Consider the following 62,668-nt stretch of genomic DNA (forward strand, 5'->3'; position numbering starts at 1 on the left):
TTTCAGCAACAAGTTCCCAGCTGTTCATCTCTGCACTTGGATACCTGTGCATACACCCCTGGATAACTCTCTGCACCTGGTAGGCAGAGGCTGGACCACAGGGGCATGGGGCTCTCAAGTCAGAGTAGGTTGAATGAATTGGCAGATTGGCCATGAGTGTCTGGGGCATTGATGAAGGATCGGAAGCCCTGGAGCCAGAGAATGTAACAGAGAAGAACAAATGTAACAGAGAAGAACAAACTTGACTCCATACTGGATCTATTCCTTAGCTCTAACTCTTGTTGCCTGTGCTTAGTCATGCTGGCTCTGCATCTTTGTAAAAGAATGTTGCCTACAGCCTGAAATATAGGCAATGAAACCCCATTCTCAAGGCTCTGATCCTTAAAGGTATAACCCTTTTCCATTCATATAGAGATAAAAAGTTGCAGAACAGAGAATAATATTTGTCTTGTTGGAGGCTTATAGGAACATTGTGACAAGACCAAACTGGACAGCTACAAGAACAAAGGATTCATACACCAAGAAGATTGCAACAACCAGCCACACGCCCTCCCCTTTTAGTAGAAAAGAAGCCTGAATTCTAACTTGGGTAAGATGGTTCTTTGGGACATGAGTCCACCATCTTCTCAGTCTGCTGGCTTTCCAAATAAAGTTGCTATTCCTTGTCTCAACAAATAGTGGCTCAATTTATTGGCCTGTTGAGCAGCGAGCAGTAGGAACTTCATAACACAAAGGGCTCCCTGTCACTGAGTGATGGAGTGAACATCCCCACTGCAACCATAGCCACCACCACTGGTCCTCGCTGTCAGTGCCTGCAGCCCTACATGTGCTGGAAGAGACACCATCCTTGGCTCAGATGCCTCCACCCACTGCAGGCTCCCCATCCTCTGGCTTCAATGCTCCTGGAGGCTGAGGCCTGAGTTTTCAGGGCTAGGAGTGCTCCCTTTTATGGCCTTACAAGTGAGAGAAGGTCAGACAGACCCCACTGCACCTGCCAGCGTTGCCGCTAGGAGGACAACCCCTACTGCTGCTGTGGAACTGAGTTTCGATCTTGGGGCACTGGCTCTGTCACTGTCACTGTGCCTCCTTACAAGCCAGGCTCACTATACACATCTCTGAAGGTCAGTTTCTGTTCTCAGCCTCCCTGGGAAGGGCTCCCAAATCTAACTTTCTTCCAAAAGGATTTCAAGCTATTTATGGAACTAAATAATATGAAAGAACATAACTTAAGATTTAAAAAAATGCAAAAAAGCCCATTTTAAAAGTATGAAAAAATGCAGAAATAGAAATTGTCTATCATTTATCTTGTCTATACATGGACACTGAACTCAGATATAAGTTCTTGGCTTTTGAAGCACAAGGAAATGTATCAGTTACATAGTGTTTAGTGGCAAGGGAGAGCATAGACGTTTGCGGGCATAAAAACACTTATCGTTTTCTTCCTGGAATCCAGCTCCAGTTGGTCTTTGTATTAGCGCAATTCTTCTTGTTCTGGTTTTAAGAGGCACAGAAGCATTGTTCAAATGACTGATGCCTGCAATCAGAACGAAAGGTCAAGAAGATGCCACGATGTCTGCCTTGGCTCAACTACATAAGGCAATCTGAACAGATGGGCTTTGAAGTTGAAGCTCAGTTTTCAGGTGAGACAAATAGGAAATTAAACAGGGTTCAGATTTTTCACTGTCTTCCAAGACGCTGCTGCTCCCTGAGAGTGCTTCCGCTTAGGATGTATGTCATATGGCTGGATAAGTAGGACAAACGGTGATGTCATTAATTGTATGATTCAGCAAACTAGGCAGACCTGCTCTAGCAATGAGGGGTTTTGAGTCTCCCCTTTATTATTAATGTTTATTTCCCTGAGCCACACATGATCACTGTGTGCACTTCATAAGATCCATAGAAGTAGTATAAAAATAAAATTTAGTTACCCACCACCCAGAATGAGTCCTATTAGCCTCTGCCATATTCTTTTCTTAGAATATATACATTGCTAAAATAAATAGACACACACACACACACACACACACACACACACACACACACACCCCAAAACAAGATCCTACCATACATACTGCTTTTAAAATTTTATTTGGACATAACAACATATTATTTTAATGACTGCGTAATATTGCATTTTTAGGTGTGCCATCCATAAGTTTTTAGTTTAAAATTCTCTAACAGGTTTTAAGTTTTTTTTTTAATTTTAAGAACAAAAAGATGCGTATCCTTTGAATATATCTGTACAATTAACATTGTTCACTCAAAGGAGATACAAATTATAGGATATTGAAGCCTTTTTTTTTCAGATTATCTTCCCAAAATAGTTGTGTCTGGGTAGCCAGAGTTGATTTGAATTGTGATCTTTTGTAAATCAAATTCTCCTATACACATGAATCTGTTTCTTGACTCTCTCTCAGCCAGCGTGAACTGTCTGTGTTTTTGTACCTGGTACTTCATGTGTTAATACTGTAGTAGCATTGTATGGAACAAGTCCCCCATATTCTTCTTATTTTTTTAAAGATTTTTCCAGGGTTTTTTTAAATAAAATGAGGCTTCTAGATGAATTTTAGGATCCTTTTGTCAGAGTCCAAGAAAAATTCTGCTGGGTTGTTGATAGGAATTACACCGTATGTATAAATCGACGTAGAGAAAATGTACATCTTATAAATTGTAGAGTCTTTCCATCAAAGAACAAGGTGAACCTCTTCTCTTACTCATCTGTATGTGGCCCTTACCAAGTTTTCCTTTTTCTTTTTTCCTGAAGATCTGGCGCACCTCTTGTTACTGTCATTCACGAGTGTATTACACACCTTGTTGCTCTTGTGCGTAAGATTTTTCCTTCCATTGGCTGGCTGCCTTTTCTACCATATATATGAAAACTACACACTCACGTCTTAACTCACCACCTTAATGAATACTTTGAATGTGTTAATCGTGTCTAATACTTTTCAGGTTTTTTCTCTTGGCTTTTCTAGCACTATAACACAGGTCATTTGCATAAAATGATTATTCTGTTTCCTCAGAATGATTTATTCCACTCAGGGCCAGAGATGGAAGGGAGAATCTTGAAATTTGGATCTGCAAGCAGGATGGGGCGACAGTTTAGCACTTACCCTTAGCCAAAGGTGGCCTTGGGTGGAAAGTTCTCTAAAACTAGATTTTTTTTTTTTTTCCCCAGTACGCAGGCCTCTCACTGTTGCGACCTCTCCCGTTGCGGAACACAGGCTCCGGACGCGCAGGCTCAGCGGCCATGGCTCACGGGCCCAGCCGCTCCGCGGCATGTGGGATCTTCCCGGACCAGGGCACGAACCCACATCCCCTGCATCGGCAGGCGGACTCTCAACCACTGCGCCACCAGGGAAGCCCCTCTAAAACTGGATTTTTACTCTCCCTGCCCAAAGCTTCCAATTCTTTACCTGTAGAGGCCATGATCCATCTGCATCTGTAGACAAGTGTGACTTGCTGCACATGACAGCTCCTGGTTAGAAGTTCCTTTCTGTTACCCATCACATGAACTCTAGTAGCCTCTAAGTCCCCCTGATTCAGCCTGAGAGAATTTCCTTCTCTTCCAGCTGGAGGATGCCCATCTGCACTCCATTGCACCGTCCAGCCTCTCCTGTTTCTAGGCTGTGTCTTGGGGCAGCTAATGATGCTACCACCCACATGCTCCATCTATGTGAAGTTTGCTTTCTTTAAATGGTCTGTGGGGTCCAGCACAGAGCAGCCAGAGGTGAAAGATCAGGAGGCTTTCACAGATTCGCTCTTGGGCCTTGCACTGCCCCAAACCAATAGTGAGATCTCAGCCCACAGGAAGTGTCTTGGGGACAATAACGCCCAGAGGAGTGGATGTTGACAACTGACACACTGATGTTTTAAATGTTGTCTCTTTGCCTGTTGTTTCCTGCTGGTTCCCAATTCTACAGCAAGAATTCATTCATTTTTCTTTTCATTTTATATTTCTTCTACTCTCAACCAGAGGTGCTCAGTAGAATCCTTTACGAAGAGAATGGCTATTTCCATTATCCCGGAGAGGAAAAAGGAAAAATAAAACCACCTGCGGATTGTGCAAATTGTGTAAAGAACGAAACATCAAATAGCTTTTTCCTCCAGTTCTAAGAATTTGGCCAGTAGTTAAAAATAACTCTGAAAACCAGTAAAACTTCTGGGAGGAACGTAGCTGTGACTTTTCCCTTTCTGCATTATGAATGGCAGTCCAAACAATTGCTTGGGGTGTTTTATTCAATTCCAGTGCTCTATCGTTCTTTCATACAATTCCCATACAAGCCTTTACACAGATCTGTTCCCTGGGTATACTTTCTGCCTCTCTGAAGCTGATGGTCACACACTTTCCATAAGTCTCCAAGACAACCTTCTACCTGCCCTTCTCAGCTTCCTCCACAAACTTTTTATTCTAATCAAAACTTCCACGTTACCTCCAAAGAACCAGAGACAACATAAAGTGGTAGCAGAAAAAACTATATATAGGCTGAAATCCCAGCTCCACTCTTTTTTTTTTCTTCACAATACTGTGTTAGCTTCTGTTGCACAACAAACTGCATCAGTCATATGCATACACATGTCCCCGTATCCCCTCCCTCTTGAGCCTCCCTCCCACCTTCCCTATCCCACCCCCTAGGTCATCGTTCTTTACTATGTGACTTTGGAAAGTTACTTAAACTTTCCCACCTCAGTTTCCCCATGTATGAAATGGGGATAATCATGTGTTCATTTTATTAATGATCTTAAAATCGAATTCCTTTGAGTGCTCAGTGTGTGTCAAGTAATTTGCTACACAATTTGCGTGCATTATCTCATTTAATCCCCACAGGGATTTCTGACATATTTGCAATTATCATCTCTCTTTTATAAGTGAAAGAACAGAAGTTCAGAGGAGTCCAATAACTTACTGTTTCAATTCGGGTTCCTGAAAAACACTCAGAGACTGTGAAATGTGCATGCAGGAGTTTTACTGGGGAATGCTCGCAGGAACCATCCCTATGAAGGAGCGAGGGAAACAGGTTTGGACAGAGGGAGATGTTCGATGCGCTTGCAACAGCAACCTCAGATCACAGGACACTCTGATATGGAGATGGGCTTAATAAAGGCATGGGAGACCAGGCGTCTGTAGCCCCACATCAACCAGTCACTGGTGTGGATTTCTCCCCAGAGGGGTTGTCACTTTGGGCATGGTCGCTTCCTTCAGTAGAAAATGAATTTCAGGGCAACACAGAACCGTGAGCTGTTAGCAGCCGACATTGTTGGCGGCTGAATGCATGAGAACCTGGGTCCTGAAGGGAGATCTGGGTGGTGCATCCCAGCATCCTCTACCCAAACATGACAGAGATGGTAAGCGGTGGAGCTAGAATTGTCATACACACCTACTTGGTACCCGAGTCCGTGCTTTTATCCACTACCCTACACCGCATTGAGTGAAATTAAGTGCATTAAGTGAAATAGCATATGTAAACTTCAGGGACCACAGTAAGTGCTAATTACATGTTGATTTCTGGTCAATCTGGGTCCAGTGAGGAGACAGAAACCACCTTGTGATTTAAACAGGACAATATAATATAAAGAATTATGAAGCCATCATAAAAGAGTAACTATAATATGTACATGAACTCTAGAAGATTCTGTAGGACTGACAGAGAATACCCAAGAAAGGACAAACTTGGAAAGGGAGGGTCACTTGGGGCAGGGGGACTTCTCTCCCAAGGGGAGAAGGTGCCTGTGCATCCCACTGGTGTCAGAGAAGGTCACTGGTTTGCCCAGGCCAGAGCTGATCTGCAGTCACTGGGAAAGCAGGAAGCAGCCCCTCCAAGGCGCAGGCAGGCCACCGTCGGTGGCCGGTTGTGCAGGCATGCAGCAGGATTGCGGGCGCTGGTGCAGACAGGAGGTCACGTGGTGTCCGTGTCGGGAGGACCGCAGCATCAGGAGGGCCACAGGAGACAAAACTCCAGAGGGGAAGGCAAGCAGAGGCAGTGGGGGCACCAGTGTGGACGGGAGGCCTGGAGTTGGTGTGGAGCGACTGGTGGCAACCACCATGCTGGGCTCAGGCTGGGAGGTGGCTGAAGGATTGCCCATCCCTGGCGTGTTCTGGGACAAAGCATCACTGGATGGTCTCACACCCACACTGTGGTCCTCCCACCGACCTCCCACCAACACCATGACCTGCAGGGGCAGCTGCTGGAGGAGGAAGCCCGGTAGAAGCCCTCTTCCTCCTGCAGTGTCTCTCCAGCGCCCCCTACTGAGAAAGCTTGACACTGTAAAGGAGAAACGCCTACAGGAATCATGCTCATGATGCCGTGGTCACAGAGCTTGGATTGGAAGGTGAATGTGGAGGTGAGAGGCAGTATACTGATAATTGTGCAAGGAAATAAAAAAAGCATCATCATAGAACAGTCCTCCAATAAATCAGAAACATGGTGTGATGGTCTGAATTGTGTCCCCCCAAATTAATGTGTTAAAATCCTAACCCCCAATACCTCAGAATGTGACTGTATTTGGAGATAGGGCCTTTGAAGAGGTAATTAAGTTAAAATAAGGCCCTTAAAGTGAGCCCTAATCCAGTATGACTAGTGTCCTTATAAGAAGAGGAAATTTGTACACACAAAGAGACACCGGGGGCGCACATGAGCAGAGGAAAGGCCATGTGAGGACACAGTAAGAAGGTAGCCATCTGCAAGCCAAGGACACAGGCCTCAGAGGAAACCAGCCCTGCTAACACCTTGATCTTGGACTTCCAGCTTCTAGAACCATGAAAAATAAATTTATGTTGTTTAAGCCACCTATTCTGTGGCATTTTGTTATGGCAGCCCTAGCAAAGTAAAACACGTGGACAGACCCTATTGTTAAACCAAAAGAAAACTAAATCTAAAGCAAAAACCTGCCAACCAACCAAAATGATATCCTTTTCCAATGATTGATGGCTGTCCCTCCATCTACTGGTAACCCATCAGCAGTGTTTGTTTGCCTTTAGAATGTAATCTAAGACAACACTTGACGGGGCCTAAAAACCCGACTGGCTTGTCTTTCCTGAGCCCAGATTCACAGGCAGCAAGAGAAAGCAGGCTCCCTGCATGCTGGACAGTCAGGGAAGGTCAGCAGGACCAAAGCTGTTTCTGGAACATTGGTGAGAATGGCTGGTAGATTTACCAGTTAGTTGCTTGAAGCTAGATATCAATAGATAACAAGGCGCTGCTTCTTTTCCTCCTGGCCCCATCCTTATGTCCACAGTGTAATTGGCTGGCCTCATATCAGACCCAGGAGAAAAGGAAAGTTGCCCACTGATTTCAAACTCTCAGATAAAATTTATTACTTACAATTTTCAAAAAGTTTGATACTGTATATAAATTATGTCTTTTTAATTTGAATATTATGTTTTATTCCTAGACAATGTCCTATTGGTACAACGTTGTAAATCAACTATACATCAATAAAATAAAATAAAATAAAATAAAACAAAATAAAATAAAATAAAAATAGAAAACAATGTCGTGGAATGCTATTTTAACTTACAAATTTAAAAAGAGGGAAAAGAGGTTCTAAAATAATGTTCCCAGTATTTGTACCCCAAAATAGCTTTGGTCCTATTGATCTAAGGCTGAAACTGGATTTTCCTGAAGGCTCTTCACCTCCCACCCAGCCCTTTCTTCTTTCCCAGATCCTGGGTCCCTTGGATGGCATGACCGGGTCTCTGAGCTGGACTGGAGGCTTTTCTTGACTCCCCATTCCTAGGACCCTACCCAGAATCCTGACATGCGAACCTGATGTGGCTTTGCAAGCATCCCTTATGCAAGTCGGGAGAGTTCCCAGCTCAGTGTCCTGCAGCCACCTTAGAGGCTCCCGCCTTGTGGTCTGCTCTCCACAACCTTGATTCCCAAGTCAGCACCTTGACCGTGCAAAGCTTCCTTCATCTGCTCCATCTCGCTTTCAGCAAACAGAGACAATTGTGCCCTGGACTTTTCTCTTAAATTCATCTACGACTCACTGCTCCCTCAACGAGGGAATAATGCAGTTAAAATGCCTGGCACATAGTAAGTGCTATACAAGTGTTAGGATTTTTTTAAATTGAAGTATAGTTGATTTACAATGTTGTATTAGTTTCAGGTGTACAGGTGTATTAGTTTCAGGTGTACAGGTGTATTAGTTTCAGGTGTACAGTTCTTTTTCGGATTCCTTTCCCTTATAGGTTATTACAAAATAAATATTGAGACTTCCCTGGTGGTCCAGTGGTTAAGACTCCGCGTTCCCAATGCAGGGGGCCGGGTGTTTGATCCCTGGTCAGGGAACTAGATCCCGTGTGCTGCAACTAAGACTAATAAAATATTTATTTATTATTTTAAATAAATATTTTTTAAATATTGAGTATAGTTCCCATAAGTGTTAGTTAAATAAAAGTAAACTGTGCTGCACTTGAGTGAGAAACATTGCCTGGAAGTTGCTGCATCTCCAAAGAAGTAAACCAGAAACACAGCCCTACCTTGGCAGAGAAAGTCACAAAAGCACCTGTGTTCCCTTATCTGTGATTTGTGACATTTTCACTTCTGGCTTCCGTGCCTGGTTTGAGCTATTTTCAATAGGAAAACAAATATCAAATAGGGTAGAACTTGAAATTGAATGGAAAACCAAGTAGAAAAATTCAGACACTACTAGACTCCAAGGAGAAGACAGGCAGATTCTAGCAAGGGCACTGAAAGTAGGTTGGATTTGACAGACTAGGAGAATCCCTGACATTCCTTCCATGGAGAGTCAAAGGTCTTGTGCTTGAGTGGTTGTTCCTATGAGTCTTTCAGAAATAAAGGCCATCAGATGCTTCAAGTCTTGCCACTGTCACTTTTGCAGGAAGATTACAAACTAGAGTGGTGTTTGCTAAATCCTATTCTAGGAAAGCGTGGCAAAGAGTCAAGTAAATGAGTATGTCTTCAGTGTGATTTATTCCAGATTTAGGCAGCTCCATGATTATGAGGTTGCCCAAGTGTTTACTTCCTAGAGCTAGCTATAGGGTCTCTCCCATGGTAAGGTAGTTAGAGCACCACTTCTTGAAGTCACCATGACATTTTCGGTCTATCCAGGGACATACGAATTCCTTCAGTCTCTGCTGAGAATGAGCTCTGGGCCAGGCCTGAAGATTGGGCCTGTGTACAGAGGCAGGGGAGCAGGAGTGGGGCTCTGTGACAGAAGAGGAAGTCACTGCTCCAGGACAGCAAGACAAGGAAAAGTAGAGCGTTATCCTGGTGGTGATGGGGTAGGGGAACGAGAAGAAGAGGAAGCCAGCAAATGGAAAGATCACATTTCGAGCAATGATAACATGCCCAATATTGTGCTAGGCCTTTGCATATATTTTCCCTCTCTTTTCTGGAATTATATTTTTTAATTATAAAAGTAATACAAATAGTATACCACATAAGAAGCAAAACTCCCCCCTAGAATCCCATGTTCCAGGAACGACCAGTGTTAGTTTGTTTAAAGACAAATGAACAAGCAAAAAATAAACAAAATAAACCTTCTTCCTTTTCTGATAATGAAGTAATTCGAATCTACCCTCCCACTAAAGACAATTAAAATATCTGGATTAAATATTTTGCAAAATTTTCCCTTAAAGCCTCAAAAAAGTTAACAGGATAGTGAGGCTTATTGAGCCAAGTTCCAGGAAAAGATGACCATCCTGAAAGGTAAGCTGGGACCACCATTAACAAGTGGATGTTTTCTGATCCAGAAGAGACTTCTGATTTCAAAGAGACTGCTAAAAGGCTGAGCAGAATTTTTTTTTTTTTTGAGCAGCATTTTTGACAACCTCAGCAAGAGTCGGGAGTACCTATGATCTGGGATCACCTTAATGCAACTTAGGTCTTGAAATTATGCCTGGATCAAATCCCGGACACCTGGTTGAAACAAAAAAAATCCTATCTGGGGGAAGATACCATTATCCTAGATTATTCCTTCAAATAACTTTTCAAATACAATGGAACACACAGAATCAAAGATAACTAAGCTGAAATATGAAGAGATAATACAACACACCAAAAAATAAATATAAGTAACAGGCAAGAAAAAAGTCCAGAATTACCAAACAAAAAACAAACCAACTATGTTTCTGAAGATTAAAATAATCCTTTTAAATTTCATGGGGAATTAGAAAATATGAAAAGTGACACTGCAGATTTGGGAGAAATAAATTCTAGAACTGAAAATAAATTAAGAACTCGATGGGTGAGTTTGATGGCAAAAGAGTGTCACATAGCTGGTCAACAAATGTTATTTACTAGGAACAAATACTTTTTAAACGCCTAATATGTTCCAGGCAATGTTCTAAATCCATGGGTACTCAGTAAATGTAACAAATCCCCTTTTGTCATAGAACTTACAGCATAGTAGGAAAAAGAGAGAAAAAATGTGATGATGAAGGATATTTATGCTCCCTATTACTCTCACCTGCAGGATACCAAAGCCTAATTGTGGCACCAAGGGTTTTGCCATGGACTGAATATGTCTCCCCAAAATTAATATGTTGAAACCCAAACCCCCAAAATGATACTTAGGAGGTAGGGTTTTAGGGAGATGATCAGGTAATGAGGGTGGAGCCCTCATGAATGGGATTAGTGCCCTTATAAAAGAGACCCAGAGAGCTCTCTTGCCCTCTTTCCACCATGTGAAGACATGAGAAGTCTGCCATCTGAAAGAGGGCTCTCTCCAGAGCCTAACCATGCTGGTACCCTAATCTTGAACTTCCAGCCTCCAGACTATAAGAAATAAATTTCTGTTGTTTATAAGCCACCCAGTCTATGGTATTTACAGCAGTCCGAATGAACTAAGACAACCCTTAACATAAAGCTGATTTGGCCTAAGGCACATTGTCTGAGCAAATGATTGGGCTGCTATGATTACAGTTTTGGAAGAAAGCTCTGGACAATATACACTATGATTGTTTATCACATAATGACCATGGAACTGCAGAAAGTTCTCAAGAACACAATCTGACTAAATCATGGACAAAAGAGAAAATTTTGGATAATAAAACATGTAAAATATTCAGGAATTGGAAACGTTTGCCAAAACACACAAACTCCCTTCTTTATTTAAAACTAGAAGTTAGGTATGAATCATCATGCAGATCACATAAAAGAATCATGTTGCAAAAGCAGAAAGCCTTGTCCCCTGCTGGGAAAAAACTCACCATCGTGGTGACAGGAGAAAGTCATTTTTTCCTGTGAATATTTGGAGGCTGTATGACATTTCAAAAAAAAATTTTCTTTGGAAGAGCCAGTTTTAAAATATGAGTAATACAGTATATGACCTGGCCAGCTAAGCACAAATTCACCTAACGAATCCTAGATCCTTCCACAAACATCATCTTGTAAAAGCATCCCTGCTCTTTTTCAGACAGTGGCTTGAGAGGATGATCTAAAGAAAGTTTAACTAGCAGACTTTGATGCTTTTCACTTGAGATTATAGGAGATAATACTTTATTCCCATTCTCACTATGCATTTAATCTTGGCAGAAAATACTAAATTAATTTCATCACACTGAAAAAAAGAGAGAAGTAAGTGAACTGGAAATAGCTCGGAAAAAACTCTCCAGAATACGGGATAAAGATATCAAAGGAAGAAAGATACTAAGAGGGTTCAGTGGACATGAATAGTATCATGAGAATTTCTAAGACACACATAACTGAAATCTCCAAAAAGGCAGAAAAGAGAGAATGGGCAGAAGTAAGTCTTAATAATGGCTAAGAATTTTCCAGAACTGATGAAAGACATCACTCTCAAAATTCAAGATACCTAATAAATCCCATGGCAAATTAATGCTTTTAAAAAGAAAAGAAATTAAAACAGAGGCACAGCATCATCTTTAACTGCAAAAAATCAAAGACAGATACTTTTTCAAGCAGCCCAGGTGGTGAGGATGCATTATCTTCAAAAGAGCAGGAGAGTGACTCCTGATGTTTCAAGGACAACTAAGCAAGATCAGAAGGCAATGGAAACAGATAAAGTAGGAAATGAAAATAACTGCCAGTGAAGAAAGTTAGAATTCTACAACCTAAAAATATCCTTCTAGGATGAAGGTGAAATCAAATGCTTTCAGATGAGAAAAAGCTGAGAGAATCTGCCAATAGCAGACCTCACTAAGGGAAAGTCTAAAGGAAGAACATGCAGGTATACCTAAAGTTGATGCTATACAACAGTCATAACATAATTGCCTAATAGTTATATGGAATGTAAAATGGACAACGACAACAGCTTGTGTGTTAGGAGAGAAGTATGTGAAATTAAGGTGTTCTAAAGTCCTCATCTTATCCAGGAGGAGGGTCAAAGTGCTAGTTAGCATTGTACCTTGATAAATCAAAGAATGCATGCTCACTTTGTAGGATAAGCACTAAGAGAATAATGAAAGTGTTTATCTTCCAATGGAGCAGGGAAAAGTGACATAATAAAAATATTCATTGTAAATAGGGCAAGGAAGGAGAGAAAAAGGACTGTTGAATAGAAAAAAAATAGAAAGCACCTAGAAAATGGTCAATTTAAATCCTAATATAACAGTATTCCACTCGATGTAAGCAGAATAAATAGGGATGAGTCTTGGCACATGTGGGATCTGAGTCCTAAGCCCAGATGGTGATGGAGAGAGAACCGAGAATGTTTTACCAGATCTTCCGAAGTCAGCACCTGGAGCAAGTTGCTTTCACAGCTGCAGCTGGTGCCGGCTGAGGTGTACAAGGAGAGATAATCCATGCTGAGACAGGTGCTAGGACCTGGCCAGGGCTTGGTCACAGGTAGTGGCCAGAACCCTTTGTTCGAAGAACCCCTGGTCCCTGTAACCACTAGATGGCACAAAACCCAGGGTAGTGAAGAGAAAACTAGCATCGGGGCCAGACCACGTGGCAGCTAAAAATGAAACATCAGGTTAGTAAAAGAGACGTGACCAGGGAAGGTGGAAGAAAATAGAAACCAGAGTCCATAGAACCAGTCAGAAAAATAGACAGCATGTAAAAGGAAATTGAAGGACTTATGAACTAGACTGGAACTACAGTGAACATTTCAAATGAGAGAGGAGATGCTGTGAATGTCATTTAATGAACATCAAATTAGGGTGATCACAAAATGAGACTAATGGCTGACTTCATTAGTACATGGAAACCCTCCTGGAAGGCTTAGCACTGCATGATGGTGATAGTTGCTGTGATGGTAATGATGAGGAAGACGAGGATAAAATATACCCAAATATGTCCTCTATACTGGACATTCATTTTGACAAACTCACAAGGTATATAACAATAATGCTCAGTATGTAAAAAGTGCTTTATTATCCTTGAAATGCTGCCAGCTGTTCTATCATTATCTGCCTTGATCACCCAGAGCATCATTCTCCCTCAGTTATAGAAAAGGAAACAGGCTCAGAGTGGGGACGTGATATGCTTGAGGCCACTCAGGAAACCCACACTGTGATTCATGTCTTTTCATGTCATTCTATTTCTTTCTGTCACAGAAGGGACTGCATATATCATATCAGAAGACTCATCATTGTTACGATGTCAATTCCACCAAATTGATTTATAGAATCAATGCAATTGCAAAAAAAAATGCTACCATGCTTTAATGAATAAATTGAAAAGCTTATTCTAAAATTCGTATGGAAAAGCATAGGAACTTGGATAGATAAAACAACTTTGAAAAAAAAAGAACAAAGTTGGAAAGCTTCTATTACCTGATTTCAAGACATTGTACAACTACAATGAGGTATGAGCACAGAACACAAATATAAACAAATAGATCAAAGGAGCAGAATAGAAAGTATAGAAATAGACCCACAAATATAAGCTCAATTGATTTTTGACAAAATTACAAATGGCAAGTCAATGGTCAAAAGGATTTTTTTTCAAGTAATGGTGCTGAAACAATTTGAAAAAAATAAACCTTTGATCTATATCTACACTTTATTAAAAAATTAACTCAAATGTATTATAGAATTAAATCTAAAACTTTAAACCACTAACTTCCAAGAGAAAACATAGAAAAACTTTGTACCCTTGGATTAGGTAAACATTTTTTTTGATACGACCCCAAAAGCACAGTCCATAAGAGAATAAATGAATTCAATGGAAGTTCATCAAAATTAAGAACTTCTCTCCTTGAACAATACTGTTAACAGAATGAAAGACAAGATGCCATTTGGGGAAAATATTTATAAATCACTTATCTATAAAGGACTTTTCTCCTGAACATATAAGAACTCTCAACACCGAAAAATGAGAAAACAAAACAAAACAAAAATCTCAATTAAAAATATGGGCAGGGCTTCCCTGGTGGCACAGTGGTTGAGGGTCCGCCTGCCGATGCAGGGGACGCGGGTTCGTGCCCCGGTCCGGGAAGATCCCGCATGCCGCGGAGCGGCTGGGCCCGTGAGCCATGGCCGCTGAGCCTGCGCGTCCGGAGCCTGTGCTCCGCAACGGGAGAGGCCACAACAGTGAGAGGCCCGCGTACCGCTAAAAAAAAAAAAAAAAAAAAATATGGGCAAAAGAATTTGAACAGGCATTTCACCAAAGAAGATACACAGATGCTGAATGAAAGAAATCAGGCAAAAAAGAGTATGTCATGTACAATTCCATTTATAAAAATCCTAGCAGATGCAAATTAATCTGTAGTGACGGAGAGCAAGTCAGTTACTACCTGGGCATGTAGAAGACAGGGATGGAGGTGGAGTTACACCAGGACCATTGCGGGGGGTGGGGGTGGGGTTATGTTCATATTTATCGATTGTGGTTATGATTTCATGAGTGTATACATATGTCAAAACTTATCAAATTGTATACTTTCAAGAGGTACAGCTACTATATGTCCATTTTACCTCAATAAAGCTGTTTAAAAAGAAATGGAATATGACCAGAACTCCAGACATTCCCACCCCACCCTGTTGTGCTCCATTCAAATCATTAATTCTCCCTCAAAGCTAACAAGCATCCTGACTTCTAAGCACAGATTACTTAGACCAGCTTTGAACTTTACATAAATGGAATAACACAATACATAACACTTTGTGTCAAGCTTCTTTCACTCAATATTATATATGTGAGATTCACCTATGGTATCATAGGTCTAACAAAGTTAACTGCCTACTAAAACAAAACCGCAACACTTCTCAGAGAAATATAACAAAATCCAATGTCTTCACACCATAACATTCATGATGTCTGGGATACAATCCAAAATTACTCAAAACACAAAGAGCCAATGACTTTAAAGCAACTGGTATAATGATGCTCACTGAGCAAAATGACAATTGGAATCAAAAATGGGAAATTTCAGGAAAGAGAGAGGGAGTAAGAAGTAACAAAGTGAAAATTCTTGTACTGAAAAATGCACTATCTAAAATTAAAATTCACCAAATGACCTTAATAGCAGAATGGAAATGACAGAAGAATAATCTATATATAACTTGAAAATAAATACATCAGTAAAAATTATCCAATCTCATGAAGAGAAAGAAAACAGATTTTTAAAATGATCAGAGTCTTAAGAACATTTGTTACAATATCAAAAGATTTAAGATATCAAAAATTAGAGTACCAGAAGCATGAGAAAGAGAGAGAAGAGAACAGAAAATATACAGTAGCCCAAATTTCCAAAATTTGGTGGAAGTCATGAATGTACAGAGTCAAGAATCTCAATGAAACTCAAATGGGATGAGTAAGAATTAAACTTAAATAAATCATGCCTAGGCACATAACAGTCCAACTGCTGAAGACCAAAATTAGAGAGAAAAGCTTGAAAGTGGCCAGAAACAAAATGATACATCATAACAATATGAATTTTCACAGACATCTCATCAGAACCAGGGAGGCAAGAAGACAGTGGAAAGGATTTTAAGACAACCTTTAAAAGAAAAGGATCGGTGACCCAGAATTGTAGATAGAGAGAAAACATCCTTCAAGAATAAAGGCAAAATGATGAAATGTGCAGATAAAGAAAAACTAAAAGAGCTCATTGCCACCAGAAACGACAGGAAGTTCTTCAGGATGATACCGGAGGGAAACTATCTTCAGGAACAAATCTTCTAAATTTGTAAATAAATGGGTAACAAAAGAACTTATTTTTTCCTCTGTTCAAAATAGCTATGCCTATTTAAAGCTAAAATTCTAGCATTTTCTTGTGGGGATTAGTGTAGGTAGACTATAATGGATGACATATAATGACTATATTACAATGACTATAACAGCGTGGTGTGTGTGAGGATGAGGTGGAATGGACCTATTCAAGGGCAAAGTTTCTGCATTTTTCCTTGAATTTGGACAATACTAACTCTGAACCAAAAGTCCCAGCCACCCTGGCAACTCTTAATCCAAATTTCTGTATTGTCCATGGAGTGAAACCATCACTCCTTGGGCTGTTTCCTGCATAATAATTCGGAAAATAGTGTTGGGGAGAAAACTGGAGTGAGTGTGGGCTCGTGTCGTTTGCTTCCCATCTCTTAGGGTTATAAAGATCGTAGTCCTGCAGTGATTAGTTGCTTCTTTTCCTACACAAATGTTTATCGTGCTTTTGTCATGGGGAAAAGGGTAAATGTAATGCCAGTTCTTCCATCACGGTCAGAACCAGAAGTCCTGCCAACAAGGCTGCTGACGCTGAGAATATTGGACTTGATTCTTTTGACTAAATGAAATCATTGGAGATTTGAAGTGGTGGGGTGACAGTGGTAATGGTAAATGAGCAGTACTCGTTTTCAAAAGATCTCTGACCGCAGGGTGGGGGATGGATTGAAAGGAAGGTTAAGTGGGAGGCAGGGAGACCACAACCACCATAGTTACCATGCGTTAATAGTTGACAATTTGGGCTTCCCTTGTGGCGCAGTGGTTGAGAGTCCGCCTGTCGATGCAAGGGACACGGGTTTGTGCCCGGGTCCGGGAGGATCCCACATGCCGCGGAGCGGCTGGGCCCGTGAGCCATGGCCGCTGAGCCTGCACGTCCAGAGCCTGTGCTCCGCAACGGGAGAGGCCACAGCAATGAGAGGCCCGCATACCGCAAAGGAGTTGACAATTTGCGCCCCGCTAGATGTTTTACCTGCGTGATCTCCTGGTTAATCCTCACACAACCCTAAGAGGTAAGTATTATTGTCATCTCATTTTCCCAAAGAGAAAAATGAGGTCCAGGGAGGTTTCAAAACTCAACAAGATCTCCGAGTTTGTTAGTGTTTGGAGCTGAGACTTGAACTCTATTCTGCCTCAGAAGACTTCCTGAGCTGATCTCTATTGGAAAGCTTTTGTCACCATCCAAATGAAATGGGTGACCAAGGGTAGGTGCAGGCTGTGTCTCAGGCCCTTTCCTTGTCTTATCCAGATCCCTTGGTCCCTGCCCAGCCTGCAAAATTCCTGCAATATTTCCTTTCTGTTTCCCTCACCCCTCCAGCAGGGGATGCTCTTCCATGTAGGCAAAGTGGGAGCAACCACTAAAGACTCACCCAATTCTACCCTGAAGTCCAGTCTGGGGATGCACCCTGCTAAGGTTACCCATGGAACTAGTGCCACAGCTCAACTGGGATGCTTGTTTTCTGACTCCAGACCCAGTTCCTCCCCAGTTTGGCCTGTGCAGAAGTCAAATGGATGTCGGAGAATGACTCTGGAGTATTGTAAACATAATCACCCTGATTTATAACATTGATGACACCATGCTGACTGCATCCAAAGAGCAGGAAATAGCGAGTATTTTAGCTGCCTTAGTGATACATACGCCTACTACAGGCAGTCAGAGGCCTGCCACCACATAGGAGCCTCTGGGCACTCAGTGGTCTGGCCCATGTCAGGATACATGGGCCAGATCTCCAAGGCAAAAGACACGTTGCTGCGCCCTGAACCGCCTACCATGAAAAAGAAGGCCCAGTGCTTGTTAGGCTTTTTTTTGGTGAGTTTAAAGAAATCCATATTGGAGTATGGGGTTCACAATGTGTACTGCTATTCTCTGCCTTTCGTCTCTCCAACAAGTATCTCCCACCATATTCCCACTTGCAATTATGTCCCAGCCACACGAGTTTTCCTGTAAGTCCTGGCATAACCTCTGTCCTGCCTCAGGGCCTTTACACTTGCTACTCTGTCCTTTGCTTATTTCACCTTCAGTCTTTAGCCCATAGGTATTGACTCGATTTCACTGCTTCATAAATGATTCCCTGAACACCTGACCAAAAGTGGATTCCCATACACACCCTTACTATCCATTTTAGTCCCTTGTTAGTTTCCTTCATGACATAACATTTATCTGTTTATCTTTCTTGCAGATGTTTTAGCTACTGGTTCATTGTCACTCCAGCACTCCTTTTTAAATTCTTGACAATTTCAATACCTGCATAATCTGAACTTTCCAGTCCCTGGACCTTCTCCTCCCCTATAGTGATGCTTCCCTCCCTTCTGTCTAAGACACACACTCCCATGGTCACGCCCTTCATCTCGTATTTACCAATGACTGTGTAATCTTCATTATAATCCCTCAACTAACATGCTCCTTTCTCTCTTTGTCATTCTAGCAAAATCAAACCCTGATAAAATCCTGCCCTTCATCTACTCCTTGTGTGCAGCTGTACAGCTGAAGGAGATGGAAAAAAACACACACGGCCATAGTGACTGGCCGTTCCTCCACTTTACGCTATAAACACATAAACACAAGGGACCCCTCACCACTCAGAAATTACACTATGTATCTCTAATCCATTCTTCCCCATTTCCTGTGACTATTTCATACTTTCACCTCTCTCCTAAGATTTCTAAAACAATCTCCCCATTGTGGTCCTAGGCTGATGACTTTATTTCTTGCTGCATTGAGAAAATTGAAACAATCAAAAGAGAACTTCTACAAGGTTCCAGCTCAACATTTTTCTACTTTCTTACAGATATGTCCTTAAACTCTTCCTTCCCCGTAGCATAACCATGGATGAAGCATCTGTGCTCCCAGCCAAGGCCAACACCTCTACTTGTGTACAAGACCCACCTCCTCCATCAACCCACGGACCACGCTCCAGCAATTCTCTCCTCTCACCCCCGCACCATCAATGTTTCCCTCTCCACTTGATCATGCCCCTCGGCTAACAAACATGACATCTTCCTGCCAAACTCTGCAGCAGGTACCCTGGGATGCACAAAGGTGAATAAGCAGGTTCCTGCAGTCATCCTTTCCCTTATGTAATGATAATGTGGTTTGTGATATGAGACAAAGGGAATCTCTGTTCTCTCCGTGGGGTAATGGGAGGTGGAGTTGGGAGCTCAACGTGCGGAACGCAACACCGGAACACACAAGACATACTGGAAAAGTTTCGAGTCATTTCACTCTGGTCTCTCCTGGCCATCATTCCCTCAGGAAACGGAGTCCCCTTGTAGGGAGAGTGAGTCTGCTCAGCTAAATAGGGAACCAATCTCATCCCATGGGGAAGCAGTTGGCATCCAGGGACCCAGGGTGTAAACACACAGAACAGAGACCCGAGGTCCCTGGAAGAGGTGGGGCTAATGTTGGTAATCTGCTAAGGGGTTGGTACCTCGTCTAGTCCCTGAACTCAGGTTACTCATAAAACAACTCAGAATGAAACTACTAAGATTTCAGAGACTGGTGTGATCTCTTCTAGATGAGGAAACACGAAAGAGGTAGCATTAGACCGGGGCATGACAGCATGCCAAAGAGGCATCACCAATAAGTTAAAGAAGAGAGGCATTGATTCTCAGTAGGGGATTCATAGCTTCCAGGAGCAATGTGCCAATCACCTAGCTCACTGCCAAGGGAAAGATAGAAGGTCAGCCACTGAGTAGGGATCTTTGGAATTCCAGCCATTCCTCAGGGCAGGACTTGGAGTCAAACACTGTTTGCAGTTACTTCATGACAGTTGTTACCCAGAGTCATTGAGTAAGGTCCCTGGCTGCTGGGATCTAAACACTGCAGTGCTCTTCAAGCCTAACTTGTGTTTGAGACATAGATTTTGCTGGTCGACCTTCAGAAGTCTGTCTTGGTTATTTATCAACCAGTGCAGCTCAGTTCCAGCCATGATGTGTTTTCTGTGCACATCTACGAACTGAGTTACTTAAACCGCCACAGCTCAGACTGCAACTGGGAGGCTAATACCTTCAGGTAGATTCAGTCAAGGGTCGTCACTGCTAGAAAGCAGTGTCCAGTGTTCACAAGCAGATGTCCAGATGTGGATGTCGGTTTGCAAGGCTCTGACTTGGTACTTGTAAAAAAGTTGAGAAAACGGATGGAGAAATAGCAGCTATGTAACTTAGAGTGTTTCTCAAGAGTCAGCCTGGGCCAATGATTAACGTACTATGACGTACACATAAGAACTGTGTAGGGGTGAGCTGATGAATGTCAGTGGCCTTGTTCACAGAAATAGGGAAGGCAGAAAGGAAGAAGAGTTGTCACGGAGGGAGATGGAAGGTCGACAGATTGGAGCATAAATCAGGAATCAATCATTTGACATTTCAGCCGGCCCTCATTTCACTTTTCCAGACATATCACCTACATTAGCTGTTCCCAAATATTTGTTCATGGTCCAGACATTTGCAATCAGCCTCACTTGGGGAGTTGTTGAAATAGATCCTATACAACTTTTATAGAGGCCATCTAACCCCAAGTGTGATGCGCCTGAGATTCTATAGAAAAAGAATTAATTACCTGAGAAGCCATCACACAGGAAAATAGAACCAACTCACCTGCAGGTACAATAATTTTGAGAGGTTTTATCTTAAAACATAAAAGTTGAAATCATACGCCCATGAATGGATTAATAAGGCTTACCGTCTAGTCTTACATCAAACATAAGAAATCATTATTCCTATTTTTGGTTTGCTGAAATCCAAAGTAATAACCCTGACCACTTCCAGGTAAATAAGAGGTTTATTATTTTAATTAAAATGACACTTGTAATAACAGGAATTCTATAGTGACAAGAAGAACCAAGCTGTGGGCTTCCCTGGTGGCGCAGTGGTTGAGAGTCCGCCTGCCGATGCAGGAGACACGGGTTCGTGCCCTGGTCCGGGAAGATCCCACATGCCGTGGAGCGGCTGAGCCTGCGCGTCCAGGGTCTGTGCTCCGCAGCGGGAGAGGCTACAGCAGTGAGAGGCCCGCGTACCGCAAAAAAAAAAAAAAAAAAAAAAAGAAGAACCAAGCTGTAGCATGAGGTGGTTTCAGAAAATTATCAATGTTATATTGTATTAGTCAGAACAGTTTAGGTTATGCTTCAGCAAGAAACAACCTCCGTAACTGCAGTGACTTAATGACAAAATTTCTCTCTCATGTGAGTTGATTACAGGTTTATCTATACATTCACATAGATTCCATTTTCTTTATCGTTTACCTGTCCACACTCACTTAGGTTGTTTCCATATCTTGCCTATTGTGCATACTGCTGCAGTGGACGTGGGAGCACAGATGTCTTTTTGAGATACTGATTTCATTTCCTTGGAAATGCACTCAACAGTGGAATTGCTGGATCATATGGTAGCTCTATTTTTAGTTTTTGGGGGAACCTCCATACTGTTTTTCATAGCGGCCACACCAATTTACGTTTCTACCGACAGTGCATGAGCGTTCCCTTTTCTCCACCAACATTTATGTCTTATCTTTTTTTTTTTTTTTTTTTTGCGGTACACGGGCCTCTGACTGCTGTGGTCTCTCCCGTTGCGGAGCACAGGCTCCGGACGCGCAGGCTCAGCGGCCATGGCTCATAGGCCCAGCTGCTCCGCGGCATGCGGGATTTTCCCGGACCGGGGCACGAACCCGTGTCCCCTGCATCGGCAGGTGAACTCTCAACCACTGCGCCACTAGGGAAGCCCTATGTCTTATCTTTTTGACAATAGCCATTTAACGGGTGTGAAGTGACATCTCACTGTGGTGTTGATTAGCGTTCCCTGATGATTAGTCATGTTGAGCATCTTTTCATGCACCTGTTGGCCATCAGTATGTCTTCCTTGGAAAAATGTCTCTTCAGGTCCTTTGCCCATAAAGTGGCCCAGCCTTATAAATGCTGCTCAGTTCAGGTCTGTGATGCATGTGTTCCTCCAGTTGCCAGCATGAAAGGATGTAAAGTCAGCCATTGGCTAGACCTGGGAAGCAGGGGAATTCCGGAATTGGCTCTTACCACTTGCTAAACTTCTTGACATCAAGACCAGACATAGCGCATCTGGGAGGACAATATGTCGCTGCTCCTTTTCTTCCATTACACGCTTCCTTGCGGCCCATGTTGAGCAGCCAGCCTTCTCCCCTAGTTACAAATGCAGAGTAGACGTAATTTCCAAGGTGCTTAGAATGCCAGGCACTAAACTCCTGTGCGTGTGTGTGTGTACGAATGTGTGTACCCACACACCAAGGATATTAAACTTACCGTAATGACTCACAGCCCATCACAGGATGGCACTAACCCAAAAAACTAAAGGGACACGGAGATTTCAAATGATCATGCGTGCACAGCTAATATGCTAAGGCCCATCAGTACACTTTAAAAGGGAGAAATAATAATAATTTCAAATAAATCATAAGATCAAGGTGGTGCTCCTAGCCTCCGTGGGAAGATTCATCTGGAACGATACACTGAAATTTGCTGCTCAGACTGATTGCAGCGTGGTAGACAAAATCAAGGTAATCAGCTGGTTTCCGGCTAGGGACTTTACTAAAACCAAATTTAAGCAGCAAAGGAAAGAAGTTGGAGCAAAACAGAAAATTGTAGGCTGTGGAATAAAGGTATTTACTCAGCGACTTCCTCAGATTAAAGGCTTTATAGCTCCAGGGCTCTGAGAGATCCAACCCGTTAGCATCCTAATGGCTCCCAGACGTATAGTTCTGTCCTGGTGTGACGGTTTAATATACTGAACTTAAAGTTGCAGGGGAAAGTACCAAGAGCATTTTTTGTTGATTCGTTCATGAGTTCAGGCATGCAGGAACTCACACTACATCTACAGGCATGACTTAGAAAATCACAGCTGGAGACCTATTTCAGAACTGCCCTGAGCTCAGGAGAATGGCAAACCCTCAAGAATTACCAAAGTGTTGGGTAGAAGACAAGTCACAGTTTCAGAAGAGTTTATGCATGAAAGTTAAAGGTTATAAATACATTCATCAATTATTTCTCCAGTGGCTCTGATAGATATGCCAGGCACTGGACCAGAGGCTGGATGTGGCCAAGATGTTAACAGTCACAAGTATCTACAGGCTCCTCTTCATTTCCCAGCTGCCCTTGCAGTAAGGTGAGGGTCCTGTGGCCAATGGGCAGTGAGCAGAGTGAAGTGTGTGGCTTCCAGGCCAATGGAGTTAGGAGCTAGTGTGTCTGCTTTCTCTTTCCCTGACCCGTGGAGGCCATGTTTCCAGAAGGTGTAACTATGATATGGAGAAGGATCCCTAACATTCCTGTGCTAAGACCCTGCGATTTGGAAGTTATTGCAACAGCTAGTGTTAGTGATCTTGGCTGGGGACTCAGGACAGAACAAGCCAGACCTGGTCTCTGCCTTTATGCACGCTACACTCTAGCGGGAATGGTGCTCTAAGTTTTTGCAACTGCCTTTAGAATTCAGACCTCAGATTGTGCCAAAATTATTAAACTGCGTTTTAAGTGCAGGGTATGGTCCTGAAAACAAATTATGCCTGATTACATTGGCATTTAAGAGTTTAATTCCACTAGTACAATCATGCAATAAATTTTTTTTGAACTCTTACAATATACTAGTTATTGTTCTAGGGGATACAGCAATGGGCAAACCAATGTGTCATGTTTATAAAAGACTTATAGCCCAGTGAGAGAGACAGACATAAACAAATTAGCAAATATATATATTACAATTAACAAATAAAATACATAATGTAAATATAGATATACAATATAATGTCAGGTAGTGATTAGTGCCATGAAGACAAACAGAGCAGCTCAAAGACATTGTGTCATAATTAGGAGGGCTGATATTTCAGATGGGGTGGCCAAGGAAAGCATTCTCTGTGGAGGCCCATTTGAGACATGACTTCAATACACTGTAGGGCCATCCATGAGGACACCCAGGGGGAGAATATTCTAGGGAAAGGGGCCAAAAAGGGCAAGTACCAAAGCCATTCTGGCAGGTCAGGCTCTGTGCCCAAACTCTGGGAAATGGCAGATCCACCAATTGCAAGGAAAACTTGTGGTCAGGCTTAAGTGGGCCAACTCACATTTCTGGAAAATACATTAGGCTCCCAAATCTATATTCCCAATGATTTGACCGACCTTATACTTTGGATTTAAGCTGTGTCCATGCATTTTTGAGCAAATAGAACTTATTAAAGTCACATTTTGCATTGTTCATGTTAATATCCATGTGGATTTCCAGTGCTGTTACCTACTTTTTGATGCCCCAGCTCCAGATTTCTGCAGCCATAAATTGCTTTCCCTGCCTAATCCCTGGGTACGCAAATAGACCCAATGGATCTGTTAAAGCACAGAAAAAATATTGTAAAATTTTATTAATATCTTTATCTCCTCCTTAAAATGTCTGTTTGTATTTGTTTCATTAAGGCAAATAACGCATCAGGGCAGTCATACATGTATATAATTTATAAATAAATGAAGAAACATGCTTTGGAGGTACTACTTTTTCATTTTACTAATAGAGATGCATCAGCCCATTAGGCTTATTCAAGCCTTTGTCACATATGTTGTTGTGAGTCATGGCTGCCCACAGTTTGGGAGAACAGCTCCAACTTGCCTAGTTGACCAGATGACCAATACAATTAGATATTACGACAAAAAATCTGAACAAGGATCTTGATGGGTGCCGATTTTGCATTTTGAAGCTTTTTTTTTGAGGTACGCGGGCCTCTCACTGTTGTGGCCTCTTCCGTTGCAGAGCACAGGCTCCGGACGCGCAGGCTCAGCGGCCATGGCTCACGGGCCCAGCCGCTCCGCGGCATGTGGGATCTTCCCGGACCGGGGCACGAACCTGCGTCCCCTGCATCGGCAGGTGGACTCTCAACCACTGCGCCACCAGGGAAGCCCTGAAGATGTTCTTTACATGCAAAAATATTGGATTTCCCAGAGTCATTCCTTATCAATGAGGCTATAACAATAATCCGAAGGCGGTCTCCAATCTCTGATGAGAAGAAACATACGTGGTGCAAACTGCAAGAGGATAAGTGAACGACAAACACAGACCTTACAACCTCTCCAGGCACCAGGGTCAAAGCCAAAATATGACGTGGCCATAGTGTGCATAATATATACCTTGTAACATACAAACAGAGAAGGAGGAACGCTGCTGGTGTTCCAGGGCAGAACTGGGCAAGTCGCTTAAATTATCTGAGTTTCGGTTGCTCATCTGCAGAGCGAGATGATAACAGGCAGTGACTGTTCCACAGGGCTGTTGTGAGGCTGCCAGAGGCAATATCCACGAAGACTGTGACCTGAACATTGTATGGGAGGAAAATTGCCACTGCATTCATTAAGGCGTTTCTATATGCTTGGGCTGTACACCGGCATCTCATTCAGAGCTCCCCCAAAAAATCCAAAGTAGACACGATCGCTATTTCATTGCTGGGCTCACAGAGATTAAGTAATTTTCATAAGGTCCCGCAGTTAGTAAACAGTCGACTAGAATTGAGCCCTGTACCATCTGACTCCACATGGAAGCCTTTCCACTCCATCAGGCAGACGTCCAAGAGGTAGGGCATTTGGAAGAAAGCCATAGTGGTAAAAGAGATGTCCTTGGGGCAATCTCGTTTTTCAAAGACCCTGCAAGAAACTGTCACCTATGTGAATACAGCATCCTTCTGTTTGGTTGTTAAGTTATAAAGAACCGAAGATGTATTTTTTGTCATAGAAGCCACCCATTCTTGTTGTGAAAACAGCAACACACAGGAATACGCAGAAAGAGGAAGTAAAATTCACCCCAGCTGGTAAGTGTGCGTCATTCCAGGGTGATAATCCGGAGTTTGTCTCCTTCCAGAGCCCTCTATGCATATTCTTTAGTTGCTACATAGATAGGTTCTTACCCTCTACAGTGTATTGCGAATGGCATTATTCTCTTATTTCCTCATGTTCAAACCAAACCGAAAGACCAAGAGGGAAGAGAAGGGGAATCAATATTTACTGAGTGTCCACGACATACCAGCCCTTTACATATATTCACTGATTTCTACCCTAAAAGTCACCCTACGACCCTGGAACCAAAATCCCCATTTACGGATAAGGACAGTGAAGCCATGAGGGGTTAAGTAACTTGTCCACAGTGAACTGAAGCCAACTCTGACTGTCCCCAAATCCCACCTTCTTGCCAAAGTCCACACTGACCCAAGCAGTGTCAGGACCACGATTTTTCCAGAGCTCTGCGTACAAGAAAGGGGAGCCCCAAGTCCCATGTGGGGATGGGGATAACACGTCTGCGTGTGTGCGCGCATGTGTGTGCACGTGTGTGCGCGTGCGTGTGTGCGTGTGCGCATGCGCAAAGAGTTTACCTTCGACCCCTTGAACGGTGCCAACCTCCCTGATAGGCCTGAAGCTCCAGCCCACGGGAGGAGGCCACGCTGCCCTGAGTCCCTTCCCCTCAGTTTCCAGCGCCTGAAGCTGAGTCACTTACACAGCCTCCCCCACCTGCTTCCCCTTTACCCCCTGGAGGCCAGAGGTGGAGGACGAGGGCAGAGGAAGGCCTAGAAAACACACGTCCTCACTGTTTGCTCTGTGCAGACCCTCTTCCCAGGAGGCAGTGTTGACCTAGCTGTGTTTACCTTACTTGCCCAACACTCTGTAAGGTGGATGGTTGAATACGAGGCCCCAAAGCCTGTGTAAGTAGAATGGAAATCATTGATTATGCCTAAATTCTGGGGGCCACTGTGTTTTTGTTCCCAGTCATTTCACTGAATTATTTCATTTCTAGTTGCCTGCTGTTAAAATCACCATAGCACAGCTCCAAGGATGAAAAAAAAAAAAGGGAAATCATATTTATTGAACCAGACTTTTCATGATTGGTATCGCAGGTAATCAATCCTCCCTGGAACCCCGTGGTGGGGAAATTATCATCCCCATTCCACAGAGTAGATGAAACCAGTAAGTGGATCCAGGTTCTCAGCTCCTAAAGGCAAGTCTGGGATTTGAACTGCTTCTCTGCTCCAAATCTGGAAGCCTTTTTGGCATCAGGAAGGGGAAGGTGGAGGGGAGAGAGGGCAGTTCCTTATAAAGTTCCACGTGGAAGATCCTATCACTAGCCGTTCCACCCAAGAGAAATGAAAACATGTTCACACAAAGACGTGCACGTGGATGCACACAGGCGCCCGATTCCTAACAGGCAACATCAGAAACAACCCTGACGCCTCTCAACAGATACACTGATTGTGGTCCATCCCTATGATGGAATTGTACTCAGCAAGAAACACGAGCAAATTGCTGATAGAAACAACGACTTGGATGAATTTCAAAAACATGCTGCTGAACAGAAGACACAAAAAATGTACAGAATGTATTCTTCCATTTACATGCCCTTCTAGAAGATGCTAGACTAATCTATGGAGACCAACACCCAAACGGAAGTTACCTTCAGGGGGAGATTGGGAGGTAAATGTAAAGGAACTTCCTGGACTGAGGGATTTGTTCCTTAATGTTGATCCGAGTGGTGGTTACACAGAAGTACACAACTGTAAACACGTATTGTGCTGTACGTTCAGGATTTATGGTTTTACTGCATGTAAGTAACACCTTGGTGAAAATAAATACATAAAAAGTAAGGGAAGCGAGCACGGCACGTATCAAGGTGGTAGCAATTGAGAAGAGGTTCAAGAAGGAGGTTTCATCGATTCAGTCTATTTATGCTCTCCAAGCCTCACCTGCGGAGCGGATATAACAAGATCTTCATTGCAGAGCTGATGGGAAGATGAGAGTCTGTGTACACAGTGCACGGTACCCAGTAGCCAAGCAGTGAATGGGGAGCTTTTGCTGGGATTATGCTGTGAGTAGCTGGGGCAGGGAATGGCAGGGTCAGCTCCTGGGCAGGTGGGGCCAAGAAGAGAGGCCCCCGCACATGCCAGGCTGAGCCTCAGGGAAAGCGGAAGGAGGGGACAGGGGGCATGACGCAATCCCCTTCCCTGGGTGGCATTTCACCATTACAGCTCAGCCTCCACTCTGCTGACCTCCCATGAACCATTCCCCTTTTCTCGTGGGGCAGAGGAGGAAGCAGATGGGGAAGCCGCTCTGGGTGATGGGGGAGGCCAGGCATGACAAGCAGGACAACCAGGCTGTACGTCCAGGCTGTAAGAGACAACCGGCCACCCCTCTCCCCTCGGCCTTCCCATGGCGGGGACACATGGGAGGGTCCTCAGATGATGACTTCCGACTGGCCTCAAATAGACAAAAGAACTGCTTGTTTTTTAATCTAAGAAGTTGCATGCCCCATGCAAATCTTTAGCATCCTGAAGGTTTTCACATTTTCACCCCAACAAGGTACCTTAACCACCTGATAATAAAACAAAAACAAAAACGTTCCATTTCTGTTCTCCTTCATTTATTTTAACTCAGTTCATCAAGCACCCTGGGAGCACCCATTTTGCGCTCAGCCCAGAGTCAGAGAGATGGAAAGACCAGGGCCTTGGCCTCAGTTAACCGCAGTCTGGTGGCAGAGCTGTGCCTTGCCCTGAAGTCACACAGCCTGGCTCGACTCTCCCCTGCACCACTCCCCAGCTCTGTGACCTGGGGCTAGCTGCTTGACATCTATGAACCTCAGTTTCCCCATCTGTAAAATGGGGGTAACAGAAGTACCCACCTCATTAGGCATATTGTGAGGATAAGAAGAGTTCCTCTCTCTGAAATGCTTGGGATGGTGTCTGGCATGCACGACCTGCCCAGTAAGCATCAGCTATTACGATAAATGTTATAAAGGAGGTGGATGAAGCACTGTGGAAGCAGCAAGAAGGGACACCAGGACATTAAGGTGGGGGATCAGGAAGGCTTATCGATGAGTCTGTCCTGGACCCGGATGAGGAGGGACACACAGTGTCAGCCATGCAAGGAGGCAGAGAAAGGTGCTTCCCTCGCGAGATGGAGAGCAGCCTGGCAAACGCTGGCAGCCTAGGAGGCAGTGCCGGGCCAGTGACAATGTGACAGTGAGATGGAGGTGTGAGCGTGACTGGGGTCTCGGTCAGGGATCAGCACGTTTGTTCTGGGAAAGCCGGACAGTAAATATTTTAGGCTTTGAAGGCCGTACAGTTTTTGTCACAACTACTCAACTCTGTCCCCAGAGCATGAAAGCAGTGTTGGACAATGAACGAACGGGCGTGGCTATGTCCCCGTAAAACATAAAATGTGGATGCTGAGAACTGAATTTCATTTCATTTTTTGTGTGTGTTACAAAATATGATGCTTCTTTTGATTTTTTTTTCTCAAGCATTGAAACACGTAGAAGCCATTCTTGGCTTGCTGGCCATACAAAAGCAAGCAGCAGGCCAGACGGGCCTGTGGGCCATTGTTTGCCGACCCCTATGGAGGGGAGGCTGGGATGAGCCCAGGGGAATGAGATGGGCCGGGCGGTGGAAGCGACAGCACCAAGAAGCCAGTGTCGGGGTTCAAGCTGTGGTCCACAGTACCAGGGAAGGGGAGGGGGACAGAGGGGGACTAGATGGATGGAGAGTTAGGGTTTGCTGGGTGGGAGCAAAGGAAAAACAAGGGGAGCTGAAGGTTGTATGAGTGTCCTGTTGCTGCTGTAACAAATTACCGCAACTTACTTGCCTAAAACAACACAGATTTATTATGTTACAGTCCTGGAGGTCAGAAATCTAAAATCAAGGTGGAAGCAGGGCTAAATTCCTTCTGGAGGCTCTGGAAGAAAATTCCTTCCCTTGCTTTCTCCAGCTTCTAGAGGCCACCTGCATCTCTGGATCCGAGGCCCCTTCCTCTTGTCACCCGGACCTGTCTTTCCATTGTCATGTCTGCTTCTCTTGACTCCAACCCTTCTGCCCCTCTTTTATAAGAACCCTTGTGATTATATTAGGCTCACCTGGATAATCCAAGGTAATTTCCCATCTCAAGATCCTTAATCTTAGTCACATCTGCAACATCCCTTTTGCCATGTAAGGTGACACATTCACAGGTCCTGGGAATTAGGACATGGGCATCTCTGGGGACACTATTCTATTGAGGACAAAGGTATTGACAGAAATGGGCCAAAGAGATGGACCATGAGGTTTAAGCAGATGACACCACACCATCTCCATGTGTCCACAGTGGCAGTCCATTAGGGTCAGGGACAGAGGGAGAGGGGCAGCCAAGAGGGGGCTGTAGATGAAGGTTCATAAAAGAGGCCTCCAACCTGACATCGAAGGTCAAGGTGGGTCCTATGTGGGTGGAGAGGAGTGAAGGAGGTCGTGGGAGATGAGAAGGAGAAGAAGGGAGGGGCCGGGGCTGCGGGTACCATCCACAGGGATGGTGAGTGATGCAGAACAGACCAGGCTGGGCCCAGACGCCCTTCTCCTGTGATGCAGGACGGGCCTGTGGGTGTCAGGGATAAGGCTAGGGCAAGGTGGGACTGTCCAGGGAGGCGGCTACCTAATTCCTGGGGGAGTAAAGGTTTGGAGGCAGGGGTGGGGATCTTCTCATGGCAGGTGTGTTGGAGAATAAACAGCCCCTACTGGAGAGGACTTTTGGGGAAGCAACGTCTCTGGGGAAGCTGGGTCTCAGCTATCTGATTAGTACACGGAAGGAGGGGAGACAGTGGGGTGACGTGATGGGGACCTGAGCCCCAGATCTCAGATGGGGTAGAAAAGAGGAAAAAAAGAGAGGTGCCGTGAAATGCCCCTGTTTTCCGGGGCCTGCCAGCCAGCTGTGAACCTGTCTTTGGAGTCTTGGCTCCTTCCTTTCATGGGGGTTGGGAGAGACTCTATCTGGGGGATGGGAGGGTTGGCGGAAAGAGAACTGAACAGAAAGTCAGGACATGTGGATTCCAGCAGGGCTTCCAGGGAACCCTGAGGTCCGCCCGCGCATCCCGCCACCTACCCCCAATGTCAACCCTCATCTGTTGCTCCTGCCTCCTGTTTCTCTCTCACACCCATGCCCCATCTCCACCTCTCCCTCACCGGGACATCTGAAAGGGCCTCTGTGGTTCCCAGGGGCTTGGGCCTCCACCAGGCTATGAGTTTCTGAGCAATTGAGACCACATCTTTTCACCTTCACAAACTCTGAGCCAATAGGTGATCAATACGTAATACTTAGTGAGTTACATGAACAAATGAACAGACACAGAGGAGGGAGCGAGGCTGAGGGGTTTCATTGTCAGCATCACGGTAACTGTGCCTCAGTTTCCTCATCTGTACTAAGGGAATATTAATGGTACCCACCACTCAGGATTAAAACAGAGCCTGGAAGGTAGTAAGCGCTCACAAAGGATCAGCTATGATGTGATGTAGGTAGTGACAGACCACACATTGGAGTTAGTTTGGGGGGTTGTATTGTAACATGAAAGCAGTAAGAGACTCATGAAAACCAAGCAAACAGAAATGTTTAAAGTCAACAGGATAGAAGGCAACAAGGTAAATCGAACCATTGCAACCCAAGGTCTATGTTGGGCAAGTTGGAAGAGCCCTATTGCTCTCTGTTATCTGAGACACCCACTCAGGGTTTATACTTCTGCAAAACAAGTCCCAAAGTCCTTCAAGGTCTCCTGCACATCCGGCCCTCCCTGTGGTGCCCAGAAGGACCTTTGCCACCCCTGCTGTCTTCCTGTCCCAGAGAGGGTCGCTGACACCATGTCTTGGGGCAGAAGAAAAAGAAGATGGGTCTGGGACGTGGTGTCACTGCTAGAAAACAAGTGTGTGCTTTCTGAGATATCAGCAAGGGCTGCTGAAAAGAGAAAAAAGATAAATTAAAGGGACTCCTAGCGGCCAAAATGTGACCACTTGACTGTCCAAAAGGAAATACTAATCATCGTTAAACAGCATGGGTTGAGCCTCCTAAAAGCTGAAAGTCCATAAAGGCCATAATAGTCCATACATTCAAAAGGGTAAAGTTGAAATAAAGTGTAGAAAAAAATAGTGAGAATAAAAACATTACTTTTACTAATTTTAACAAGTAGGGGAGGAGGTAATAGCTGGGTGTTTTATTCCTTCTAGTAACCTTATTGTCATTTACAGTGCGTGGAGTTGCCTTCTTTTTCTCCAGGTAAGGATGAAGAGTGAAACAAGAAGCTGTGAGTAAGTCAAATAGTTCCAGAAAAAGCAAGAATTGAACCGTGCACAGGAAGCAGCCCTAGAGGTTGTGCACAGAAGGAAAAAGGGTCCACCAGGGTGTTGCAAGTTGGTAGACTTGCAAGATGCTAGGAGGAGACAAACTAATGATGCAAACTCAGTCGATTTCCTGGACTCAAAAACCTGGACCATGCAGCTAACCTTACTAATTTAACCAAGTTATGAGAAGACAGACACAGTGCCAGTTATGCTAACAGAGCAGGCCTGATATCAAACACCTCACCTAGCATCCCTACATTTAAGCCTCACAACAACTATATGAAAAAAGAGGCTCTTAGTGTGCCCATTTTACAGAGGAGGAAACTGAGGCTGGGAGAGCTGAAACGAGGTCCTCCCCTGAGTCCAAGTCCCCCCACCCCAGCTCCAACCACCCCTCATCCAACTCGGCCCGCTGCCCGTCACAGGTGCTCAGAAAGACACTAACCACACCTGGCTCTGTGCCCTCAGGAAGCAAAATGAGCCCAGCCCCCAGGAGAGGGGACTGGTAGCCTTTGGGGATAAGCAGAAGCTTGAATCTGAAGAGGTATCCCTGGACAAATGTGCTGCTGTCCAAGTCTTTCTCCTGCTCAGCCACTGGGACCCATCTGAATCAGGAAATCGAAGCTCAGAAGTAGCTGGCATTGACTTAGGGCCTCTGCGCCTGAGGCCACCCTCAGTCTTATGTACTATCATCTCACTGGCTCTTCACAATCCTGATAGAATGCTTACCGTCCATCTCACAGATGAGGAAACGGAGGCAGAGAGAGGTTAAATGGCTAAGATCTCCCAGAGAGAATGGTGGAGTGAAGGGTCGAACCCAGATGCTCAGACCCTGAGCCCATGCCTGAACCACTGAGCCACCCTGCCTCCTGAAAAAGGGAGCTGGTGCCTGGAGGGGGGCTCCCATAGTGAGTATGGGGGGATCTGACTGTGGACATACATGTGACATGTCAGTGTGTGTGCCTGGGGCAGTCAGTACAGGCTGGTTTCCGCACTTTCTGGGGAACTCTACCAACAGGTGTAACATCCCTGAAGTTCACTATCGCTCTCTGGACCAGTCAGGGCCTCTGGTCCTTGATCTGCTTTGCCCCGGGCCCCTCGCACACCCTTCCCTTTCATTCCCTTCTTGCTGCAGACCCCACACCTCAGCTCTTGTGCTTCTCTCCATCCCTCTCTCATCTCTCGGCAGGCCAATGCGGGGATAGGGTCTTCCCAGACACCCCTTTTTCACAGCCAGCCCACAGCATCTTCCTAGGATATATTTAGTCCCAGGGATCAGTCCAGATGTTACAATGGACAATTCCAGAAGTAACCAAGTGGACAGGACTTCCTCCACCTTGGCTTGTGGTTCAGGTCCTGGAGAATGGCCACTGGGTGCCCCCCACCCTGGGCATTCTGTCCTTGCCCATTTTTCCAGATCATCCCACCCCTCCTTCCCAGGACGCCAGTCTAGAGGAGCTCTCCGCAGCATGAAATACTAGGGGGGAGGGGAGTGGGAGGATGGGGAGACAAGAAGGACTGAGCGTGGAGTCCTTGCCTCAGAAGGGATAGGTCCCAACCCCGAGCCCCACTTTCTCCCACTCTCCACCCCACTGCTCTTTCTTCACTCCGCCTCCAAGTGCCCAGTCCCCCCGACGTCCTGCACCTTTTCGTCCCACAGCCAGGGTCTGTGACGCACACCTCCCCCCCACACACGGTCCTGTCTCAATCTCTGCGGGGCTCTTCTTGTGCATTTCAGAGGTGGCTCAGGCCTCGTCCCTCTACAGGCGGCCCTGGAAACCTGCCAGGACCCTGACGCCAGGCTCTGGGCCAAAGGATGACATCTGTCATCTCCGTTAATCTTTTCTGGCAGGTGCTACCAGCCTGCCTACAGAGGCTCAAAGAAACGGGGTGACCCTGGGTCACACAGCCAGACACATCAGGCACAGCAGGTGACACACAGGACTGCCTGGGCCGTGAAGGGCAGTCTGTCATCTGCCCGGCTCCTGGCAGTTTTGTGCAAGGCAGCTTCCTGCCCCAGGTCCCCGCCCCTCCCGGACCTGCTGCCTGGGCCACCGAGAGCTTTCTTCCTCCTGTGCTGGCAGAGCCCGGGCGCTGCGCTCGGGGACATACAGCCTGCACACTGCAGCCAGGAGCCCCAGGGGAAGGAGGAGTTCCTTCCGCTGCAGGAACTGGGAATTGAAGGTAGGGGGGTTGGAGAGGGGGCGGCACCTTCCCACCAGCCCCAAGCCACCGGGCTGAAAGGGTTGTCGCGCCTGGCGACAGCCTGGGTGCTTGCCTTCGCCCATTCAGTGCGAGAGCCGGGAGGGGCAGCCGGGCGTGGCGGAAGGCCATTGCACAGATGGGGAAACTGAGGCATGGAGAGGGGAAGAAATGCCCAGAAGGTATGGAGGGCAGGCCTCACCTCACCACACCCTAGGTCTCCAAGCTGTGGGCAGATGTAGTGCCCTGGGGGAGATGGCCTTTCAGCCAGCTCAGGGGAAAGAGTCAGAGTTCTGAAGCCAGACTGTGGAACCGGGGAGTCGGGAGGTATGGGAGCGGGAAGTCCACCCCTTCCTGAGCTAATTTCTGCTTCTATATGAGGGGTGGTACATACTCCCCTCACAGGGGGTACTGACAGTACTGAATGAAGGAGTCCTAGGAGGAAGCTCCTGGATAGCTCCCCCCCAGCCGCCCACCCAGAATGACACCCGCGAGACCCACTGTCATGGGGATGACAACATCACGGGGGGCTCACCGTGCACCCCCAACACTGGGCCCTGAGCTTACCTGAAACTGCTGCATTTAATCTTTGCAGCAGCCCAGCGAGGTAGGAACTGTCACCATCCCCATTTTACAGATGGGGAAACTGAGGCACGGGGAGGTTAAACAGCTTGCCTGAGATCACACAGCCAATGAATGGGGGCCCTGGGTTCCCTGGTCTGACCCTGTGAGCTAGAGGAGCCTACAGGCTATTCACCTGGCGGAGTCCCACAGCTGGGACCGGGGGAATGAGAGAAGGACAAAGACGTGCTTGTCCACTGACTCAACAAATAAGTATCCACTGCGTGCCAAGGGGGCGTGGGGCGGTGCACACAGTGTGAGGCCAACCGCCTTGGGTTTTTAAATGGATCAGGGTCAAGTAGGGCCGCACTGGCCTCAACCCTGCATCAACACCTCCAAGCACCCCCAGTGCCCCGAAAAGCCTGCAGTAGCTCCCGCACGGAGCAACAGCCCCAAGGAAAATTCAAACAGCCTGTGGATCGCATTAGTCTGCCGGGAGCCGCATCCAGTGGAAACAGACATGGGCCTGAGGCTGGCCAGGAACTGAGCCTCTTCCTGCCCGGAGAAGCCTGGAGAGAAGGTCTGAACAGAGGGCTGTGCAGACCAAAATCAAGAGCCTAGTGCGTGCTTGGTGCTTTACATAAGTGATCTTGTGTATCACTGACAACTGTGCCAGGAAGTGGGACCTCCAAAGCCCTACGCTGCAAACAAAAATACCTCGTGGCTCAGAGAGGTGAAGCAGCTTGCCTGAGGCTGCACAGCTCTTCGTAGATTGACTCTCTGACTCCTGGCCTCTGCCCACGGCCACCCAGACCAGCCTTAAGCGGCTGTGTCAACAGCGGTTAAGCCCCATTTTCTTTCCAGGGAAGTCGAGAGAGGTTTTGTATCTGGCTTGGTGACTTTGGGTGGATGAGCAGCCTTTCACCCTGGGCCTCAGTTTCCCCATCTGCCAATTGGACTCATCACCTACTTCACCCCCTGCATCTTCAGCAGTGGGCATTTCAAGGTGACTCTCTAAATGGTAGCTCTTGCTACCAGTGGGGCAGCCACTGAGAACTGCCCAGTGGGAGCACCGGCCAGCAGAGTCATGCCATCCCGAAGGGCGTGAGTCACATGCCACCCCAGCTTGGAGACAGATGCTGTCGTTTATGAGCTGGGCACAAAGACTCCCTTTGGTATATGGAACAGAGGGCCGCACGCCGCCCAGGAGGAGCACAGACAGGCGGCATGGGCAGGGGCTCAGTGTCGAGTCAGTGAGCTTAGTCCCTGTTTACTCCTCTGATAACTGGGGTGACCTTGGTTAATATTCACCAGCAGCCTCCCACATCGTCCCTCTGGATCCACTGCTTAAATACAGGCAAGGACAGGGCTCTGTCTCCCCAGCTGTGGTCACCAGCCCCGACCTGGGACAGTGAATCGTAAGTATGCCTTCCGCTGGCAAGAGCCTCCAGAGAGGCCTCCGGGTCCCTGCGCGACCCGGGAAAGGCCCTGGGGCTGCAGGGAGGATGGAGAGGGCTGGGGCTTGGCCTCCTGTTGTCATAGTAACAGCAGCCCTGGGGGTCCTTTCCTGCTCCCCAAGCCTGTCCAGGGCCTCCCCAATACCTCCCGGTGATTAAACTGGCCCTCTGTGGGCAGAAGTGGAAACGGGGGGCTGGCTCTGGCGTCCCGAGACCGAGGAAGGAGTACGTTTCTGCTGCACAGCTTCTGTGTCTTTCCCGTAGGTTGTCTTCTGTAGGTCTCAGCACCTCCCCTACTGCTCGGGTGTGTCTCTTTTTCCGCTTCTACAGATGAGAAAAATAAGGCTCAGAGGGAGACAGTGAGAAGCCCAGGCTCACGCAGGGACCTGGTAGGGGGGCCAAGCCAGACCAGAAGCCCAGAGTTTCAGCTGCTCCCCAGGCCTCCATCCTCTCCCGAAATGCCCAGAACAGGACCGCACCAGGTCTCAGCCTGGAGGTACCAAATTGGGCCCCCCTGTGCACTGTGGGCCTCTGGGCGTCCTCGTACGCAGCAGAAGCTGGGAAGCTGGGGACGGGCACCATCATCGGGGGGCTTTGAGCTGTATTCCTGAGCCCTCGCTCTGGCCAGGCAGCTTCTGCTGAAGCCCCACGGCCATCTTCTGAAGTGTTTACCATGGCGCTCCCCTTTTACAGACGAGGACATCTGGGACAGGGAGGCTCATCCCTTGTTCCCAATCACACACCATGTGAGCTCAAGCTCAGGCCGCCTCGTTCCAGAATCCCCGCTCCGGACCCCAGGTCCACTGCCAACATGGTTCCCTCTGGCCTCAGGCACCAGCTGGGGAATGGGAAGCCTGGGCTGGCCTTGAGCCCCCTCTCATGCTGGGTGACCCTAGAAAGTTGCTCAACCTCTCTGTCCTTTTGGTCAAAGGATAGATAACCCTTGCCCTCCTGACCCCACCCCACTCCCACTAGCCTTGATCCCTGAAGTTTAGGAAGCGATATGATTTTTCCACCATTGGTTTTGGGAGATGGGGCCTACAGAGATGACCAAGGCCAAGGCAATCAGACTCCCCGAGAGCGCTCTGAAAGTTTCACAGTATCAGTAACGACTGATGCCTCCTGAGAGCTGACTGCGTGCCGGGCAGTTCTTGGCACTTTGCACCTATTTCATTTGCATAATAGCTCCATGGGGTAAGTACACCCTTATCATCTCTGGGAAACTGAGGTTCAGAGAGGCTGAGTAACGTGTCCAAGGTCACACAGCTGATAGTGAATTGAACTTGGGCATTCTGGCCTCGTCGCCCCTGATCTTAGCCACAAAGCGATGTTGCCCCTCTTCCTTTAGCCAGCCCACCTCTGAGTTTTCTGTTCCGAGGCCTCTGCCTTCAGCTGTATACACAGAGAAGGGTTAAATGCCAGACTCAGAAGTCGAAATACCTAGGATTAAATTCAGTTCTGTAGGGACTTCCCTGGCGGTCCAGTGGTTAAGACTCCGTGCTTCCACTGCAGGGGGGCGCGGGAACTAAGATCCCGCAGGCCGCGCGGTGTGGCCAAAAAAAAAAAAAAATTCAGTTCTGTAAGCAACCAGCTCTGTGATTTTCAGTAATTCACTTAACTTCTGTAGTCCTCAATTTCTCCATCTATAAAATGAAGAAATCAAATGAAGAAATAATAAGGAAGGCCTGCTGTTTACTCAGTGTGGTGATAAGGAGGCGGCTGATGGTAAATACCATTTGCTTGGAGGACTGAATTGAACATACCCCAAACTCAGAGGCCCTTCTTTGCTCATCAGCATTCCCCTTTCTGGTCCTGGGTAGCGTGCCAACCGGCCAGGAAGAGATCTGCCAGTTCTCAAGCCTGAATCCTACCTGTGCGCAGGTACGGGGAGGCTTTCCACACCCGCTCGGCGCCCGCCCACCCATCACCTTGTTCGTTCCTCACGTCTGCCCTTCAAGAGATTCTTTTCTCCACTTTACAGGAAGCCGAGGCTCAAAGAAGTGAAGTCACTTGCCCAAGGCCACTTGCCCGTAAGTGGCGGGGCTGGGTCACACCTGGGCTTATTTAGTGCCAGATGTCAACAGATTGTGACCTTAGGCCACAGTCGCTTCCCTGGACCCCACTAGGTTGCTCTTGGTCACTCATTTTATGTCCTGAGGGAAACGGCATGAGATTAGGCAAAGGGACAGCTCACTTTACTCTCCCTGACCTGCCCCTGATTCCAGAAGTGTCACTGTGACATCTTCATTCTATTGGTTTAAAATGTGGTCCCTACACCTCTGGGCACGTCATCATTTACGTTCTCATCTCCATTTGGTTCCCGCACTAGAATTTGGGGGGTGTGGGGTGCTGCTTTTGATAGAAGGGTGAGGAGAGAGAAGTCTTAGGCCCCCGAAGTTGTAAGGAACAGACTGAGAGGCAAAATGAGGCCAACAGGGGCTCAAGGTTAACGTCAGAGTCCTCAGGACCTAACGCTGACATTTACAGGGTCTGAGACCTGGTGACATACTGTCCCATCTGTAGTTCGAGTGGTGGGAAAACCAAGGCTTGCTCAAGCCAGCTTTATCGCTGACTCACTGTGTGGCCTGGGCAAGGCCCTGACCCTTTCCTAGTCTCAGGCCGTTTACTGTGAAAGGAGGAAGCCAGAGTAGGTGATGTAACCCCCTGGCAGATGGACTGGGTGGGAGCCAGGGATGTGCTCACCCCAGCTGCAGCTCCACACCAGCCTTGTTACCTTCTTAAGGCCAGCAGCCCTCTCAGCGGAAGGGCACCGCATCCCATCCCCCATGGAAAGTCTCAGTCCATGTTGTATCAGTCCAAGCCAGATACCCCTCTAATTAAAAATCCAGCGTTGGTACACAGGGACCTCATTTAGATCCCCCCCTGCCTCGATTTATACAGCTGGTGAGAATGAGGCCCCAGGACACGAAGATGCTTGCCCAAGGCCAAGTGGACAGAAGTAGCCCTGTCAGGACTAGAAGCCACGGCCTCTGGCCCTGAGACCACTCAGCATATTTACTGTCCCCACCCTGCAGAAGCCCAAATCCCTCATGATCTCTGCGCCCTGCAAAGATGGGGAGTTTCCACGAACCATGAAGGACCACAGCAAAATCCAGTGGAGTTGTAGAGAGAAATCCAAGGGCGATGGAAATATACAGAACTAATCTTAGCACGATCATAAGCTCTAAAACCACTGGCTAGTTTAAGAAAAATATAAACAAGTGTTACGTAATGCGTGGTCTGCTCTATTTGGATAAGTTAGAGGTTTGAAGGCCAGAAAGAAAGGTGGTGGAAAGAAGCCAGTTTTGTGCTTCATCGTGTTGTTTCATTGGAAGGAAACTTTTAAAAGTCCAAGGGATAGATGAAACCCAGCATTCCTTATTTCCAGCTTTTCCCCCTCAGGTTCTCATGTGCCAAGTTCAAGGGCTCCTTTGTCTTTGTATTTTATTAAAATGACGGTTTTAGTTATATGACTGATAGCTAGCAGCAGACGCACCCTTCTCCTCTGCTTGGACCTCAGTTTCTCCATCTGGGAAGAGAGCAGGTTGTACTTAGGAGGTCGCAGCCTAGTGGCCCAAGGCTGGGATCTATATGCAGTAGAGGGAGCTCCGTGGGGCAGAACTGGCCCCGCGTTGCTGCGGGTGACAGTGACTTTGACTGTCACTAGATAGAGCCTGACCTTCCTGGGTCAGCCACAAGTTTTGCCGTTCCCTATTGTCTCCCCCCCCAGCCATGGAGCTCATCTCCCTCCCAGCCACCCTCGGAAGCCTTCTAGTTTGCACCCCTACCAGCTTCCCCTCAATGTAATCTCTCTCAGATGCCTTCAGTGTAAGGCTCGGTGTCTAGACTTATTTCACTAAGTTCTCCCAACAATCTTACTTTCTACATGTGACACAATGAGGGCCAGAGAGACTAAATGACTCGGCCAAGGTCACACAGCTGGTAGTGACAGAGACCCGGATTAGATCCCAGGTCTGTCTGAACAGAAAAGGGATGCTTTTTCGAATCTTACCCACCCCACCTCAGCCCTGCCCCGCCAAAGAAACCCCACTTGACTGGAGGAACCAGACCTCTAACACCCACGTCCACGCTGAGCGCAGAGCTGGGACACAGGTGGCGAGCGAGGTAAGGAGCTAAGCTGACTGCAGCCCATTCCCGCATCTGAGGCCATGGACTCACTCTGAGGGCCGCCCTCTAGCTCAGGAAAATCTACTAGGGGCTGAGGTTCACTGTGAGTATTAAGGGCCTCCCATCTGGGTTCCCTCACAGCTCTCCTGTGTTCTGATTGCGTGTCACTGGGCAAGATCCTTCCCACTCAGGGCAGCAGCCTCTCTGTCCATTAAAAACCAGGGTTCAGCGGAATCCCTCCTAGGGCTGTTCCAGGTCCAATCATCCCTGAGCCCGATCTGGCCCGCTTCCTGGGCAATCATCTACTTCCTGTGCCTCAGTTTCCTCTTTTGCAAAGTAGGGGCTGTGGCACTTATACCTCGGGGTCATTGCAGATGTTAGTGGAACCATCGAGAGCGTGGACTCCAGACCCAGACTACCTGGGGCTGTGATTCTGGTCCTGTTACCTTACCGCTCTGGAACCTTGGACAAGTGACTTAACCTCTAGGAGCTTGGTCTCCTCATCTGTAAGCCCAGGATAGTCGCCTGACCTGCCTCACAGGACTGTTACCAGAACGCAGTGAGATAAGACAGTAAAGTGCTTAGAATGGAACTTGGTGTATGGTAATCGCCATAAAGCCTTTGCTGTTGTTCTGAGTCTTTCAATGGTGCTGATGTAGGAAAGTGCTCGGCACATAGATGCTCCATAAGCTGTGTTTGCTTTGACATGGCGTCAATCGGTGGCCGAGGGGCTCGTCGTGTGGCCTGACCCGGGTGTGGTACCCTTCTCTCTGTTGCAGGACAATGGCATCCTCCATCACGTGGGGCCTCCTCCTGCTGGCAGGCCTGTCCTGCCTGGTCCCCGTCTCATTGGCTGAGGGTCTCCAGGGACACGCTGTCCAGGAGACAGACGCATCCCAGCAGGATCGTGAGCACCGCCAGGAAGCAGCCTGCCACAAGATCGCCCCCAATCTGGTCGACTTCGCCTTCAGCGTGTACCGCCGAGTGGCCCATGAGTCCAATGCCACCAACATCTTCTTCTCCCCAGTGAGCATCGCTACAGCCTTTGCGATGCTCTCGCTGGGGACCAAGGGTGACACTCACACTGAGATCCTGGAGGGCCTAGATTTCAACCTCACTACAAGAATAGAGGCTGAGATCCACGAAGGTTTCCAGCATCTTCTCCACACCCTCAACCAGCCAGACAACAAGCTGCAGCTGACCACTGGCAACGGCCTGTTCATCAACGAGAGCGCGAAGCTAGTGAGTAAGTTTCTGGAGGATGTCAAGAACCTGTACCACTCTGAAGCCTTCTCCATCAACTTCAGGGATGCTGAAGAGGCCAAGAAAAAGATCAACGATTACGTAAAGAAGGGAAGCCAAGGAAAAATTGTGGATCTGGTAGATGATCTTGACCAAGACACAGTTTTTGCTCTGGTGAATTACATATTCTTTAAAGGTAAGGCTGCACAACCAGCCTGAAACAGAAACACCCCCAAAATATTCTCAAACACTCAGTTCTTAACTTTCCTGGCAGTGCAGAATAGGATATAGCCATGCATCTCTGCACGTGTTATTCAATTTTCCACACATGACCGCTAAAACTTCCCGTGATCATATAGGGTTAGAGAACTATGGATTAAACAGTCAAAGTATCATCGTCTCTGCAGGACTTTTCAGAACCTTAAATGTCCTAATATGCATTGTAAATCCCTATCTGGGAGGGGTGTATGATACGCAATGTCTCCCAAAATAGAGAGCCAGAAAAACAAATTTCGGCAGAGTGTACAGAGGAAATAGGATTTCCTGGAACACGCTTCTGACAACTCAATTGTAGAGGAAACAGTGACACCTTTGGAGTCAGAAGGACCAAGGTTCAAATCCTTCCTCTACCACTTATGAGCCTCTACAAAATTGAAATTTTGGACCCTACTCCAGTCTTGCATTATCCTCCCAGAATACCTTTCTGTACACTGATTGCTCATTTTAGCCCCATTTTATAGATGGTGAAGCTGAGGCCCCGAGAGAAGTAGCTCACCAGGAGGCTCAGGGCTCCTTTATTCTACCACTGTTATTAAACCTTCTCCCAGCCCTGGCTGATGTCCGCTGTCCCTTCTCTCCAGGAAAATGGGAGAAGCCCTTTGAGGAAGAGCACACCACAGAGAGGGACTTCCACGTGGATGAGGAAACCACCGTGAAGGTGCCCATGATGAACCGCCTGGGCATGTTTGACCTCTACTACTGCGACAGGCTCACCAGCTGGGTACTGCTGATGGACTACGTGGGGAACGCCACCGCCGTCTTCATCCTGCCCGACCAGGGGAAACTGCAGCATCTGGAGGACCAGCTCAGCAAGGAGCTTCTCGCCAAGGTCCTGGAAAAGAGATACGCAAGGTGACTTCCCAAACCAGAGGCCAGCCCAGGAGCTGCCACAAGAGGTCCAGCCTGAAGGGGGAGGCGGGGGTAGACCCACGCCCCATGGCCGTGACACTGTGCGTGAACTTGTGACTCCAGCAGAGGCCAGCATCCGTGCGGGTAGTGCCAGCCGGGCTCCATGGGAGGGACGGTGCCCGGGGGTGAGGAGTGAGTCCTGTCCCTCAGGACTTCCTCCCCAGCCTGGACACTGCCCCTTCCCAGTGGCCAGTGCCCCATGCAGCGAGAGCAGCGCCAACCCATGTTGTGGGCAAACCCAGAAGGAAGAGGTGGGCTTCCCGGCAAAGGTGGCAGTTGAGTGTGGAGTTTCAGGACAGAAAGTCCACGGCAAGACAGGGGGGAAACCTGCTCGGAGAGGCCTGAGAAGCAAAGGCCCAGAGCGGGAAACTCCAGGACACGTTTGACACTGGTTCAGGATCCTCTGTCACTAGATGAGTGTGGTCGGTCACCGTCATGAGCCCCAAATTAGTGCATGTCTCTGTATTTGTAAATATGCCCATGCCCGGATGAGCTGTTTTCTCATGTACAATATAAAACAAAAATACAGAGAAGTACTCATCATTCACTGAACAGATGTCACTCAGGACCTGCCACCACGCCCCATGGTCCTCTGGGATCCTGGTCCCGGAGGAGTCCCAGTCTGAAGGGTGACCAAACCCTGCAGGGAAGCAGTGTGCACAGTCCTTCCGGAGGACACCCTGGATCCTCCAGGAGGCCTCATCAGAGGAGGTGGCATTTGAGAGGCTTTGCAGGACAAGAGGACCCCTGGGATTCTAGCATTCTCTGACCCCACGTGTAGAGGAACTACAGTAGAATAGACCAAGGCTGACCTCACATCCTTGCATGGGCAGGGGGACAGGGCGCCAGGTGGGAGGAGCAACCAGAAAAGGAAACGCTTTCAATTCTGTGAATTTTTTTTATTTTCTAACCATCGTGACAGTTCTGCCAATTTACACTTGCCCAAACTGTCCATTTCTGGAACCTACGATCTGAAAACTCTCCTGGGTAAACTGGGCATCACCAAGGTCTTCAGCAACGGGGCTGACCTCTCGGGGATCACCGAGGAAGTGCCTCTGAAGCTGTCCAAGGTGAGCGTGTCCTTGACCTCTGTAGGTCAGAATGTGCACGGGGGCTGCAGCTCAAGGGTGAGGCTGAGGAAGGGACAGAGGGACACAGGCACACCTGCAGACTGAGGTCCCTGAGGAATGCCATCGCTCCACCAAGACTGCAATGTGGTCAGATGATGGAGGGGGACAGGTGGCCTCACATGCTTGGTGCATTTTCTTTAAGGACCTCCTCTGAGGTTGTGTCACTCACCCTGTCTCATCCTTGGCCGGGGACTTCCCTTCTTTGGGTCCCGATAAACCCCTATTTACAGAGAGAGGCTTAGGCTCAGGGATGGCAAAGGACCTTTGGCCCTGCGCCTGTGACACCAGGAGCTACCGCTGAATCACTGAGTGTGAGTTACAGAGTGATTTCGACCAAAGATGCCATTTACGCAGGAGAATTGCAGGTGCCCAGAGAAACAACTGCAGTTCAGTGACTGACTGTGAGCTGAGTGCCTGGGTGGGGATGAGGCGTGTGAAGGTCCCCATCGAAGCCCTGGTCCCCAAGGAGTTTAGAATCTGGTCTACAAACAAGTGCGGAGCCAAGGAGACAAAGTACAAGAAAATCCGCCTCCCGAGGTGGTGGGTTCCTTCCCAGGGCCGTTGAGGAGGCTGGTCAGGAAGGGGTGCGGGTCCCCTCGCGCGTCAGACACAAGCCTTGAGAGCCATGCTTGTGTGTCTCCTGCAGGGAGGGGAGGACAGCCCAGGCGATGAGAGAGGCCAGAGCGGGCCCCTCCCTCGGCAAGGCTCTCCTCACACCTTGCGCCCGGGCGTGGCTGGGGACCGGCAGCCTGTCTCTGTTCAGATGGGACCTCTGTGCTCTCCCCTTTGCAGGCGGTGCACAAGGCTGTGCTGACCATCGATGAGAAAGGGACAGAAGCTACGGGGGCCACGTTTCTGGAAGCCATCCCCATGTCAATTCCCCCGGAAGTCGAATACAACAGACCCTTCTTCTTCATCATCTACGATAAAAGCACCAAGACTCCCCTCTTCATGGGAAAGGTGGTGAATCCCACCCAAAAATAACTGCCTCTCTGGGTTCAGCTGTCCCCTCCAGGCCAGGTCCCCTTCCTCCATGGCATTAAAGAATGACTGACCCGGCCCAAGCTTGTGTGTGGCGTGTAAATCCCTCAGCCTCTTGCGTCTGAGTCTCTCTTTACGTCCCCAGGATGTGTGTGAAATCCAGGCCATGGTGATCTTTCAAGGGTCCACTGCGTTACGGTTTACTAGCATTTGCACCATCCGGCCCTGTGCTAGGCCAGGATGAAATGGAGGCTAAAACCCACAGCTTACTGACCCTTCCCCGGTCACTGTGGAAAACCTCCAGGCTTTCCAGTCTCCTCTGGGACCCCCAGGGGGAAATCGCACGGGCTCAGAATCCAGCCCGTGGTCCCCACCTCCACCCAGTGTCCACCAGGTCCTTTGCTCAGCGTCCCAACCCCGCTGGTGCTCACTGCGACTCCCGGTGAGAGCCCCTCACCCTGCAGGGCTGCCTCTGCTCCCAGAGCCCTCAGCTCACACGGGGACACTGGGCTGCCGCGTCACAAGCAGCAGGAGAAGATCAGGTCCTCTTCTTGTCCCACACTGTCACCTGAGCCAGGCTTGAGCCCTGACCACTCACAGGTCTTTCCTGCAAAAGGCTCTGGTTGGTTTTTCCAGGGACCCTTTCCCATGGGGCTGGACTGGGGACACATACTTCTGCCTTTGTCACTCCATCTCTGCTCCAAGACCCTCAAACGTAGCACTCCTAGAAGCAGGTCTCATCTCCCCAGTGAAGCGAAGGTCTTGGTCTGTATCACTTGCTCAGACTCACCCAGGATGTCAGGCCCCCAAGACCACTTAGCCTACGCCCTCCTGTCTTCCCTAATCACACAGCCAAGGTGCCGCAGAGGGCTCTGCAAAGTCCCGCAATGATTCCTTGGCCATAGGAGAGAAAGTAGAGCAGACACCCTGTGCCCCAGCTGCCCTCCCTTAGCTAAGCTGTATCAGGGGCCACATTTCCACTTGCCTTATTCCTACCCCAGGGCCCTCCCTGTGGTCTTTGGAGAAAAACCACAGCTCCCTGGGCCACAGTCAGAGGCTGTCCTGGGAACAGACCTTTTCACTAAGGGCCACGTGACTCCTTCTGGCCCTCCAAGCCCCTGCTGGAGGGCTGCTGCAGTCAGGAGGCCTGGCTGGAGCCCAGCCTGAAGGAGCCAGCTCCCTGAACTCTCGCGGAAATACGCTGGTCCCGTGGAAGGACGGCCCCGTCCTACACAAATCCAGTAATCACCATCTAGCCTCTCACTGGGATGAATGCATACCGAAAGAACAGGCTTGAGTTATGTCAGATTTACACCATTTAAGTCAAAATGGCCACATCTGTGCAATTTCACATAACATAATGGATACAGTTGGACTGTTTCCCAAATAAGTCTCTATCCTCTTGAGTTTTCTCTGCCTAGAGACTTCCAACTTCTACAAATTCCATTAATGATACAAACATCTTCCAGCACTTAGAATGATGCCAGACCTGAGGGTCTGAAGACCTGGATCAAATTCAGAATCTGCCACTTCCCAGCTGTGTGACTTTAGTGAAGTTGCCAAACCTCTCTGATCCTCAATAGCCTCATCACGGTTACAAAACCTAAGTTGAGCTGCTGTGAGGTTCACATCAGAGTGTTAAAATGGATTTTAAAGGACAGCAGAGGAGGGCACTGGTGGCAGGGACGATGTTTGCTGCCTTTATGAGCTCCTTCTCTAAGCCTGGCTCCCTGGGAGGGACCGTTCAAGCGTTTTCTCATTGAATCCTCATGGCTGCACTGTGATGTTGGGAGTGGAGCTGCTCTGCTCTTATATGCAGCACATTCTACAGATGAAGAAACTGAGGCTCAGAGAGGCTCACTGTCTTGTTCAAGGTCATGGTAAGTGGCAGAGCTGGCCTCCGAGGCTCTCCTTGTTCCCCCAGACCTCACCACATCACACCAGATGGGCCACGTGGGACTTAGGCAGAGATAAATCCCTCCTCGAAGTATGAGGAGTGCTGGATGCCTCCGCAAGGAAAACAGTCCCCGGATCTTCTGGAGCTCTTCCCACCTGAGTTTAAAGAGCTCACCGCCTTGAGCAAGAACACGGCATACGCCCCGACACTGGCTTCTGGGGAAGTAAAGGGTCAGATGCAAAGGCCACTGGGAATTCCTGAGAGTCCAGGGAATTCACCTAAGATACCATCATTTCACATCAAAGAATGGCCTGTCATTACATTAGTCTGGACTCGGGCTGGCAAAGCCCCAATTCAAACTTAAAGCCCCAGAGGGGATTTCATTGGTTCAAATGGGAACCAACAGCGTCCATTCATTGGGGTGGGGCGGGGGGCAAAGCGTCAGGGCAACCTTGTCATAAGGAGAACAAGAGTGTGCCGCAAACCAGGCAGGACAGCCATAAGCCTCAGCTTTACCTGTTCTTTAGAGTTTCAAAATTTATTCACTGCCTAGTCTGACCCTCAACATCGGTCCTTGAAGGACCCAGCTGGGAATCGTTATCCCCAAGGTACAGATGGGGAGATGGCCGGTTGGGAGACCTGCCCAGCACAGTCCTGGAAGGCAAGTCCCTCACATTTCAGCCCGGGCTGCCCTAATGCCATACATTCCCCAATCCATCTCAGACTTTAGGAAGAATGCCAACCGCCCGGTTCACATGGGGTCCACCTCTCTGCCCTAGCACCAGCTGAAGCACAGATGCTAGGGGTTCTGGGCTGGTCCAGGCAGGCACCCAGCTCTGCTCTGAGACAGATGAGAGGGAAACACACAAGCAGGCTCCAGCCTCGGACAGGGACAACGTGGAAGGGACATTTACACCCCCTATCAGTCTGCAGGAAAAAGACATACCAATTCGATTTTAAGCATAAATAAATGAACCTTTGTGGTTACGTGCAGGCTCTGCCTTGACTGGTGGGATCATCTGAGATTCATTCATAAAATGAAAACAAAGGTCAGGGATACTGCTGGCATCTCACACATTCACACTAATTCAGAAATGAGAGATACTGATTACATGTTGATTTTCATCCCAGGAGCTCACTTGATCCTCTCCACAGGCCTGTGGGGTGGGCATTAGTTCAACAAGGAAAAGAAAACCTTTACTGGGTGGCTGCAATGTCCCAGGGATGGGGAGGAGACCCACCCTCAAAAAACACTTGTCTATATGGCTGTGGATAATGGGAAATGCATGAGGCTGTGATATCGTGATCAATAAGAAGAAATATATAGAGATGGTCTTCGTCCCAGTTCTGGCCCAGAGGTCCTAAAACCCTTGGATTTTCCTAAGTGATGAGCACCAGAAAGGTGGTTTTTATTATGTTAATGAAAGCCCCTAGGTCCCCTAAGGATGGGGGTTGGTTGCCATGGGAAACCAACCTCTAACCTCCAGGAGGGGAAGAGGGATTGGAGATTGAGTTCAATCACCAATGGTCAGTGAGTTAATCAATCATGCCTATGTAATAAAGCCCCCAAAAAAGCCAAAAGGATGGGGTTCAGCGAGCCTCCGGCTTGGTGAACACGTGGAGACTGGGGAGAGAGATGAGCTTGGAGGGGACGCGGAAGCTTCACTCAGAGGAGCTCCACGTGCCCTACGCATGTCTTCCATCTGGCTGTTCCTGAGTTAATCTTTTTTAATCAACCGGTAATCTAGTACACAGAAGGTTTCTCTGCGCTCTGTGAGCAGCTGCAGCAAATCAGTTGAACCCAAGGAAGGAGATCATGGGACCCTCCAATCTATAACCTGTGGGTCAGAAGCACAGGTGACATCCTGGACTTGAGTTTGGTGTCTGAAGACAGGGTGGGGCAGTCTTGCAGGACTGAGCCCTTAACCTGTGGTAGCTGATGCTGGACCCAGGTACATAGTGTCAGAATTGAATTGTAGGACAACCAGCTGGGGTTGGAGAATTGCTTGGTGTGGAGAAAGCCCCACACACGCCGTAAGTAGGTGCAGGATCGTTAGAGGCCCGGCTGCGTGGTGACTGTGCACCTTCAGATCCCTTCCAGAGCCGTGATCCACAAACAACGTGGCCAGCTTGAGAGCTCCTTCAGCGGCTGGGGACTTTCTGCTGCTGTCCTTTGTGGGGTAATCACACTCAGTGCCGCAGGCGGAGCACGCGGCCTCCCTCACGGCCAGGCCCCGCCAGGACAGCTTCTGAACGAAGTCTGAGCCAAGTGTGGGAGAACAAATGGAGTGCTCCTAGGTGGAGAAGTCAGAGAAAGGTACTCTCACCAAGATGGTTCCCTCCCCAGCGAGGACACAGCCAGAAGCCCACGGTGGTATGAGACTCACTCTGGCATAACATGAGAGATAGTAGGAGACAGCGCCTGTGTGCCTTTGGGAGAGATCCTCAACCTCTCTATGCCTCGGTTTCCTCATATGTAAAAAGTGAAAAAGAGTATCTACTTTGCAGCGTTTCCATCTGGACTCTATGAAATGGCTCATTTCTATCAATATAACGGCTCTTGTTTGGGGCCTGGGCAGCCCAGAAGTTGTCCGTGGGCTGGGTGTCAGGCCATGGGGAGACCTGGCCTCAGTCTCACAATTCTGGATGGTGTGAGCTGTCTAACTCAGGTGAAGGTTTCTGGAAGCCCACTGTCCCACAGAAATAAGCCCCATGTTCCAAGATCAGCTTTATCAGAAACAAAGGTGCTCTATGTCCCCATAGGCCTTACTTTTGTTCTTTCACTCAACTGGTTTGGCACCTTGGTGGGAAAGATGAGGCTGTTCATTGAAGCTTGAACGATGCCAATAGCAGGTGCTCTGATGGTTGCAGTAGTCTTGTGACTGGTGCCATTGGTGTCCTCCTTGCTGTAGCAAAGGTTACATAAGGAACGAGCAAAGGAACCAGAGTCGGAAGAACTGAAGCAGGAACTTGGAGCCTCCTGCAGCCTGGTCCCTGTTTTGCCGTGATGGGCAGAGCCCCTGCATACATCCCACAGGAGACACATACAGTGAATGAGATATCACCTTGGCCGTGTTAAGCCCTTGAGGTTCTGAGCTTGTTTGTTACTGCAGAGTAACCCAGCCCATCCTAACTAATACAGCTAGAATTCGAGAAATTGCACTCAAAGAAGTCTTCACCTAAGAAGCAAGCCTGAAGTGATGACTAAGACTGAAAAGGAAGGCTGAGGAGCAACCCTCATGAGGGAACCACATTAGAAGGCACCAGAAAGGGGTGCTAAGTAAATGCCAGGGAAAGACAGCCCAGGTGCGGTGGTGAGCACATGTCAGGAAATTTGGGGGATGTGGGGCTGAGTCATGTAAGACAGGGTACCAGCAGGTCAGTCCCACAGGGGAGGGCCTGACCCAGGTGGAGCTATCAGGTAATTACCAGGACGTTTGCTCGCAGGAGGCAAAGCTGCCTTTCCATGGTCAGGTGCTTCCTTGTTACTAGGTATCACTTTGGTTATCTAAGAACAGCGTGAACATCATATAATGAGAAATCAGAGCCATCAGAATTCTTTTTAATGTCACGGTATGACTTTCACAAAGATCACAGTGGACAGAGCAAGTTAGAAATACATATTAAGTTTTAAAAAAATGATTTTTTTCTTTAGTCCTCAGGTGTCAATAGCCTTGAAATATGGTCTGAGTATTACCAATATTATTGTTGCAATTTCCTTTAGTTCTGAGGTGACTTTCAGCAATGTTAGGACGAAAGTGCTAACGGCAGTATAAACAAAGCAGAGAGAGTCCAGGAATCCCAAATCAGCCTTCTAATGAACGTGAAACCCTGAGCAGGGCATTTGATCTCTGTGTGCCTCGGTTTCCATTCCTGCAAAATGGGGATAACAAGACCTAACTCACTCGTTTCCTTCTTTGGATGATTGCGCAAAGTGGCTTTTTTTAGTGCTGGTTCTTACCAAATATTAAACATTAATCAAGACTGCAGATTCCAAAAGTCATATTTTGGGTACTAGCTTCCCCTCTCCCTTGATTTTGTCTCTCAGCTCTACCACTCACGTGCCCCAGGAGCTAGAGAGATCACCTCCCCTCTGCGAGCCTCTGTATTATCACCAGCAAAAATGTGAGCATTAAGGTCGCTTGAGGTCCTGATATTCTTCAGGATTCTAACTCCATCAGGATGGTCCCTTGTCATTCTCTCATGTGATTCCTCTGAGCCTTGGCATCTGTTATCTTGGCCTGTTATCTCCCTTCTGTGCCTGGAAAAATGGGCTCTGGAGCCCAAAGAACACAGATTCCAGCTCCCAGTGTGAGGTTTCCTAGAGCTGGGACCTTGGCAGTGACAAACCCGGTGACTTCAGGCAGCTGACATTTACTGAAGTTTAACCATGGGGGACTTCCCTGGTGGTCCAGTGGTTAGGACTCCGTGCTTCTACTGCAGGGGGCGCGGGTTCGATCCGTGGTCAGGGAACTAAGGTCCCACATGCCGCATGGCATGGCCAAAAATAAATAAATAAATAAGAATTTTTTTTAAAAAAAAAAAAGGTCAACCATCCATCAGGCACAGTTCTAGGCTCTGAACAGATGTTAATCACTCCTCTCAATAGCTCTGGGAGACGAGTCTCAAGGAGAGATGAATCCTTGGTCTTGCATGGCCACAAGGCTCCCATCACCCCATCCTCCCAGGCGGCCTTGTACCTGCCAGTTCCGCTGGACTAGACCACTTCAGGGAAGAACAGCCAGGCCCTCAGCTGATATCAGGCACGCGCTGGCTGAGCTCTGGAGGCTCCCCAGGCTTATTTCCTTCAGGGTGTGGGGGGTAGGGCCCCGTAGGACTGAGCATCCCAACGCCCTGAGACTGCCCTATAAGTAGGCCAAGGCATGTGCCGGTGTGGTACAGCCTGTGGGGCGAGTCCAGCCCAGTGAGCCTCCCGGAGGAAGAAGAGATTTCCATGCACTGAGTGAGTAGCTCTCCATCAGCCCTGTCCTGAGCTGACACGGGTGCGTGAGGCCAGGCCACCTTGACAGAGGAGGAAACTGAGGCACAGGCAGGTTTGGCTCCGACTTGCAGGGTCAGGATTTGAAGGCGGGCAGTCGAGCCTTTGCTGTGCTGCCCAGCACAGTCGGTGGGGAGGATGGAACGACCTCATTCAAACCCCCCCATTCCTTTTCAGATGCTTTTCCCATATAGGTTATTACGGAATACTGAGTAGAGTTCCCTGTGCTATACTGGAGGTCTGGTTGACTATCTATTTTATATATAGTAGTGAGTATATGTTAATCCCAAATATCATTGTACACCTTAAACTTGCATAATGATATAAATCAATTAAATCTCAATAAAGTTGGGGGGGAAGGAAGTAAATGCTATAAAATAGTTAAAGGTGAAAAATGTAGCTACAAACAACCTGAAGAAAATATGGCTGAATATTTAACTGAAAAAAAAAAAAAGGTCCCAGCACACAGGAGGCCCCTATAATAATACAGGCTGGTGGGCGGGGCTGCTTCGGGGTTACCTTTCTCCTTCTCCCACCCTCCCCAGGCTTGGACATAACCCCATGGCCTTGGTGGTCTTCACCTGTGTGTCTCCCTCCTTGTAGAAGGCAGGGACGAGGCCCCCTGGAGGGACCACACCCCGTGCCCCATTCTCTAAAATGCTTCCCTGCCTCAGGATCCTTCCCTCTTTTTTTTTTTTTTTCCTGCTTGTTTGTTTTTGTTTTTGTTTTGAGGTAGATACTATTATTTCCTTTTTCTTTATTGTTTCTTTCTTTTTTTATTAAGAAGATTCTCCTTTCTTACCCTGTTCTTTTCACTTCCAGTCAGAGCCAGAGTCTTTGGCCTGGCCTGGTAGTTTCCATGCCCCAGCACTTAACTATCTTGCTGGAGAAAGCTGACCCCCCGTGATGGCCTGTCCCCCACATTTTCAGAGGCCAGCCCGAGGTCTCCCCCTCTGCTCCCCAGTGGACCCCTGGCCTTGACCTCACTGCTGGAACTGCTCCTCTGAAAGCTTGAGGTGTATTCATTAACTCCTCAGATAACCCTGCTAGCTTTTCTGTCACCTCCTCCCCTTTCTTATCTGGGTTCATGGCCCTGTCTTCTATCTGCTGGCCCCTCACTGATCCTAAAAGCTTTAGCTGGAAAACCCACCGTCCCCTTCCCCCAGAGAGCTCAAGAAAGCCTTTTCGGGGCTGTAGCCGCACGTGAGTGTCTAGCTGACACGGCCCTGATGCTCAGGGGCTGTTGTCATTAAGCCTCTTAAAGGTACTGGTCATCAAGCTACTGGTAGCCGAAGGACCACAGAGGCATCTGAGCTCCCAAGCTGACAGCCAAAGAGATTTTTCTGTGGTCTCCCGAAGGCCTCACACAACTCACCACAGCAGAACCCTGGGGTCCCTTGACAAGGTCCCCACCCAAGAAGAATGAACACCCCAAACTGACTGAGTCCATTAAACTCTTTGGCCCCAGTGAGCAAATTCAAATGGGAATCACTTGACCCAAACCCATTGCGAAATGAGAAAAGTCTGGTCAACCAGGAAGAAGGAGTCCTCCCAAGTGGGTCTCGTGCTCTGAGCCCTTCCTCCTTCAACGTGGGAGCTCCACAGGGGTGCTTTGGCCCTGGCAGACCCTGGGCAAGGCCTGGACAATTTCTTATTGTCACACCTGGGGGTGGGGAGGGGCTAGTGGGATTTAGTTTTATCCAGGATGCTGCTAAACACCTAACAATGCACAGGACAGCCTCCCCACAGCATAGAATTTTCCAGCCCAGAAATAGTAGTGAGCTTGAGACCCCCGACTCCCTCTGTGCCCAGCCCTTAGAAGCAGCCAAGCTCCCACTTCAGGAGGTAGTTACTGGATGAACAGCCCCCTGAACACAGAACACCGGGTCAGAAGCAAAGACACCTGTCTGTCTTGGCTCTGCTTGGCCCGCTGTGTGGCCTCGAGCAAGTTAATGACCCTCTCCGAGCTTCACGTTTCACATCCTGTAAAATGAAGATAACAAAACATTCCACAAGACAAATGTCTGTGAGGGCCGCGAGGTTGAGGGTTCTCATGTGCCCTAATTCAACAGCCTTCTCCAGGCCTAGAACATTATAGAATCAGATGATAATGAACTCCAGGCTCAAGTGGCCTGTAAAGTGAAAGCTGTAGCAGTTTCAAGCAAAAGGAGATGGAGGAAGTGTGTGGAGTTAGGGAGAATCTGGGCCTGAATCGGGCAAGCCCTTCTGTGTTCTGACTGGGTGTCACTGGGCAAGATCCTTCCCACTCTGGGCAGCAGCCTCTCTGTCCATTAAAAACCAGGGTTCAGCGGAATCCCTCCTAGGGCTGTTCCAGGTCCAATCATCCCTGAGCCCGATCTGGCCCGCTTCCTGGGCGATCATCTACTTCCTGTGCCTCAGTTTCCTCTTTTGCAAAGTAGGGGCTGTGGCACTTATACCTCGGGGTCATTGCAGATGTTAGTGGAACCATCGAGAGCGTGGACCAGACCCAGACTACCTGGGGCTGTGATTCTGGTCCTGTTACCTTACCGCTCTGGAACCTTGGACAAGTGACTTAACTTATAGGAGCTTGGTCTCCTCATCTGTAAGCCCAGGATAGTCGCCTGACCTGCCTCACAGGACTGTTACCAGAACGCAGTGAGATAAGACAGTAAAGTGCTTAGAATGGAACTTGGTGTATGGTAATCGCCATAAAGCCTTTGCTGTTGTTCTGAGTCTTTCAATGGTGCTGATGTAGGAAAGTGCTCAGCACATAGATGCTCCATAAGCTGTGTTTGCTTTGACATGGCGTCAATCGGTGGCCGAGGGACTCGTCGTGTGGCCTGACCCAGGTGCGTTACCCTTCTCTCTCTGTTGCAGGACAATGGCATCCTCCATCACGTGGGGCCTCCTCCTGCTGGCAGACCTGTGTAGTCAAGTCCCTGGCGCCATGCGTCAGTCCAGCCCTGATATTTATCAATACGATCTCCCACACTTCTCCAGCTTCGCCTTCAGCCTGTACCATGAACTGGCCCGTCAGTCCAACGACAAAATCATCTTCTCCCCAGTGAGCATCGCTATAGCCTTTGCGATGCTCTCTCTCCCTGGGAACCAAAGATGATACTTACATCCAGATCCTGAAGGGCATAGGCTTCAAGTTTAAGAAGGCGCCTAAGGCTGATATCCACAAAGGCTTAGGGAGTCTCCCTGAAACCCTTAAGCAGCCAAACAGTCAGTTCCAGCTGACCGCCAGCACTATGCTAATCATTGATGAGAATCCGAAGCAAAAGCCTGAGTTTTTGTACAATGTCAAGAAGCTGTACCACTCAAAAGCCCTGTCCATCAACTTCAGGAACATCAAAGAGGCCAAGAAAGAGATCAACCATCAGATAAAGATAAGAACTCAGTGAATAATTGTGGATTTGGTCAAAGAGCTTGACGAAGACACGGCTCTTGCTCTGGTGAACTACATAATTTTTGAAGGTTAAGGTTGTACAAGTAGCCTGAACTGGTTCTTTAGATTTTCCTTGGCAGTGGAAGGAATGTAGCTATGGATCTCAGTTATTGAATTTTTTACACACAACCATTAAAAGACTTTGCATGAGGAATTCCCTGATGGTCCAGTGGTTAGGACTCCGCACTTCCACTGCAGGGGGCACGGTTTCTATCCCTGGTCAGGGAACTAAGATCTTGCATGCCATGTAGCATGGCCAAAAAAAAAGACGTTGCATGATCAAATAAGGTTAGGAAATAGTGAGTCAAATAGTCAAATCAACGTCTTCTCTGCAAGACTTTTCAGAGCCTTGAATGTCCTAATGTGCTTTGTAAATCCCTAGCAGGGAGAGAGGCAAAATATGTAGTATCACATAATAGAGAGCCATAAAAACAAACTTTGGCGGAGCATATGAAGGGAATAGGATTTCACAGAAGACACTTCCGACAGCTCTCGTGTAGCGGAAATAGTGACAGCTTTGGAGACTGAAAGACGAGCGCTCACATCCTGCCTCTATGACCTATTCGCTGTTGTTTGACTATGGGCAAGTCATTTTACCTCTTGGAGGTTCTAGTTTCCTACCTGTAATATGGACATAATAATGCCCTTCTTGTCAGAAGTTTAGAAGGAAAAAATAAGTTACAAAGAACATGGGATTATACGCTCACATAGTAGGTGCTCAACTAAACTTGAATCCCAGCCTCCCTTCCTCCCTCTGCGTGATGAGAATGTCAGGACCTGTGGGCCCCAGAGGGTATTCTAAGGCAGTTTAAACAGTCCATGGAGATAGCCTAGGGTAGGGGAGGTGAGAGTCAAGGCCAGGGGTTGCCTCCTTCACACCATTGGCCCCTTGCTCTAGAGAGAGGAAAGTGTGATGGAGAGTGCAGAGGCTGGAGTGAGCACATCCCAGGTCCCAGCTCTGCTGTGGGACTTCACGTGGGTCTCGTCCCCTCCCCAGCCTCACTCTCCTCCTCCCAACAAATGGGAAAATTGGGCCCTGGGGTCCCCGAGGCAACCTGCCTTAGCAGGATGGTGACGTTCTCTTGGTAGAGCAGAGGGGGCACTTCCAAGGTATCTGCATTTCACATGTTGGTCCAGGGAAAGGCCATTAGAGTAGGAACAAGAGTGATTTCCCTGAATAATAAGAAGCACCAATTACCAAGGGGCAGGGAGACTCAGATGGGAGGTGCCCAGTATGACCTGGGGAGCTTCCAACCACTCCCAATAATTTTCAGCCTCAGACCACGCATTAACTAAACATCAAATCCAAGTAAAAATGTTTGTTCCGTCCACCCAGGTTGATGCCATTTAGCCTCTGCAATACAGAAACTCTGGATCCTCCTCTAGCCTCAAATTATCTTCACAAAGCCCTTCAGGAGCCTGACGATTTCATTTTTGCCCCAATTTACAGAGGGCAAAGCTGAGGCTCAGAGACCAGCATCTCACCAGGGGGCCTCAGGGCTCCTTTTTCTAGCACACTTTTCTAAACCTTCTCCTACCCCTAGCTGCTGTGCACCTTCATCCTCTACAGGCAAATGGAAGGATAAATTCGAGGCTCAGTGCTTCCTAAAAGGAGACTTCCATGTGAACGAGAAGATCACAGTCAAGGTGCCCGTGACCAACCACCTGGGCATGTTCCACCTGTACCGAGACAATGAGCTCTCCTGCTGGGTGTTGGTGCAGCACTACCAGGGCAGAATGGCCGCCTTCCTGCTTCTACCCAACCTGGGGAAGATGCAGCTGCTGGAGGATGGGCTCTCTGAGAAGAACCTCGCCAAAATCCTCAAATACCTTGAGATACGGTGATTCCCAGGCCAGGGCCGACCCAGGAGCAGTCCTACTGGGCCTGGCCCAAGGCGGGAAGGGTGCATAATCTTATGCTCCCAGACAGAGCATCCTTTCAGGAAGCACTGACTGGGCTTTGTTAGAAGGACAGTGCCCAGGGGTGAGGAGTGAAAGTCCTGTCCCTGAGGACTTCCTCCTCAGCCTGGACACTGCCCCTTCCCAGTGGCCAGTGCCCCATGCAGGGAGAGCAACGCCAACCCATGTTGTGGGCAAACCCAGAAGGAAGAGGTGGGCTTCCCGGCAAAGGTGGCAGTTGAGTGTAGAGTTTCAGGACAGAAAGTCCACGGCAAGACAGGGGGGAAACCTGCTAGGAGAGGCTGGAAAAGCAAAGGCCCAGAGCGGGAAATTCCAGGACACGTTTGACACTGGTTCTGGATCCTCTGTCACTAGATGAGTGTGGTTTGACCAGGTCCCCATCATGCACCCCAAATTAGTGCATGTCTCTGTATTTGTAAATATGCCTTTGCCCGGATGAGCTATTTTATTGCATACAATATAAAATAAAAATGAAAATACAGAGAGGTATTAGGTTAAAAAGCAAATAGAAGTTTTAATACCTCTTCCCCGCTCCATCCACACCCAGGTTCCCTGCACCAGAGGCTGAGAGCAGAGAACAGGAGGACCTGGTCTAGAACAGGTCAAACAGAGCCTGAGGTTCAGTCAGACCCTCTCGGGGCCACACCTTGTCCCCATCGAAAACTAGAGCTGAGCTCCGGTCCTGTGCAGTCACTCATTCACGGAAGAGATGTCACTCAGGACCTGCCACCACGCCCCACGGTCCTCTGGGTTCCTGGCCCCGGAGGAGTCTCAGTCTGAAGGGTGACCAAACCCTGCAGGGAAGCAGTGTACACAGTCCTTCCAGAGGACACCCTGGATCCTCCAGGAGGCCTCATCAGAGGAGGTGGCATTTGAGAGGCTTTGCAGGACAAGAGGATCCCTGGGATTCTAACATTCTCTGACCCCACGTGTAGAGGAACTACAGTAGAATAGACCAAGGCTGACCTCACATCCTTGCATGGGCAGGGGGACAGGGCGCCAGGTGGGAGGAGCAACCAGAAAAGGAAACACTTTCAATTCTGTGAAAGTCCTTTGTGTTCTAACCGTCGTGACAGTTCTGCCAATTTACACTTGCCCAAACTGTCCATTTCTGGAACCTACGATCTGAAAACTCTCCTGGGTAAACTGGGCATCACCAAGGTCTTCAGCAACGGGGCTGACCTCTCGGGGATCACCGAGGAAGTGCCTCTGAAGCTGTCCAAGGTGAGTGTGTCCTTGACCTCTGTAGGTCAGAATGTGCAGGGGGGCTGCAGCTCAAGGGTGAGGCTGAGGAAGGGACAGAGGGACACAGGCACACCTGCAGACTGAGGTCCCTGAGGAATGCCATCGCTCCACCAAGACTGCAATGTGGTCAGATGATGGAGGGGGACAGGTGGCCTCACATGCTTGGTGCATTTTCTTTAAGGACCTCCTCTGAGGTTGTGTCACTCACCCTGTCTCATCCTTGGCCGGAGACTTCCCTTCTTTGGGTCCCGATAAACCCCTATTTACAGAGAGAGGCTTAGGCTCAGGGATGGCAAAGGACCTTTGGCCCTGAGCCTGTGACACCAGGAGCTACCGCTGAATCACTGAGTGTGAGTTACAGAGTGATTTCGACCAAAGAAGCCATTTACGCAGGAGAATTACAGGTGCCCAGAGAAACAACTGCAGTTCAGTGACTGACTGTGAGCTGAGTGCCTGGGTGGGGATGAGGCGTGTGAAGGTCCCCATCGAAGCCCTGGTCCCCAAGGAGTTTAGAATCTGGTCTACAAACAAGTGCGGAGCCAAGGAGACAAAGTACAAGAAAATCCGCCTCCCGAGGTGGTGGGTTCCTTCCCAGGGCCGTTGAGGAGGCTGGTCAGGAAGGGGTGCGGGTCCCCTCGCGCGTCAGACACAAGCCTTGAGAGCCATGCTTGTGTGTCTCCTGCAGGGAGGGGAGGACAGGCCAGGCGATGAGAGAGGCATGAGTGTGGTGTTGAAGCACAGAGAAGGGACCAGTTCCCCAGAGAGGGAAGGGTTAAGAATAAGAGTGTGGGGCTTCCCTGGTGGCGCAGTGGTTGAGAGTCCGCCTGCCGATGCAGGGGACACGGGTTCGTGTCCCGGTCTGGGAAGATCCCACATGCCGCAGAGTGGCTGGGCCCGTGAGCCATGGCTGCTGAGCCTGCGCGTCTGGAGCCTGTCCTCCGCAACGGGAGAGGCCACAACAGTGAGAGGCCCGCGTACCACAAAAAAAAAAAAAAAAAAAAAAAAAGAATAAGAGTGTGGAATGAGGTTGGGTAAGTAGGTGTGACCAGTTGATGGAGGCTTACAATTACCAGATAAAGCTCTTGCTTCTTGTTGTCCTTATTCAAACACTCACCCACAAATGTGAACCTGTCACACATGCACACACTTGTGCACACACACACACATTTATTGAGCACCTACACTGAGTGAAGTTCCTCACATGCAGCACCATAGTGGCCCTGGGTCATCCTATCCCACAGGTCTGATTTTCCTATTTAGGAAACCGAGGTTTCAAGAAGAATAGTCTTGGAGGAGATATGGGGATATATGTTTATGTATAGCTGATTCACTTTGTTATAGAGCAGAAACTAACACACCATTGTAAAGCAATTATACTCCAGGGCTTCCCTGGTCACACAGTGGTTGAGAGTCCACCTGCCGATGCATGGGACACAGGTTTGTGCCCCAGTCTGGGAAGATCCCACATGATGCGGAGCGGCTGGGCCCGTGAGCCATGGCCGCTGGGCCTGCGCATCCGGAGCCTGTGCTCGGCAATGGGAGAGGCCACAACAGTGAGAGGCCCGCGTATCCAAAAAATTATACTCCAATAATAATGTTAATTTTTAAAAAAAGGAAGAATAGTTTTCTCCTTAGTGACACAGTGAGTTAGTGGGGAAAATTGGATTTGGACCCAGATCCTTGTGATGGAAAGTCATGTTCATTCTACTACACCATGTTGATTCAGCTGTGAATCTTGTGGTTCTTTATTTAAAATCCTCTGGAGAGAGCTCTTCCTTGAGCCCCAGGACAGCTCTCACCACATTGGGCCTTACCTCCAGGTCTGGGTTGGGGAAGGGTGCAGCCTGTCTCTGCCTCAAACAGGTCTCTGTCCTCTCTCCCCTCTGGGCCATTCATGAGGCTGTGATGAGCATCAATGAGAATGGGACAGAACACGCTGGGGCCACCCTCTCAGAAGAGAGTGCCTGGTCTGAGCATCTGACCATCAACTTCAACATGCCCTTCTTAATCATCGTCAAGGATGAAAACACCAACATTCTGCTCTTCATGGGAAAGGTGGTGAATCCCATGCAAAAATAACTTCCTCTCTGGGTTCAGCCTTCCATTCCCAGGCCAGGTCCCCTCCTTAGATGACATTAAAGAATGACTGACCTGGCGCAAGCTTGTGTGTGACATGTAAATCTCTCATCTTCTTGTCTCTGAGTCTCTCTTTACATTCACAGGATATGTGTGGAATCCGGGTCACAGCAATCTTTCATGTATCCACTTAATATTTATTAGGTATTTACACTGTCCAGGCACTGCTCCAGGCAAGGATGAAATGTTGGCTGAAGTCCACAATTTATTTTACAGATATGGAAAGCTAACAATGACAGAGATGGACCACTCTGGAGGCAGGTGGAAAAACTTAACTGATCAGATTTTGGTAGGAGAGTGGTAGGCAGAGGGCAAGAGTAAGGCAAGGCTAAGCCAGGCAGACCACAAAACAGGGAGAGAGCTAAGGGGTCTGCACTTTTGTGAGGGATCATAGTCAGTTCAGAGTGTTAAAGGCTCAAGTCCACATTAAATAATAGTATTTGGACCTCTGGGTAGATCAAACACTAAAACACACACACAAAAACATAAATGTTCTAGAAGAAAGTATTGGTTAATTCATTTATGGATATTGAAGTGGATAAGGCCCCTCTAAACATGACTGAAAACTAAGAAGTCGTAAATATAAGGACTTATATATTTGACTTTATAAAATCAAGCTGTACGGCAAAAAAAAAAAGAATAATTCAATTCACCAAGATGACATAACAATTATAGATGTATGTGTACCAAACATCAGAACTCCTAAATATATGAAGCAAACATTGACAGAATTAAAGGGAGAAATAGACAGCAACACAATAATAGTAGGAGAATCAATATCCCACTTTCAATAATTGATAGAGAAACCAGACAGAAGATCAATAAGGAAACAGAAGATTTGAACAACACTATAGACCACTTGGACTAACAGACATATACAGAACACTCCACCCAACAACAGCAGAACACACAATTTTCTCAAGTGTACATGAAACATTCTCCAGGGTAGACCTATGTTAGCCCACAAAATAAGTTTTAATAAAGTTTAAAAGACTGGAACCATACTAAGTCTCTTTTCTAATCACAGTGGAATGAAACTAGAAATCAGCAGAAAGAAAACTGGAAAATCCAGAAATATATGGAAATTAAACAGCTCAAACAACCAATAGGTCAAAAAAGATATCACAAGAGAAATTAGACTATATCTTGAGACAAGTGAAAATAAAAATACAACATACCAAAACTTATGAGATGCAGTAAAAATAGTACTAAGAGGGAAATTTGTAGCTATTAGCATTTACATTACAAAGAAGAAAGATCTCAAATCAACAACCTAACTTTACACCTTAATAAACTAGAAAAAAGAACAAACTAAACTCAAAGCTAGCAGAAGGAAGGAAATAATAAATATTAGAGCAGAGTTCAACAAAATAGTTTTTAAAATGGGGAAAATCAATAAAACCAAGCGTTCGTTCTTTGAAAAGATCAATAAAATTGACAAACCTTTAGCTAGATTGACAGAAACTAAGGGAGAACACTCAAATAAATGAAATCAAAAATTAAAGAGGGGACATTATAAGTGACTTTACAAAAGAGGATTATAAGAGAGTACAATGAAAAAACTGTAAACCAACAAATTGGATAACCAAGATAAAATAAATAAATTCCTAGAAACACACAACCAAGCAAGAATAAATCATGAAGAAATAGAAAATTTATACATGATACTAGTTATACATGAACAGATGTATAACTAATAAGGTGATTGAATCAATAATCAAAAACCTCCCAACAAAGAAAAGCCCAGGACTGCATGCATTCACTGTTAAAATTCTATCAAACATTTAGAAAGAATTCACACAAATCCTTCTCAAATTCTTCCAGAAAATTGAAAAGAAGGGAATATTTCCTAACTCATTTCATGCGGTCAGCATTACTTAGATTCCAAAGCCAGGCAAAGACACTATAAGAAAAGAAAACTACAGACCAACATCGCTGATGAATATTGATGCAAATACCCTCAATGGAAAACTA

General features: G+C 47.5%; 1 protein-coding gene across 1 annotated transcript; it reads left to right on the top strand.

Annotated features, from left to right (window-relative positions):
- The first annotated feature begins 34,269 nt into the window (after positions 1–34,269).
- Positions 34,270–45,143, top strand: SERPINA1 (serpin family A member 1). The gene is made up of 5 exons (XM_060165665.1): positions 34,270–34,359; positions 41,303–41,961; positions 42,626–42,896; positions 43,876–44,023; positions 44,876–45,143. The coding sequence occupies exons 2-5, from the start codon at positions 41,307–41,309 to the stop codon at positions 45,065–45,067; spliced, it is 1,266 nt and encodes a 421-aa protein (XP_060021648.1). The 5' UTR covers positions 34,270–34,359; positions 41,303–41,306; the 3' UTR covers positions 45,068–45,143.
- Positions 45,144–62,668: the final 17,525 nt, after the last annotated feature.

This window comes from Lagenorhynchus albirostris, chromosome 1 (genome assembly GCF_949774975.1).
Source record: "Lagenorhynchus albirostris chromosome 1, mLagAlb1.1, whole genome shotgun sequence".
In the NCBI taxonomy this organism is placed as follows: Eukaryota; Metazoa; Chordata; class Mammalia; order Artiodactyla; family Delphinidae; genus Lagenorhynchus; species Lagenorhynchus albirostris.

Coding starts and splice junctions, on each gene's coding strand:
- SERPINA1 (XM_060165665.1), top strand. CDS start 41,307: ATGGCATCCTCCATCACGTGGGGCCTCCTCCTGCTGGCAGGCCTGTCC. Junction 41,962..42,625: donor GAATTACATATTCTTTAAAG/GTAAGGCTGCAC, acceptor CCTTCTCTCCAG/GAAAATGGGAGAAGCCCTTT. Junction 42,897..43,875: donor CTGGAAAAGAGATACGCAAG/GTGACTTCCCAA, acceptor CCATCGTGACAG/TTCTGCCAATTTACACTTGC.